Source organism: Leuciscus leuciscus, assembly GCF_965113295.1.
Source record: "Leuciscus leuciscus genome assembly, chromosome: 17".
In the NCBI taxonomy this organism is placed as follows: domain Eukaryota; kingdom Metazoa; phylum Chordata; class Actinopteri; order Cypriniformes; family Leuciscidae; genus Leuciscus; species Leuciscus leuciscus.
The window spans coordinates 19,390,660-19,462,748 of record NC_138741.1 but is presented as its reverse complement, the minus strand read 5'-3'; the positions used below and the strand labels follow the sequence as shown (position 1 = coordinate 19,462,748).

The window sequence follows — 72,089 nt, the reverse complement described above, 5'->3', positions numbered from 1 at the left end:
TCGCCGGTTCGCCCGCTTGCTTCCCCGGCTTCGTCAGCCTCGCTTCCTGACGGATAGCGGCCGCCGTCTGCCGCCGCTTCCGTTGACATCGTGGATGAGGAAGCCCTGCTGGGAGAGGATGATTCCTGCTCTATCCTGGCGTCAGGCAGTGAGGATTGGGCGGGCTCTGAGGACCCCACGCCCCCTGCCCGCACGTCGTCAGGCAAGAGAGCGTCCATCGAGACGGAGCTCATGCGAGTACTCGCACAGGCCGCGGCGAGCCTCGGCCTCAAGTGGTCTTCGCCTGAGCAGCCCGCTCACAACCGGCTGGATGGATTTTTCCTGCCTGGGGAGCGCGCTTCGCCTGCGTCCAGACCGGCGCCTTTTCTTCCTGAGTTACACGAAGAAGTCGCCAAGTCCTAGAACGCCCCCTATTCGGCTAGAGTGCGTCCTGCTGTTTCTTTGGCATTCTCCGCTGTTGACGATGCCAAGAACAAAGGATACCTTTCGCTGCCGCCGGTCGAAGAGGCGATAGCGGCCCACTTATGCCCGCCCTCCGCTGGACGGCGTGCTAAGCCGGCCCTACCCTCTAAAGCTTGCCGCACGACGTCAAGCCTGCTCCGCCGCGCTTTCTCCGCCGCCGGGCAAGCTGCGTCAGCGCTGCACACCATGGCAACGCTTCAGATCTTCCAGGCCGATCTCCTCCGTAAGCTGGATGAGGAAGGACCTGACGCGATCTGCGTGCCGGACTTAAGGAGTGCCACGGACCTCGCTCTCCGTGCTACTAAGTCTGCAGCGCAAGCCATTGGACGGAATATGGCCTCTCTCACCGTGACTGAGAGACATCTTTGGCTGACGCTCTCGGAAATGGCCGAGTCTGAGCGCACCGCGTTCCTCGACGCCCCGCTTTCCGCCACAGGCCTCTTTGGATCCTCCGTCAAGGATTTCGCGGAGAGATTCGCAGAGGTACAAAAAGCGTCACAGGCTATGAAGCACTTCCTCCCGAAGCGCTCCAGCTCTGCAGCAGGCCGTGCGAAACCGTCTGCTCAGAGCTCACAGCCACAGCCACCGTCCACTGCCTCCACTTCACAGCGCCGCCAGGCCCGAAGCGCGAGACCGCGCTCCCGCTCATCTGGTCGCCGCCCCGCCGTACGTGGCCCGCGACCTAGGATTACGGTGAAGCCCGAGGCCCCGAAGTCGTCCTAGCACAGCTAGGAAAACGACGGTGTTTAAGTCCCGCTGCGGCCAGACTCACACCAAAGCTATTCGCTCGTCCAGTTCCAGCAAATGTGACTGTTCCAGTGTTTTCTGCAGCCAACAAGTCGGTTCTGTCACCCGCTTGCCTGCACACAAATGCCGTTTTCACGGCTACCCAGATAAATCCCCAAAAGAGTGTATTTTCTGGTGTCCCGTCCACGGCCGATGGTGTTTCATGTGTAGTAAGAATGCCCACTGCCCAGTGCCCATCCCTACACACAAGCACAGCCTGTCACACATGGCTCGCGCACATAAAACCGACTCAGATCGGTTGCGCTTCAAACATGGTGAATGTGCCCACTACCCAGTGCCCACTAACACCGCGTTATGCATGTCTCACGGTTTCTGTAAAAACGAAACCAGCGTGCACTCGCTTCACGCAAGCGAACGATGCTTTCGGTGTGATAAATGTGCCCGCTGTCCCGCGCCCACATCCACACATAGACATGACAGTTCCCACGGGAACCGCCCAGCCCTCCCCCTCGCGGTTGACCACCGCAGAGGAGTCGAGCGCGGGCAATCTGCCCGCTGTTATCAGCGCGCCCCATGCCTCAAATGTCACGAGCGCGATGCTTGTGTTGCAGCACGCCGAAGCTTCTCCATCGCTGAGCGAGCGGAGCGCGCTTCGTATTCAACCCCTAGCTATCCATGCAGACGCATGGGCAAAGCTGCCCGGGGTTTCGAAGTGGGTGCTGAACATTATAAAAAGAGGCTATTCGCTGCAGTTTCGCCGACGCCCTCGCCGCTATGTGGCGCGCGTCGAGACCACGGTAAAAACAGAAGTAGCACATTTACTTCGAGCCGAAGTGGCGAAACTATTGAGCAAAGGGGCCATAGAGCCTCTCTCTCAAGTTCAGAGCGAAGGAGGGCTATACAGCAGATACTTCCTGGTACCGAAAAAAGACGGGGGTCTCAGACCCATACTAGATCTAAGGCAACTGAACAAGGTGCTTGTGAAGCGACAGTTCAGGATGCTCACGACCAGACAAATCCTTGTGCAGATTCGCCAAGGAGATTGGTTTGTGTCAATAGATCTGAAAGACACGTATTTTCAAATACAGATAGCGTCACGTCACAGGCGATATTTGAGATTCGCCTTCGAGGGCCAGGCATATCAGTACACAGTCCTGCCGTTCGGTTTGTCCCTGGCACCCCGTACATTTACGAAGTGCATGGATGCGGCGCTCGCACCCCTCAGAATGAGAGGCATGCGAGTGCTGAACTATTTGGACGATTGGCTGATTCTAGCGCAATCTCGCGCAGTGCTCATAGAACACATGACCATTTTACTCGATCACCTCGAGGATTTGGGTCTCAGTGTCAATTGGGCGAAGAGCTCTCTGTCACCCAGTCAGAAGATATCTTTCCTGGGCACAGAATTGGACTCGCTGTCCATGATAGCGCGACTATCACCACAGCGCGCGGTAGACATTCAACGCACAGCGAACTCGTTTCGCTGCGGCGCGTCTGTCCCGCTCAAGAAATTTCAGAAGATGCTAGGCCTCATGGCCTCAGCATCGTCAGTGCTCCAGCTGGGCCTGCTCCGCATGCGCCCGCTGCAGTTTTGGCTGAAAGCGCGAGTCCCACGCAGAGCGTGGGCATCCGGTTCGCTTCGCCTCAGGGTCAATCAGAAGTGCGTCACAGCTCTGAAACCTTGGAGAGCGAACGACTGGTACCAATCAGGTGTAAGCCTGGGGACTTCCTCGAGGGTGAAAGTGGTGTCCACGGACGCGTCCACCTCGGGATGGGGAGCGCTGCTCGAGGGCAGACCGTTCTTCGGCCAGTGGTCGGAACGGGAGAAGCTCCTGCACATAAACTGCCTCGAAATGCTGTAAGTAGACAACGCGCTGACGCGTTTTTGTCCCCAAATAAAAGGACGCCACGTCTTGGTCCGTTCGGACAACATGTCTGTGGTGTCCTACATAAATCGCCAGGGCGGCTTTAGGTCCAAGAACCTGTACAGGCTGGCAGAACGCCTCCTGGTATGGGCTCAGTGCAACCTGCGCTCGCTCAGAGCAGCGCACGTGCCAGGGCTCCTGAATATAGGACCGGACAGACTGTCCAGGAACAATGTTCCGGCAGGCGAGTGGTCTCTACACCCACAGACAGTCCAACTGCTGTGGAAGAAATTCGGCAGAGCGGAAGTAGACCTGTTTGCGCCTCAAGAAAACGCTCACTGTCAGGAATTTTTCTCCAAGAGCAGGAGCGCGCTGGCCCATGTGTGGCCCCACCGCCCGCTCTATGCTTTTCCCCCCGTCTCTCTCCTGCCTCAGGTGATAGAACGGATCAGGGAAGAAGGATGCTCAGTACTGCTGGTGGCACCGTTCTGGAAAAACCAACCTTGGTTCCCAGTCGTGATGCAGTTAGCAAGTACTGCCCCGTGGCCAGTACCAGTGAGGAGAGACCTCCTCTCACAGGCCCACGGTTCGATCTGGCATCCTCACCCGGAACTATGGTCCCTTCATGTCTGGGCCATCAACGGGTACATGTTGGACTCCCTAAAGGAGTATTAAACACGATCACGCAGGCTAGAGCTCCGTCTACGAGACGACTCTATTCCTCGAAATGGTCAGTGTTTTCGGGCTGGTGCACAGCCCGTGGTGTGTCACCCACAGACTGTGGTGTGACGGAGGTGCTTTCCTTCCTACAAGAGCTGTTGGATGAGGGCAGGGCCCCCTCCACGCTCAAAGTTTATGTGGCGGCTATAGCAGCGTTCTCAGAAACAACGCTTGGTCAGTCAATAGGAAGGAACGATTTAGTCATCCGCTTCCTTAGAGGGGCTAAGAGACTGAATCCTCCCAGACCTCCCTCAGTCCCCGTATGGGACCTTTCTACGGTTCTGGAAGCCATGAAAGGTGCGCCATTTGAGCCTTTACAGTCAATCGATTTGAAACACCTGTCTTTCAAGACAGTGTTTTTGCTGGCTCTCGCTTCAGTGAAGCGCATAGGGGATCTACACGCGCTCTCTGTGAGCGCGGCGTGCATGGAGTTTGGGCCTAATGACTCAAAAGTTATACTCAAACCTAAGCACGGTTATGTTCCAAAATCCCTCAACACACCGTTTAGGGCGCAGGTTATCTCCATGTCAGCCCTACCGGTCCCTGATGAGGAAAGAGACGCGAGCCTCCTTTGCCCAGTCAGGGCATTACGAGCTTATGTGTCTCGCTCGTCTGGTTTCAGACAGACGGAGCAGCTCTTTGTTTCGTTTAGCGGACGTTCTAAGGGACTAGCCGCGTCGAAACAGAGCCTATCCAGATGGATAGTTGATGCTATAGCGCTGGCATACGCCTCCAAGGGCATGCAGTGCCCGTTGGGTGTCAGAGCGCACTCCACGAGAGGCATGGCCTCTTCGTGGGCCTGGTCAAGTGGGATTGCCTTGCAAGATATTTGTATGGCGGCAGGCTGGGCCTCCCCGTCTACATTTATAAGGTTTTATAACCTAGAGGTTCCCGCCCTGCAGGCCAGGCTGCTGTCGGTCTAAGTTTACCAGTATTATCTGACCTGATGCGATCAGCTCAGAATGCTGCGTCTACTGAGCACAGCTCAATGTTCGACAGTAAAAAGTAACAGCACGAGATGTGCCTGGGCAAACTGTGTAAGACCCACAGTCCCCCATCAGTTCAGGCCGCACCCCGCCCTGTCTGTATGATGAAATTCGCGTCTCAGCGACGCTGCCATATGTGGAAGAGTGCGGCTTCGCCCCTCCCTCTTCCCGGACTCCCTGTGAGTTCCCTGAGTGATTGTGCACTATATGTACCCCGGGCTTTCGCCTTTGGGTCTTTGGTGTCAGATCTCAGCATGCACGGCGTTTTGCATTGGGTCCCCTAGCGTAAGATATCTTACGCAGTACGAGAGACCTCTCGTAAGAGAACGTACTCGGTTACTAACGTAACCTCGGTTCTCTCTAGAAGAGGGAACGAGTACTGCGTATCTTGCTGTGCATGCACACGCTCTGGTTGCTTCGATGATGAAAAACCAGATAATAGCTGCCTGCGAGCAGTATTTATAGGCCTAGACCACGCCCATTTCGGCGGGACGTGACGCAGCGGGCGTGAAGTGCCCTGATTGGGTCTGGCGTCACGCCAGGCCTCGCTCGATAGGCTGCTGCAGTTGCCGCAGAGCAGCCAATAGGCGCGCGAGCTGCCTCGCCTATGTCTGCATGCTGCCGCAACGCGTTTTGCATTATTACAAAATTAAGGATAATTTTTGGCTTCAATATCTAGAGAACCGAGGTTACGTTAGTAACCGAGTACGATTTAACTCTTTTCGATTTACATGTACCTGAAATATTTTTGAATAAATCAGTAACTAATCAAATCGTGAGATGTATATCAGTACTCAGCCCTATAGTTTGATAGAATCAATCAAAATCATCACACAAACGGATTCTTACTCAACTTAAATTATTAGCTGGTTCACATCTTCTTGCAGGTGTGTTGATCATCTCGTTAGCATCATGGACATCCCATCTTCAGGATGACTTTGCGAGCCATTGCAATGGTGTTTGGATGAACACTGAAACGTCTTGTCATTTCTTTTTATATTGCCTGTCCAGTGATTTTTAAATAAAGTGTTTTGTTTAAAGCTGCAGTCAGCTGCAGCTGCAGTTATTATCAACTTTACGTGGGTTGTGCCTTGGCACGGCACAGCGCGGATGAATCCAATGTTTTGAGGAGAATGTGCGGCTGTGAGTCACCACGCCGGTGTACATACTGTCATTCGGAATCACAGATCCTACTTTTTGGAAGTATGACCAACATAAGAATTTTCATGTCATCAAAATGTCATCTGAAGAAGTAACATCCACTTTTGTTCTGACCAACTAAGGGAAAAAAAGCATTTCAGTAAATCGCGCTGATTAAATATAACGGTTGCTCATATCACATCAAACCGTGCAAATTATAGGCTACTTTGTTCTCAAATTGTTCATTTTAACAACATCAGCATTGCGTGACTACATTTAATGCCCTTCCGATATTTATCCTTGTTTTCGCATGGGCCCGGTTGCAGTCTCTTTTTTTCTGTAGCCACTCCGAACGAAGTCTTTTGCATTTTACAACGGGTGAATCTCCAGTTGTCACTGGTGATTGTCTTGAACCTTTCTGGATCCGCCATCAAATTGATAAGTTTAATTATATCAAGTGCTGTGAGAAAAGGCTATAAATCTTCACCTCTAACATCCTCACACGCAATATAGCCTACTTGCCAGGACACCTTATTTGTGTACATATGACATGTGATGTAATGACACAAAGACATGCTCGAATTTCCCATGGAAATCCACCAGTAGCCTACCCTGAAAATCCAGAGTTCTCACGAGAGCACAAGTTGAATTTGCTCAGCGAGTTACTCTGGTGTTGAGTAATGATGCTCATTAAATATGCCCCCCGATCTGAGCTGCACCAATCACATCAGGTTATCTGATATAGGAGGGCCAGAGGCGAGCAGCGCTGTGACATCGAAGTCATTAGTAAACATTGCAAGATGGCTATGGATGAATACCAGTTGTCTGAAATGGCTTTGGCCACTACAATGAACAGAAGACGCCGCTCGAATCGTTCCTTTGCAAGAAGGACGTTTTTGCTGTTTTGCCAACCGGATACGGTAAGAGTATAATCGGTAAAATACGGTAAAAAGTATAATGTTGTGATTGGTCGTAGTGTTATCCGTTTGCGTGCAGTGAGATTTTCAAATGCACGCTTGGTGCCGCCCCTAGAGCTGGGCGATTTTCATTAGTCAACGCCAGACCATTAATCTTTTAGATTTAGGTCTGGATTTCCAGGCTACCAGTAGCCTACCTCTGGAATTAAAAACATTATTACAAGCTTACCGTTTTGAATTGAGCTAAGGCAAGCAGGTAGTTTTGAACACTGGCTGGTTATGTGTTACAAACACATAACCAGCCACATACCACATAACCGTGTAACAAACACAGTGAGTAATGTCTTGTCCTGTTATTATCATGCGTCGTGTCTGAATGCGTTGTTGTTTTTGGAGCTCTATCGATTTGATTTATAATTCTTGATTTTTCTCTCTGCCTCGCTGCCTGCTGTGAGTGTGCTTGCTTCGGTGCTGTAAGCTCCGTCTTAGCCTCGTATTTCCTTGTTTTGAACCATCATTTACTACAATTTCTAGTTGTTTATTTTACTACTAAATACAGCTTACCCAACCCTGACATCGCTCGCTTCCGTTACTACTAGCACAACACGCTAGTAATTCGCTAGCCTGTTAACACGCCACCCGTGCGCTCAGCTATTTTTATTTATCTATTTTCTCTCGCGCCTTTGAGTTCATAAAAGCTCAGGTGAGTAAGAAACACTCAACAACGGTGAGTAATGTCTTGTCCTGTTATTATCATGCGTTGCGTCTGAATGCGTTGTTGTTTTTGGAGCTCTATCGATTTGATTTATAATTCTTGATTTTTCTCTTTAAACTCGCTTACAACGAAGATTTTCTACTTTTCCTCACTGAGAAGCACTACTGCTCAAACCTCATTGTTACAACGCGGACTGTTGAGCAGACGCGTCTCAAGCCTATTAGTGATCCAACGCTGCATACTCTTAAAGGTTACGTCCGTGGATCACGGCTGAACGCGTCTTCTCCACACTCACTTATAAACAAACATTTTTTTTTTTTTTTGCCTATCGTGCGTCTACTCTACACCCCTACCACTAAAAAAAAAACTAAAAAACCTCATAGTTACAACGCGGACTGTTGAGCAGACGCGTCTCACGCCTATTAGTGATCCAACGCTGCATACTCTTAAAGGTTACGTCCGTGGATCACGGCTGAACGCGTCTTCTCCACACTCACTTACAAACAAACAAACTTATAATATAAATTAGTATTAATATTGATAGCATCACTGGTAGCTTCGTTGCTAACTCACTGTCCATCTGTTAAAATGGCGAATATATCAGATGTAAGTAGTCTACCGTTTGGTGCAGGTGAGGACACATTTGAGCTGCACGCACTGCAGTCTGAGCTGGAAGCTGTTGAGAAACAGATCCACAACCTTTTATTGAGACAGGCCGAGCTGAGAGACCGGTGTTTGGCTCTTGAAACATCACGTGCCGATGCACACAAATCAGTGTTTAACGTTACTAACCCGCTGACTCCGACCGCGTCTACTCCGTGCGTTCCTCAGCATCGGTCGCAATCAGCCATGGTCTCGTTCACTCCGGCTCCAACACGCCACCACGAAGCCTGGGTGGTTCCACAGCGGAAGACGCGAGTCAGGTTTAGACCAAGACTTTCTCCGACCCTCCCGGTTTTCGAGTTATCCACACAAAACCGCTTCTCCCCTCTACGCGAAACAGAACACGGTGCTGTGATCATCGGCGATTCCATCGTTCGGCACGTACACGCTACGTTAGGTAAAAGTAAGGTGCAAAGTCACTGCTTTCCTGGTGCTCGTGTTTCTGAAATCGCTGCTCGCGTTCCCGAGATCCTGAACGGTGACGAGCGCGTCGGAACTGTGGTCCTGCACGCGGGAGTGAACGACATCAGGCTGCGCCAGACGGAGATTCTGAAGAAAGACTTCAGGAATCTATTCGATACGGTACGCAGCACATCGCCTGAAACAACGATCATTGTGTCAGGACCGCTTCCCACGTACCGACTAGGGCATGAAAAGTTCAGCAGATTATTTGCGCTAAATGAATGGTTAATGTCATGGTGCAATGAGCAGAAACTGCTCTTTGTAAATAATTGGAATCTGTTTTGGGAGCGTCCTAGGCTTTTCCGTGCTGATGGCTTACACCCAAGCAGATTCGGAGCGGCTCTTCTGTCAGATAACATCTCCAAAATGTTAAATACCCTTTGACTAGTAACCAAAAGTCCAAATCATAGTCTCTGCTGCACCAATTCAACTGATATAAATACTAGTGTAGAACATTGCATAGAAACCGTGTCTATTCCTCGTTTAGTGAGATCAAATAATAAATCTAATGCAGGATCTAGGAAAAATCTAATTGTTATTAAAACAGAAAATGTTGCTATTAGTAAACAAAAACTATTTCTAAAGCTAGGTCTTCTAAACATTAGATCACTCACACCTAAGGCAGTTATTGTAAATGAAATAGTCACAGATAATAGCTTCGATGTACTTTGCCTTACTGAAACCTGGCTTAAACCAAATGATTATTTGGGTATTAATGAGTCTACTCCTCCTGGATACTGTTATAAGCATGAGCCCCGTCTGATTGGTCGTGGCGGAGGTGTTGCAACCATCTAAAGAGATATTCTCAATGTTACTCAGAAAACGGGTTATAAGTTTATTTCATTTGAAGTACTTGTATGTTACGCTCTTAGATGTTAGAAAAACATCCCTATTATCTCTAGCCTTGGCTACCGTATATAGACCGCCAGGGCCTTACGCTGATTTCCTAAAAGAGTTTGCAGATTTTCTCTCAGACCTATTAGTCAATGTCGATAAAGCATTAATTGTTGGAGATTTTAACATACACATAGATAATCCAAATGATGCGTTAGGAGCTGCGTTAACAGATTTATTAAATTCATTTGGGGTCAAGCAAAACGTCACCGGACCAACACATCGTCTTAATCATACACTCGATTTAATTATATCACATGGAACCGATCCAACCGATATAGATATCATTCCACAAAGTGATGAAGTCACTGATCACTACATGGTAACTTGCATATTACGTACTGCTGTAATATGTCATGCAGCGCCGTGTTATCGACCAGGCAGAACAATCCTTCCATCCATCATAGATAATTTCTCAAATTGCTTATCTAATCTGTCTCAGCTGCTGCCTGAACCCAAACAAACAGATGAACTAGAAGAACTAACTAGCACTATGAGCACCATTCTCTCTAGAACATTGGATGTGGTTGCACCTATTAAATTAAAAAAGGTCAGAGAGAAAAATAAAGCACCATGGTATAACAATACTACGCATGTTTTAAAGAGAGAAACCCGTATTTTAGAGCGTAAATGGAAACAAACTAATTTAGAGGTCTTTAGAATCGCGTGGAAAGACAGTATGTCACGTTATAAAAAGGCCCTAAAAGCGGCCAGGGCTGAGCACCTCCGCAAACTAATAGAAAACAACCAAAATAATCCAAGGTTTTTATTTAACACCGTGGCTAAACTAACAAATAAACAGACGTCACCCGAACAAAATATCCCGTTACAGTTCAGTAGTAATGATTTCATGAACTTCTTCACTGAGAAAATAGAAAGCATCAGAACCACAATTGTAAACGTTCAATCTTCAATCGCGCCTTATAATTCAGCTTCAATTATCACCCCGCAAGAACAATTACAGTGCTTTACAACTATAGAACAAAAAGAGTTAAATAAACTTATCACTTCATCTAAAACAACAACATGTTTATTAGATCCTATACCAACTAAACTACTGAAAGAAGTGTTACCTGTAGTGGAAGAGCCTCTCCTCAATATTATTAACTCGTCTTTATCTCTAGGTCATGTTCCAAGAACATTTAAACTGGCAGTTATAAAACCTCTCATTAAGAAACCACAATTAGATCATAATAATCTAGCAAATTATAGACCCATTTCAAATCTTCCATTTATGTCTAAAATATTAGAAAAAGTGGTGTCCGCTCAACTGGGCTCTTTCTTGCAACAAAATGATATCTATGAAAAGTTTCAGTCTGGATTCAGACCGCATCATAGCACTGAAACTGCGCTCGTTAAAATCACAAATGATTTACTTTTAGCTTCTGACCAAGGCTGTATCTCAATACTAGTTTTACTTGATCTTAGTGCTGCGTTCGATACTATAGATCACACAATACTCTTAGATCGACTACAAAATTATACTGGTGTTCAAGGACAAGCACTAAGCTGGTTCAAATCATACCTATCTGACCGCTACCATTTTGTCTATTTAAATGGAGAAAAATCGATCATAACTCCAGTAAACTATGGAGTGCCGCAGGGATCTGTGTTAGGCCCTCTGTTATTCTCAATATATATGATGCCACTTGGAAATATTATAAGGAAACATGGAATTAGTTTCCATTGTTATGCTGATGACACTCAAATATATATTTCATCAAGGCCGGATGAAAACGCTAAATTTTCCAAATTGACAGAGTGTGTTAAAGATATAAAAGATTGGATGACGCGTAATTTTCTTTTATTAAATCCAGACAAGACAGAGGTCTTTAAGATCACTAAATTCAAGGCTTTTGGTCATACCTAGGATATTCAGAACCACCAAAGGAGGGAGAGCATTTTCACATTTGGCTCCAAAACTCTGGAATAGTCTTCCTGATACTGTTCGTTGCTCAGACTCGCTCTCCCAGTTTAAAACTAGATTAAAGTCGCATCTCTTCAGCCAGGCATTCATATAATCCCACAGTTCAAACTACAATCCGGCCTCTAGCTCATAAATGCCAGAGGAGAACTGGCCCCCAACTGAGCCTGGGTTCTCCCAAGGTTTTTTTTTTTTCTCCATTAGGTCACCTGATGGAGTTTTAGGACACCATTAGGTCACTTGATGGAGTTTTTCGGTTCCTTGCCACTGTTGCCTTTGGCTTGCTCAGTTGGGGATATTTTGGGGATATTTAATTAAATTTTATCAATCAATAAATTCCTCTTGAAACAAACTTTGTTGTATTATTTAAATGTAATACTGTGAAGCTGCTTTGATACAATCTGTATTGTGAAAAGCGCTATACAAATAAACTTGACTTGACTTGACTTATGTTCTTGCTTAAAAATTTATTTTGGATAATTTTTAACCCAAAAAAGTTACCAAATGCATTTTTAAACACTTTACAACCTGGATGTTTTAGAAAATCACGAATCTACAGTCAAAAGATGTAGCTATATTGTAAGGGCATCAATAATCGTGTTCCACCCAGTAGGCTAAGGCCTACTGATTAATGTTGGACCTCACCCTATTTTTATACATGTTTATTTAAAGTTATGATGCCAACATAGTTGAAAACTATATGGCCTTGAAGAAAGGACACTCCTTGTCCTTATCGGTCTTTACAACTGTTTTATACAGCAATAATTTTGCCACATTGTTAACTGATTTTGACTGTTTTTAACTTTAGTCACTAAGTAAACATTTTCCCTTCCACAGTCGAGTGTGTCTGTGTATTTGCGAACACCTGAGCTGATTGACCTGAGTTCAGTATTACTCAACCCGTTGCCAAACTGCACCCACATACACGAAACCCGCGTTCCTCAACATCACAGCCCGCTCAGTGAAAGTGGAGAGGTACGCTGCTCTCCTCGCGTAGGGTGTGTTCACACAGAGCAGGTTTTTCAGGTCTCCAGTGGACATTGAAAAGACGCGCCCGTGGCTCCGTTACTCCATTCATTCCTCTTGAGGATAGCGGGAGCGCGACGATGGCAGCGGTCACGCAGCAGATGTCGAGCCTGCCCAGCGGACTCCGGATCTGCACCACCGCACCGGACATCCTCTACCTGCCCGAACTGGTGCGTGAACGGAACATTTAATGATTTTTATTTTATTTTATTTTTTTAATCCAGTTATTGTAAGATAGCATATCAGATGAATATGGGTAAATATTAAAATAATCTTTAAGAATATTTCTGTAATTTTGTTAGCTATTTATTTTTATATTTATTATTAATGAAGCATTTTTTTTCTTTCTATTTTAACATTTGAAGGTAATGGTAATGGAAATGGAAAAAGAGCGAAACGTAAATATTTAGACTAGAGCCTATAGTTCAAGGTCAAATTTGATTGATATATATATATATATATATATATATATATATATGTATTAATTCTATATTAAATAGAAGAATGGAACGGTAGGAGAAGGGAAGTTCAAATACAAATTATTTTACGATTATTACATTTTAATTATTAGAATTTTATTCTATTCTATTTCTCTAATTCTTTTATTTTTATATATTTTACTACAAACTGTAATTGACTGCGGGTTTCTGGTGACATGAGGTCTCAGCCCAGCACCTCCACAACAGCAGCATTTGACACCGAGGTTAATGAGGGACACAAAATACACTTACAGAACCCATACTCCTGAATTAACATGTAACGATGGATGAAAGAATGGTGTTTAAAAAAGAGGAGTTTGTTTTGTGGTTGTGGTTCTTGTCTGAGCTCAGTAGAAGCTATGAAGGGCATGAATGTGAGTTTAGGTCATGTATCAGATTCAGTAGCTCAAATGAAAGGCGATATGAGTCTGTCTGTTTGGAGGATATGTGCAAGAGACACAGAGAAAACAGACTGTGAGTTTGCTTGCTTGTTCATCTTTTGTTCTTTGTTTTGATTCTCTGTTACACTTGGCCATTTGGATAATTTCACATATGGTAAACATAAATACGTGGACCAATGATGCATAGTTAGCCTGTCACTGTCAGACAACATAATGTAAGCTAGCCTGTTTATTTTTTTATTTAGAGATAAAAAAAATACCAAATAGCCTACATACATTTTTTTTTTTTAAAGCGTGGACATGAAATACTGATTTGAGCACAGGGCAATAAATGAGAATAAATTTAAGATCAGCTGTCTATAGGCTTTATGCCAAGCACGTGAACAAACAGGAAAACAGGCTGAGGTGGACAGTAACAAAGTACATTTTCTTTAGTAAGCCTACTTTACTTAAGTAGCCTACACTTTTTGAGTATCTGTACTTTACTTGAATTCGTATTATTTTTTCTGGAAACTTTTTACTTTAACTTCACTACATTTGAAAGACAAATATTGTAGGCTACTTTTTACTCCACTACATTTCTGTCAAGGTCCTTGAGTATAAAGTAGTAACCTCAGTCAGGGGATGATTTTGGTTGCAGGGGTTGCATTTTGGTTGGAAATCTGATGTTGGTTTCCGAGGTCAACATGATTTTCATTTTCAACCACAATACAACATCTGTCCAACGTTGGAGATTAACGTCAATCTGACGGTGGATTCTGACATCAACCTGATTTTCATTTTCAACGTTGGGTTTGGTCTTATAAATGCGAATTTTGTCATTGTTTTGGGGGCACACTAGCTTATAGATAAAAAACCATTGTGGACGTTACTGAGTGCACTTATGCAATCTCACATTACATACAACAATGTAACAATAATAAAACAATGCATTGACATTTACTTTTTACCTTTGATACTTAAGTAGCCTACTTTTAAAAACGAGTAGGCTACTTACTGTACTTTTACTTAAGTAAAAATCGGTCTCTACAACTTTTACTTGTTACGGAGTAATATTTGACCAGTAGTATCTGTACTTTCACTCAAGTAAGGAAATTGTATACTTTGTCTCTGAAAACGGGTCTCAACATCTCATTGCATCAGATTGAATGTCTGAGAAAATGTTAATAGCAATACGAACAGACGGTGATATGGACTTTAATAGTAGGCTAGCTAATCAGTGCCTAAAAATGCTGTATTCTGCTGCTAGGCCATTAGATGGCGGACTGAACGGGTAATATGCATGTGCATGACGTCATCGTTTTCACAGATTCAAGTTTTTGTTGTTTATACAGAGACCATTTTCTCCGTTTGGATTTTGATGGTGTCGTCTGTACATGGAAAACTCAAAGGAAAAACTTATTTCGTTGTCATGTAAACGTACCCTCAAACATAATGTCAGTTCATAATTGCCAGTAGTGATGTACAGTGAGGACGTAATGAGTCATCAGTTTCCCAATGTGTAGTGAGCCAGCATCCTTACTGACATTACCAGTGCCTGAATTTGTGTACACAATATACCTATTCACGACCTAGGAAGCTATAGGGAGTTGATGGAGACATACCCTCTGCCTCACCTCCACTGACTATGGCTGCGTCCGAAAATTGGTAAATGCTGCCTTCAGAGGACGCATACCAAGGTCGTGAGGTATCAAGGCACGTCCGAATGCAATGTTAGTTTCCCTTCCTGTCTCCTGAGATACCTTCATTTTGATCGATTTTTAAGGCAGCATAGATCTATCCTTCACTGCCTTTGATATCCCACAATCCTGTGCTTTCCATTCTGTGACAGTTGAGCTACAAAAATAAAGATGGCTTCTGAATGTTGCTTCTGAATGTTGCAGCTGGTCATCATTTTGTGTGTAAATGTACATTTTTGATAAACGTTTTCCACTTATGATGTCATTTCTAGCGAGAAATTACTATTGTTACCATTAACGTGTGTTAATAAGAATAAGTGTGTTAACCGGCTAATTATCTAAATCAAAAGGTCTAGTCTGGCTGGTTGCACTATGGGTATGCGCAAATTATTATACTGAATTTGCACGTGTTTGTCCTACAGGTGTTTGGAGGGTTAGTATGGATCCTGGTGGCGTCGACATATGTGACTCCTAATAACCCTCAGGGATGGGTGATGTTTGTATCAGTCTTCTGCTTTGTGATGACCTTCCTCTGGCTCATCATCTTCGCATGTGGAGGGCACAAAAACAGCAGCGCCTGGGCGACAGCGGTGAGCAGAGAGCAGATTATATTGCAAGTTTGTGGGTGTGTGTCATTTGGGCCTCTAGGACATTTTTAATGTGGTGTCTAGAGGGGGGCCTTAAAAATATACACATACAGCGGGGGAAATAAGTATTGAACACGTCATAATTTTTCTCAGTAAATATATTTCCAAAGTTGCTATTGACATGACATTTTCACCAGATGTTGGTAACAACCCAAGTAAGCCATACATACAAAGAAACAAACAAAAATAAGTTCAGAAATTAAGTTATGTGTAATAATGTGAAATGACACAGGGAAAAAGTATTGAACACATGAAGAAAGGGAGGCGCAAAAAGGCTTGGAAAGCCAAGACAACTGCTGAAAACTTACAGTAATTAAAAAGCAATCCAGCCCCCTGTCAGTGGAAATTAATAACAGCTGGTTCAGTCCCAAATCATTGCCAACGTGTCACACAAGACACATCTCATGATGGGTAAAAGCAAAGAGCTGTCTCAAGACCTTCGCAACCTAATTGTTGCAAAACATAATGATGGCATTGGTTATAGGCGCCATTCTAAGCTTCTGAATGGTCCAGTGAGCACTTGTGGGGCCATAATACGGAAGTGGAAAGACAATAATTTCACCATAAATTTGCCTCGACCAGTGCTCCTCGCAAGATTTCTGATAGAGGAGTGAAAAGAATAATCAGAAGAGTTGTCCAAGAGCCAAGGATCACTTGTGGAGAGCTTCAAAAAGACCTGCAGATAGCAGGTACTGTTGTCTCAAAGAAAACAGTAAGTAATGCACTCCACCGCCATGGCCTGTATGCACGCTCACCACGCAAGACTCCATTACTGAAAAAAAAAGCATGTTGAAGCTCATTTAAAGTTTTCTGCACAACATTTGGAAAAGCCAGTGAAGAATATAGTGTGGTCACATGAGAGCAAAATTGAACTGTTTGGATGCCATAATACACACCATATTTAGAGGAGAAATGGCAGTGCACATTACCCTAAAAACACCATACAACTTGGTGTTGGCTCTTGGACAACTCTTCTGATTATTCTTTTCACTCCTCTATCAGAAATCTTGCGAGGAGCACTGGTCGAGGCAAATTTATGGTGAAATTATTGTCTTTCCACTTCCGTATTATGGCCCCAAAAGTGCTCACTGGATCATTTCACATTATTACACATAACTTAATTTCTGAACTTATTTTTGTTTGTTTCTTTGTATGTATGGCTTACTTGGGTTGTTACCAACATCTGATGAAAATTTCACGTCAATAGCACCTTTGGAAATATATTTACTGAGAAAAATGATGACGTGTTCAGTACTTATTTCCCCCGCTGTACATACACAGTTACACACTAAAACATACACTGGAAAATCTGGAATAATTTCAAGGATCTATTTCTACTTTATCTAACCCACAAAAATGACTTGCGTTAATGTAATTTGTCAGGTTGATATTCAGATTAACTGACATTTTTCACTTTAGAAGTTGTCACATTAATTTGGCACGAACTGTAAAAATTCAATAAATAAATAATCAGTTTCCTGCCCTTGTAATTCATGATGTCTTCTGTGTGCAGGACTTTATTTATCACTTTATTGCTGTTATGTTCTATCTGAGCGCCTCAGTGATCCTGGCTTATGCGACCATCAACATGAAATTGTTCACTGCAGCACAAGTCTATCCCTTTAAGTACTATCAAATCGACATTGCAGCTGTGGTAAGCACAAAATACACACACTTTGTTGTTATATGTTGACGTTGAATAGTTTAGTTTTTTCATGCTCATTTCCCCCATTTTTATATTTAGATTAACGTAATCTAATGCTCACGTAAAGTTCATCTTCATCCTCTCCTCGGGTCATCTTGACCAAAAACGAATTTTCTTTTAATTTTAAAAAATTGAGTGTTTACTTACCTTAGGACTCTTGAACTTGGAATACACACAATTTTTGCCTGAATTTGAGGAGTTTATGTGGTTTTAATAAAAATAGTAACAAATCCTTCATTCGTGGGTCAATACACACACACACACCTAGGGAATTTCCATTAAAAATAATTTGGGCGTGGGGGGTCATATAGTGGGGGCAATGTTGTTATTGTTGTTTAAAAAAATAAAATAAAACAAATCAATCAGTCATAAAGCAGACTGCACACAGATATGAAGTGGTTATAAGGCCATCTAGTGGCAAGAGTCATGACATAATATATATATTTTCAGTGGAGACACCCAGTGTGAGACTTTGAGTTGTTATAACATAGTAAATACTGCAAATAATTGCATTTTGTATTTAAGTTGTAATAATGTGAAGAATGTGCTTAAATTTATACCTGTAATTTAGAGTTAAATAATCTCCCAAAAATTGCATTAAAAAATAGAACAGATATCCAAATGAAGTGATATAAGCTTTCTGGACAAACATTTTGGGCTTCGGGTCATTTTGACCCACGAGGGAAGGTTACAGGTAAGGGAGGAGAGGATAAGGGAACACTAATCATTTATAAACGCTGTTATAGGTGATCTTTAGCAAATCCAAAAATGAATGTCAATTTTTCATTTTTAAAATGATTTTTAAAGCGGTTTAAAGTTCAAATGTTTGATTGAATTTTTGCCCTCTCTCTCCTTCAGGTGTTCTCTTATATTGCCACATTGCTTTACTTCATCCACTGCATCCTTTCTGCTATGCGGTGGAAATCCTTCTAATCAAAGAATCTGATCAAAAGGAAATCATTTTGACATAAATTGAAAAACATTGTAAAACTACTGGGGGCTGAGAGAGATGAATCTCAGGGGTCAGTCCTGAGCGCCCTCTACTCAAAAACCACAGCAATCATGATGGAATAATCCCATTTACACTTTTCATAGATTATTCTGACCTTATTGCTTCTGTAATGATGATGCTTTCTTATATTTGGGAGAAGGGAAACTTTTAAAAATGGTATCTGTACTAGTATGTTGACTCCCTTTGTAGATGCAGATGAAGAAACAACATGAGGGTTTTTTGTATACTTGTGTCTTTGTAACAGATAAATCAATTTTTGTATATTTAGCTACTACACACATTATGAACAACATAATATTTTAATAAAAGAATATGAATTAGACATAATTCCCTGTGTAATTAATTCCTGAGTCTGATAATATTTGGCATGACTATATAAATTATGCATTTTTATACAGGCAAATTATGTCAGTCACATGGTCTCAATATTTTCTGATGTTGAATGCATTTTGTAAAGTGTAATTTATTCAGTTTTTTTAAAAAGCTTGCATGATGTGAGACCAGCTTTTGAGAGTAGCATTCAAGTGTCTCAACTTGCTTTTTCGCACACAAATAATGCAGTTGTTCTCACAAGTTCAAGTAAGGCAAGTCCTAATAATTCATATTCTGTGTATGAATAAAATAAAAGCAAGCAAATGAAATGGATTCCAAAAAATAGACAAATACACTCATTTAAAATGAGTGAAGATGAAGCACATCCTCTGAAAATCACAGAAAATATGAATTTTAACTTCAAATACACTCAAGCACTCGCATTTAAACCCAGCTTTCAAAATAATACTAACAAAACTAACTTTATTAAAGCTATGAGTATGAGATGATATAGAAACCGAGCTGTTATTACCTGCACACCAATGAAGATCACCAATGTCGAAATACAATATAATGTCCTCTCAACATTTTTGCATTTGATTATTATTGTGTCAGCTAACTCAATTATAAAGCTGAGTGCAAATCTTTACATATACAGTAAAACAGTGATGTACTATGTAAGGGACCATTAACAGAGAATGCAATTTTGCATTCCACAGTTCTGCTTATCAATAATTGTCTATGTTAATGTGTGCTTAATGGACACGTTCGATCATTGTGATTGTTGTGCAGAATCTCACATTTTTTTATGCAAAAACGCATTCTGTGCAAAAGCTTTATATATATATATATATATATATATATATATATAAATAATATATTATATATAATTATTATAAATATAAAAAATCTGACATGTAAAGGGGTTTTAATGTAGATTTATTGGTGCATTTACAGTCTTAGGTAAGTGAGTACAAAGTCTGCATTCACTTCCACGCTCCTCGTTCATGTTATGGACACATCAACACATTTCTGGGGCTACTTCTGAACTTTAACTGTTTGGTGAAATGGTAGTTTAGCAGCATGGTTCCAATCCAAGCACATGCCCCAAACACTCTTCCCAGCAAATGGTTGTCAGTTCGGTACTAGAGAGTCGGCCTGCAGTGCGTTTTAGCTGGACATCCCCGTTCAGATCACCAGATGGTCCTTTTAACCCCTGCCCACACTGATCTCTTAACGCCCTGTGCGGCCTTCACATCAGCCCAGTGCAGACGTGGGTTGGGCACATCGTCCTCCGCTTCAGGTTCCTTACGGGCGCCGAGCTCCGGCCGCGCCACCACGATGGGCAGAGGGCCCTGTTCGTCCCTGAACTCCACCACATTCAGCTGCTTTTTATCAGATAGATTCTGATGAGTCTCCTGTAGAGGGACATGGGAGAGGAAGTCAGTTCCAAGCCAGTTTAGAGTGTCCTTAGTTTCCTGTGATCATGCATACTTAAGGTCCTAGTGAACAATGGATTAGTCTATACTAGTGATCACTCTCTCTCTGCACAATTCCCACTTCTTCTGGGATCCAATGAGAGAGGACTCGGGATAGCAGTGAAGACTGGAATTACATGGATTTAGCCTGAACTCTTTCCGTTACTTTAAAAAAGGGTTATCAAACGCAGCACAAATGCTGCAGGTGAACATCATTTGAGTAAAAAAAAACAACAACAACAACAACATCATCTGCCCCACTGGAGAGAAGTATACTATCACTTTTATGCTTTGATTGCACTTTTGAGTAGCATTGAAATAATTCACCTTCTATTAGTTTATTTTAAGGTAAATTACTTTGATAAGACTCCACAATAAAAAACTTCTTGAAAAACTTCTTTCGGGTGACGAGGTTTCGCCGGTCACGCTTTTTTGACGACGAGAATTCCTTCTCCTGTGGCTCAGCATAAGTATGATCCTGCATTATGAAGTACCGTGCAGTGTAGCCTTTCAAATTTGCCAGGGCAGTGACAAGCGCCTCTCACTGATCTCCTTATCCGCTTCAGCTGGTTTCAGTCACGTGATGCTGGCTCTGAACGAAAACGCGGTGTGGAAACGCGTTGAGGTAGGCTAATGCTTTTTGTCCCTCTCTGCTATTATAGTTTTTCAAAATGGTGGAACGACATTGGACGGGTAAGTCCTAGGAGGCTTCAGTGTAAATAAAGATGAGAAATTCTTTGCTTACAAGGATAAGTCAGATCATTGGCAGAGGTCATTTTACACCAATGCGGACATATTTATGAATATTGATTTTAGCTAATAAAATACTTTTTAAAAAACTACACAGTGTACCTTTAATAATACTACAGCTACTTATTTAAACCAGTTAAGTTTTATCATCAAAATTACAACAATGGCAAGTATTTTTCAACAAGTAAACATTGCTATATTTTAAGCAAATAGTCAGTAAATAGGCTACCAAAGATGTTGATGCAGGGACACACCATACTTGGCTAAATCACAGTCACTATTTCAAACAAGCCACTGAGACGTGTACAGAGACTGATCTTATAGGTTATGGTACTGTTATTATCTCTCACCTGATTGGCCAGGCCATGGAAGAGAGCCCTGGTGATGTTGAGGAGGTTGACCGAACCGTCTACTTTTGCGTACATATCCTCTATCCCAATCAGTTTACAGAGAGTGATCACTGCCCGATGACAATGCAGACCATAACCTGATAGAGAGAAAACAATAAAGGGAGAAGGTAAAGATCTTTTTAAAGATCTAAGTTATTATTTATTTCGTTTTTTACTTTTGAAAACAAAATTTAGTCAAGACTTTGTCAATACTGTCATGTTCATTAATATCAGGTAATTTTATTGAGACTTATATGGCACAATTTAATCAACAAAAATAACATCTAAAGATAGAGTCCACCCAAAATGAACATTCTGTCATCATTTACTCATCCTCATGTCGCTCTATGTCTTTCGTTGTTCTGTGAAGCATAATAGAAGATCTTTTTAATAATGTGGGTAACAAAACAGTTTCAGGTCCTATTGACTCTCATTTTTTTTTTCGTTCATACAGTGGAAGTCAACAGTAACCGAAACTTTTTGATTACCAACATTCTTCAAAATATATTCCAAAGGAAAAAAGTTTTCAAACAGGTTTGGAATGACATGATGGAAGAATACAATTGTTTGGGTGTACTATCCCTTTAACTAAGACCATTATACTGTATGTGGTTAGGTAGTACATTACAGACCATGTGCATTATTAATACCTTGCTATTTTTTATCTTGACATTTTCATTAATGGTACATTTTTATTAAAATTGTTTATCATCACATTGCATATCTAGTTTCATCTTGAATCAAAAAAACCTTAGTCAATTGACATTTTCATGAGTGAGATTAACACTGGAGGAGAGAAAGTAAAAGAACAGACATCCAGAGTAAGTGTGATCCCACGGCTGTGTTCAAGAACAATATTAAACACATTACAAGACAGAGTCTACAGATGGGAAAGGTGGCAGATCAGGTTCTCTGCGAGTTTCAGGTCCAATCATAACAGTTACCACCAGGTTTCATTACTTAAGTGTCAGAGGTAAGACATGGACTCTGAGGATATGAGTTACATCAGAGCTGAACTCAGAACTCCATCTCAAATACGAACATCATAATTTCAGCTCTGATGTCTGAAATCATTAGATCCATTGTGGCTCAGACTAGACGTGAAGGGAAATCTGATACATGTGCTTGACAGTTTGAAATTACAACGTTTTTTATAACTGCCATTTTTGCACTATTAACATGCAGTACTGACTGACGTCACAAGTGATGCACACAGTCATAAAATCAGAGATCATACCTCTCAAAATCTGATCCACAGTGGGCACAGTAGCATGCTACTAGGTTTTGGATTTGAAAATGTGATGGATGTATGTGGAAACAGATTCTCTTATATGAAAAGAATCATACTGCAAAACATACAGGATAAGCTCTAACATACTGAGCACACAGCTCTGTTATTACGCAAACTGTGATTGATTGTGTGCGAGTTACCTTTGTTCTGTTTCTTCATTCTGAGTGTGGTCCTTTTAAACTTAGACTCCATGTCATGATATACTGCACATGAGGATGAAAAGATAGACATTGACAACACATAGAAAGAGAAGTCTGCAAACTCAGAGTCATATGACACTTTCTCTCTCGAGTATAAACCTCTGTTGAAAAGTTTAGTTTACGTTTTTGAAAATGTCTTTTGCTCACCAAATTTGATTAAAAAAAATACAATAAAAACAGTAACATTGTGAAATATTATTACAACTTAAAATAACTTTTCTATTTCAGTAAATAAAAAAAAGGTAATTTATTCCTGTGATGACAAAGTTGAATTGTAGCCTCATTACTCCTGTCTTCAGTGTCACATGATCCTTCAGAAATCATTCTAATATGCTGATTTGGTGCTCAAGAAACATTTCTTATTATTAATGCTGAAAAAAAGTTGTTGCTTAATATTTTTGTGATAAATAAAATTTCAGGATCTCAAAAAAAAAAACATTTATTTGAAATATAAATCTTTTAGTGTATAAAAAATGCATTGTAATTTTAGTAAATTACATAGAAAATAGGACTATTTAGAAAATAGTTTTCTTTTTTTAAACGAGGTAACCATTTTTTTGCAGTACTGTACAATTGATAATTTTTTTTTAAAGGGGTGGTATAATGCCCTTTTCACAAGATGTAAAATAAGTCTTTGATGTCCCCAGACTGTGTATGTAAAGTTTAAGCTCAAAATGCTCCACAGATATTTTTATATAGCATGTTAAATGTGTCACTTTTTGAGGGTGAGCAAAAACGCACTGTTTTTGTGTCTGTCCCTTTAAAAGCTGCACCTCCCGGCACAGGGGGCGGAGCTTCAAGAGCTGGTGTTCTTTTACCTCACACAGAAATGCACTGAAAATGTCAATGTTTATGTTCAAACGGAAGTCAGACAATAATGGAGAGACTCAAGAAGAAGTGACAACATGTAGAATGCAACAGGACGTTTCTGAATGGTGAGTTGATGAATTTATGTAGTTTATGTGTTGTATCTTCTATTAGCATATTCTGTCATGATAATCTATAAATCGTGTTCCCGGGGGTTTTAGGGTTAGTGATGTCACTAACCCGGGAGGAATGTCGTGTAGTTCCCACCTGCCGTTTGTTGTAGTCCTTAAAAAACGATTTCTTTAAAAGCAAATATCTTCCTCTGCTTTGAACTTTGAGCGTTGTAACTTTGCAGATGTTGTTTATGCTCAAAAAGCAACATTACACACTAACTAAAGTTAGAAAAGTGAAATCATAAACCACCCCTTTAAAATAAAAAACAGTAAAAAGTGAATATTAATATATTAATGACGTTGCTTCATTTCATATTGCCAGCAAAATCAATGTGAAAGTGTTATGAATTCAATATACATCACCCACCCCTCCAAAAAAGGCTCTCAAAATACAAACATTAAAACATGGAAACTAAATATGTAAATGATTAATGCTGCGACACAGTAGAATCCTTACTAGAATCGTCTTTAACTGCACAAGGGCACATATACAGGAGTGATTTACAATGTCTGTTTGTTATATGATAGACAGTGACGCACGTGTGTAACACTTGCACACAGAGTAGAATGTGACTCACTGGTATGGTTGTTGTATCTCTCAATGTAGTAGAGATAATGCATGGCTCGGTTCTTTGCCTGTAAAACAAAGCAGCGTATTTAATGTCAAGATGATTTCACTGTAACCTAATTTGGTAGCTCTAACACTGAAATGCTGAAGGTTCAGAGTGTACCATGGGAACGGAGGAGTTCTTGAGCTCACAGCCCAGTTCTGTCATTATTGTGCCCTTGAGAAAGTCATTTAACCTCAGGTTGTTTGAGAGGAGAATTGTGCCTGCAATGAGTGTCCGTTATGTGACTTTGGGTGGGCGTGAAATAATGTATGCATGTGACTTGTGGCTTACTTTTCTAAGTGCGGTGTTCTTGTCTGCTGCTTTCCCCAGTGCAAACCCTGCAGGGAAGCAGAGAACAAAACAGCTCATCGACACTGATTATGGCCATTGTATTTTCCCCAGCCTCATATTAAACTACTGCATTATTCCATATACTCCAGACTTAAGAAGTGCACAAGTGCATATTTTCAAAACCGACTAGTCAGTGAGTTATCTGAACAACTAGTTGAGGCTAATTTAATAAACACACAAGGCTTTCTAACTTTATGAAGGACAGGAATTGCATTAATCTTATGTTTTGTTTATAAATAATAATCATAATTTTTAAGATTGCTGTGTTATTTTCATATGAGTGAATTTATTGCTAAAATTGAGGTCAAAAAATGAGAAAAAAAAATGTATACAGGATCTGAATCTAGATTAAGAAATTCAGGTTAGAGAATCATCAAAGGTGCACGTGTCCGGATTTACCTGCGACTCCATTTCCATTGCCCACAGCGACCAGAGCACTGATGGATCTCTTCCTGCTCTCTTTGGCTGTGACGTTAAACACACTCTTGACCTGTCAATCAAATGGCAAACATCACACATGATTGCCAATAGCTGCAGGGGGTCGATTTCTTTTAAGTGTACTTCCTTAAAGCAACCAGCAGGAGGCAGTATAAACCATTAGAAAAGGCTAATATGCTCCATTGAAACGCATCTGAAATTCTGCAAGTCAAGGCACCTTCATTTATATAGCACTTTTAACAATATGGACTGTTTTAAAGCAGCTTTACAGTGATAATAGGAAATTAAAGTAACAGAGATTGTTTTGACTTTACAGCAGCTCTAGAATAAAGTTATTGTCCAGCTAAAGTCAGTTTTGATTGATTCACTTCCGTTGCAAAGGGGCCGCTAACACGATACCGTCCTAACAGAAAACCCTTAACGCGCTCCGGCCCGCTCATTTGCACAGCAACAGTGCCTGGTGGCTCAGGATTTTGCAGTCATTCTCTCTCTCTCTCTCTCTCTCTCTCTCTCTCTCTCTAATTGTATAGTATAAAGTAATACAGAATAAAAGCATACCTGCTCCCGCTCCTTACTGAAATCTGTTATGTAAGGTTTGCTGTAGGAGTATTATTGATATGATGAGATCTTTGTGCTGAAAGAAAAAGCCACCCACTGGCAAGAACTAAACATGTTCAGATGAAGTTACAGGGTGGATTTAAGACTGTTCAAAGAGCTCAAGCACAAAAGTTATATAGCTGATTATGTTCTAAACCAGCAGTCGGCAACCCTTTGAAGTGCCATATCTTGTTTCATTATTATATTCGTATCGATACATACTCTTCATATTCTGCAAGAAAGCCTTGCTTTAAACCCTTGGTTGCAGTAGAGTCTCCTCTTTTTTATAATAAAGTAGTATTCTGACAGCAAAATAACTACATCACTCAAAGTGCCCCTGTGCAACCCACTAGGCCAGTTTACATGGTTTATCCACACTGCATGGTTCATTTGGATTATTTGGCTTTCATACAGTTCATAATTAAATAGACAAGGTTGTGTGAGGATAAGGATTACCACAAGAGGTAGTTCTGCATGCAAACACAAGGGAGATTAACATCTCTATAGTAAACAGCTAAATAAAAAAATGGTGATGGTGGCACACATGCATAAGATTGCCAAGGGTGGCCCTAAATCTTCAGTATCAATTAATTTCCCATGTTCAGCTGTTTTTCTGTTTATCAGTGATTCTTCTCTACCCTTTTGGTCACTTTTTGAAATTCAACTTCATACAATTAAACTCTACACTTTGGGATCTCATTACAAGTGCATAACTGAAAAAATACAACACTGTTCAAAAGCTTTAGGGTCAATAAGATCATACTGACCCCAAATGATTCATTTACACTGTTAAGATTAACTAATTTTACTACCAAGTCATTCTTTTTTACCTCAATACAAGCCAGTAAAAGGTCTATCGATAAATGGGTTATTTCTAGAATCCAAGTATGTAAACAATCACCCAACAACCCAATCTGCATCTCTAGTGCACCCAGGTTGAGAACCACTGTGCATCCAATGAAATACATGTGACTACTTCATTATCTCACACTAACTTAAATCGCTAGATATTATAATTGTTGACACTCTCTCTAAGATCCACTGTAGTCATTTGCTCGGTTTCTAGATCACTGAGGTGTCAGTAATAGCACACTGTGCTATTCAAATGGAAGCACTAAACAAAAACGATGACAGGGGACAAAAAGAACAACAATGTTTTCTTAAAAAGAGAGGAAGAGTTGGGTGGGGGAGACTCCCACCTGCATTTGGTCAGTGCGATGCTGAAACACATGCCATCTGTTCAGACTGCTTAGACAAACACATACACACCACCTTCGGTAAAAGCAAAACATTTGTTCATCTGAAGGAAAACCGAACACAAAGGTCTGTATCGACACATAACTGTACACATCTTCTCATTAGCTGTACTTGGTCTAGGTCATGTCATTATGTAATCACGGCAACCGTTGTCCTAACCCGCAATTATCATTTTAATGAAATGCAACAACTCCACCTCTGTATGCACATGAGTGTGTTTATCTTTGCTAATCAGCCATTATAAATTACATGCACTACATCCTCATAATAAAGATATGTCAGACATATTAGCGAACCAAGATTATATAATATAGCTCTTCTCAAATCCCATTTGTAATTAGAAATAATTTCCAATTGTTTACTATACTGTTGCAAATTTGGGTGTCACAGTGCTCATTTTGTATCTTTTAATACATGCTAAAGAGAGCATAGCACAATGTAAACCGCTTTGGTGAGAAATTGTTTGTATGTGTAATGAAATGATGCATGTATGGGACTGAGCATAGAGTGTAAAGTATGTCTAGAAAGTAATCTGGACTACAGTGTAAAATATGTAGACAATGCAAGCTTGGCTACAGCATAAAGAAGTGTTTCTCAACCGGTGGGACAACCCCAAAGTGGGTCGTGAGACTGTTTTGAGTGGGTCATGGAGTGTAGTCAAAGAAACAACAAGAAAACTCCTTTCATAAAAAAAACAAAAAACATTTAGAATAAAGTGCATGAGAATGAAAGCTGTTGCCTCTTCTGAAAAGACTTTGCTCTTCTGTCAGACAGAACACACTTTTCCATTCCACTGCGCTACTTTTACAGTGTACTTTTCAATGTAAACCCGCTAGAAGGATGTTTTTGTTTTAGAGTCTTTTGCAAAGCCTTTTGCATGACACGGCATTCTAAAAAGGCGACAGGTTATTATGGACAGTGTCATTATTCTAACAATATTTTCTTAACTTGTTGGGCCAGTTCACAATGAATGCTTTTTTTGCGGTTAAATTACAAGAATGCAACATCATAGTTACTTTGTCCATTAGTGAGTCATGAAATGATCAAAAAGTACCAATAAACTAGGATTTGAACGCAGGTATGATGTTCATTCTATTCATCAGGATCAGCGTCCATATGTTTTATTAACAGTTCTCGTTAGTATTGTGTATTTACAATGACAACTGTTCCGTAACCTTCCCTCATGTTGTTCCAAACCTGTATGAATTTCTTTTTTCTGCTGAACACAAAAGAAGATATTTTGAAAAATGTCAGTAACCAAACAGTTGATGGACCCCATTGACTTCCATAGTAGGAAAAAAAAATACTATGGAAGTCAATGGGGTCCATCAACTGTTTGGTTACAGACATTTTTCTAAATATCTTCTTTTGTGTTCAGCAGAAAAAAGAAATTCATACAGGTTTGAAACAACTTGAGGGTGAGTAAATGATGACAGAATTTTCATTTTTGGGTGAACTATCCCTTTAATGAATTATAATAATTGTAACGAAAGTTAAAACGCATTGCATTATTTGCAGGCCTTGCTACATCTAAAATTGGTTGTTTGTTAGGTTTTTTAATGCATTAGACTTAGTCAATTTTAAGGTGTAAAATGTAGTATATAAGAGTAGTATGACAATAACAATGTAATTAACTTGACAATGTTAAGTGTGACTGTGAAATGGTGTGTAAGATGCGGCAAAGGGAAATGAGATCATTTAACTATTACAAGACATGATGAACTGCATATGGGAGCCTAAAACTGTAAAATTCTTCCTCTTGCTTTAATTTATCTTCATAACCATTCTATCTTTTTATCACTTTCCTTTAACTATCAGCCATTTCTCTTGCCCTGCTCTGTCTGTCTCGCTCTCTCAGTCTTGCTCATGTATCATCCGCTCTAGAGCACTATGGCTCTCTTCCCTCTCTCTTGGCAGACATCGTGTGTCCTTGGGAGAGGTTCTTGGGTTTACAGGAAATATTTGGCTTAATTAATGTGGCTTTATAAGTACTAGGGCCCTTTCAGACTTTACTTGTGCCTTGTCTAGGACACCCAGGAGACTGCGAGATGGAGGAAAGGAAAAGCGCAGCACTTTAAATGCATGTCTGATAAATGTCACGAAGCTTTTCAAAACCACTTCAAATTAATCTGCATCCAGAAACGGAGGTCCTGGAGAACAGCAAAAACTCTTCATTTCTGTGCAAGCCCGCTTGTGTGTGCACTGGGTTCTCTCATAAGCTCTGGGGGTAATGTGAGGACAACACGCCACCATGTGCCCGGTCACATGCGATATGTTGTTCTCCAGACTCAGAGCTAATGTGCTGGACACTGCAAAAGACTGAGGGGGTCTGACTCACAGTATGTGGTGGTTCATTCTAGTCACTTTTGCCAGCGGCCCTAAAACGTCAATCAAAATGACAGAACGAGAGAGATGGGAAAAGACAGAGCAACAGAATAGTTCTGTTCTAAACCCCAGAGAGCTGCCTTTGTAGGCAGTATTTTAAGGCATCACTGTTCCTGACGTGAATTCGGTTTCAAAAAGTAGGTAACTTAATTACGCAACCTCATAAAACACATCCTTTTGGCAGCATAGCAAACAACCTTTATAGAGTAAGCAATCCTATAATGCACGGTGACAAGCTCAGTGGAAAAAATAAATCCAAGGTGGATTTGATTCAGTAATTATTGAATTAATTAAACATCATGGAAGTACGTTTCCACCTTGCACAAAAAATAAAAAAGTGGGGTTAGATTTTCTTTTTTGAAAGAAATTAATACTTTCATTTAGCAAGCATTAAATGCATTAAATTGATCAAAAAAGACAGTAAAGACACTTATAAATAGATTTATATTTTAAATAAATGCTGTTCTTTTGAACTTTCTATTCATCAAAGAATTCTGAAAAAAATGCATCATATTTCCCACAAAAATATTAATCAGCACAATTGTTTTCAATGTAGATAAAAATAAGAAATGTTTCTTGAAGGCCAAATCAGCATATTAGAATGATTTTTGAAGGATCATGAGACACTGAAGACTGGAGTAAGGAAGCTTAAAATTCAGCTCTGCCAAAACAGGAATAAATTACATTTTAAAATAAAAAAATAAATTTAAAAAAAGTATTTTAAATTGTAATAATATTTCACAATATTACAGTTTTTACTGTATTATGGATCAAATAAATACAGCCTTGGTAAGCAGAAGAGACTTCTTTTAAAAACAAAAAAAATCATACTGAAATATTAAACTTCGTGACCCTAGCAACAAGCTGAAATATCAAGGAATCCAAATTTGCTTTTACCTAGTAACAAAGAATTATAAATAAGAAGAACCAGTCATATAAGATCAAATAATGTAATGAATCATGTCACCTTTGCCATACACTTCTATAAAAACTGTTGTACTCTCTTGATCTAAGGGATTCTCTGTGATTGATATGAGATCCACCCGGCTGTGATTGAAGCATATTCAAAGGCATTGTTCGGAGTTTGTTTGATTACTGCTGCGCGGCCGACTAGACTCTATAGATCTTACTTCCATTCCCAAGTGACAGTGTTTCCTGGAGCACTAAAGATCTTATTTCCATTCCGAAGTGATGGTGCTTAAGTGGAACACTAGAGACCTTACTCCCAAGTGTTCAAAGGGGGCAAGGCGTTTTCCGACTTGAAGCAGGTATTGAAGAGGAGACGCCCAGTAGAGTATATCAAGTTGTAAGTATCGATTAAGAGACGCCCTCAGGTTAACTTAGGGCAGGTGCATAACCTAGGGAAATCAGATCCCTAGGTTTTGAAACACAGCTAATGAGAGAAAGAGAAAAAAAGAGGACAATTCCCCTAAATCATCAGCCTTCATTTTGATTCCTTGCAGTGTTCAGATAGGGAAGAAAAAGCTTTGGCTGTAAAGCTGTCCACTTCTTTGCCAACAAAGCTTTATGTAAATGAAAGAATCAGAGGACAAAAGAAAGACAGAGAATGCAGAAGAGCAAAAAGACAGTGAAAGAGAGATGAGGACCCGAGGTGAATTGTTGTTCTGATTTCCTTTCTAAACTCAGCAACATTTCTCTGCCAAATGAGTCTTGTGGTGCCAGCCAGGGGCTCTACACAGAGATTTGTTTATCAAACGTTCATTGTTGTGTATAATTAGATAATTCTCCTGATACTACACACTACATGATAATTTTGTGCAGAGCAGATTTTGTGCCCCGACTGCCTCCCATTTAGGAGTTCAAGAGACTGGTTCAGAAGCTCTGAAATACACACATGCATTCACATACACAAGGGAGATACACACACCAAACAATAAACACTTTCTCTTGGATTCAAAAAAAGATGAAATGTTGCAAATATCTCCAAAGAACATCTCTTTGACATCATCACTAACACACTAGCTCTGTTCCAAACCTATTTACCTCCTTTCCTAAGCAGCATTTTAAGGCCTTTTCTCGACATAAAGGCTGTTTCCAAATAGTAGGCAAAATGATGCTGCCTCTTGAAGCATTTTACTTCATTTTGGCAATTCTAAGGCAACACAGTGTGTATCCTTTGTGGATTAAGCAATCCAAAAATGCACTGTGACGACCTCAGTGAAAAGAAGCCAAGGGAAAATGTAAGTGTTAAATTTGTTTTAAAATGTAATTTATTCCTCTGATGGCAAAGCTGTATTTTCAGCATCATTACTCCAGTCTTCAGTGTCACATAATCCTTCAGAAAATATTCTAATATGCTGATTTTGTGCTTAAGAAACATTTCTTACTTTTATCAAGTAATTGTGCTGCTTAATTATAAACAGATTTGTGGAAACTGTGACTATATTTCTTCAGGATTCTTTGATGAATAAAAAGTTTAAAAGAACAATTTATTTGACAAATCTTTTGCAACATTAGAAATGTCTTTAAAGTCACTTTTGATCAATTTAACCATTTTTGTTAAATAAAAGTATTGATTTCTAAAAATAAAATAAAAAACAAGCTGCTATTGTGTAGATAAATCAACCAGAAAGGCCAAACCAGCACAAAAACTCAATCTCTTGTCGTTGGTAGGGGGAAATAATATTAACTTATAATAATTCACAATCCAATCAAATCCTGATGAAGTATTTTCCCTTTCACTCACGAATTTATTTATGGTTTATTTGAACAGGGACAGATTCAATACACATAGAAACAACTGGAAAATTGCCATTGCCATTCAATGCAAGTATCATAGTGCTTGTACAAAAGCTAATTTGCAACATTCATCTGTAGAACGGCCTTTATAAACTACAAAAATTTAAAACAGATTAAAGGGGGGCGGGGGGATAAACAAGTACATTTTAATGCAGTTTCATGTTTACAAAATACATGGTTCAGTTCGTACTCACCTCTATGACGCGCGAGTCAAAATCTTCGTAAGTTTCTAAAAGAAAAAGAAAAGGACAAAGCACAATCACACCTTTTTATAATAGACAATAAACACCAAAAGTCATTAGCACAGGTTGAGATTGTGAAAAGGGCTCACACAGCCTATATGTTTTTGATCAGGGACAGCAAACGTGTTAAATGAGATTAGGTGAGTGTTCTGTTATGACCTCTAACCCCAGGGCTCTTCGGTTGCTGCAGTAACTCATTACAGGTGTTTCATTTTGCCTCTGAGACAAGCATATTTCCTCGATTTAAAGGAGGGGGTGTTGCTGTTGTGACTCAGGGGTGAGAAGTTGTTGAAACAGATCTAGACATGATTTAGACTCCAGGCCTCACCGTCGCTGGGCAATCCATCACCACGACTACTAGAGATTGCACCTACATCCCATCGGCCAAACAGACGGCAGGAAATACATTTGCACGGCAAGATGGTGAGCGGCAGAACAGAGATGAACAGCTGTGTAAATTACAAGGAGATTGCACTTTCTGCATCTCGTTTCGCCGTGTCTGAGTGTTAAAGCAACCGAAGCGTGTAGATGCAGGTGTTGCGCCATTCATCTTACTATATGGTCAGAGATTGTGTACACACCCTTTTTAATAAAAGCGTTTGCCCATTTCAGATACATTCATTATAACTCAAGTATACAGCTATACATCTCCTTGACCAAGAATTTTCAGTAGAATGGGACAAATCAAAAAGGTACACACACCTCCGTTGGGCCCCGGATCCAGCGGGCCAAGGCTTATCCCACCCCAGGAGTAGCCGGTCCAGCCTCTCTCTTTCTTTATCTTGGTCTTCCTGCGTTTTTCCCATTCATCCCTCTGGCGTTGTAGGGCTGCTGCCACCTCCTTCTGCTCTGCCTCTCCCCGCTGCGAGGGTTTCTGGACGGACCCATCCTTATACACCGGAGTATTCAGACCGGGCCACAGGTAGCCAGCACGACCTGGAGAGGACACAAGAAACCATTTAAGTGCATGCACTTAATGTTACTATAGGTTTCTACCTTCTTTCAAGAAAAGCCTCCATGAGAGAGTGTGAGAGAGGGAGAAAAATAAATCGATAGATTCCCCCGAGGTCTTTTTAAGTGAAAGTAAATAATGGCACTCGATAACTGTGGCACTCAGTGAGTGATGTCAGCTTAGAAGATGGTTAGATTCCAACAGGAGATATAAACCTCTAAACTTGAAGCCGTGATTGATATTCATTAACTGGAATGGTGGGCGCAAACACCTCAAGAAATGGACAGCTAATGGTTATTGCTGTTTATAGCCATTTTAATCTAGTGTTGGCCTTAAATCTGTCCAGAGAAAACCAAATCTGGTGTGGGTAATAAAAGTACTTCTTTTTTTAGAGTTTATTATTAAACAGCATTTTCCTTCATGTTTGATGTACTATGCAGACCAGAGATGCAAGATTAATCGTTAAAAGATCACAATCTTGATTCAAACACCCACATGCTGTTATTCCTAAATGACGATGATTCGGCTATGTCTTTTAAACTTGACAAGTATGATCGCAGCGAACTTCGAAATTTGAATTGGTGCTGTGCTGCCACTGAGAGAACAGTTGTCATGTATAGGTATGAAACGTCTTCACAAACAGTCTTTTAAAAAACGCAATATCATTATGTGTTAAAAACATTCAAATGATCAAGAACTTGGATAAAAGTTTATAGTCCTGACATAAACACTGATGTCTACGATAGCGATAGAGTAAATCACCTTTTGAAAGTAACTTGACACTTCAAATAAATATCATATCAATTACACTGTTACACCAGTAGGTAGCAACAAGTGACTGTTCCAAAATGCTTAATTATCCGGAAGAAACAAGTAAAGAAATGAAACAAGTAAAGTCTTTATGAGCGAATCATTGAATCATTCATTAAAACTGCTTTTTTTAATGAATTCAAATTACTTAAATATTTTTTTAAAAGACAGCAGCAATTAACATTATGTCAGAACCTCTAGTAAATTTGTTCAGTTGTCTATTCAGAATAATGATCTCTATTTTAAACAAAAACATTGTGATTCTCAATTTATCCAAAATAGCACAGCTCTAATGCAGACATACATTGCCTTAAAAGTTCACTACACAAGCTCACTCAGTTCACTCAGATCATTTGTATGCTGCAAAAACAGATCGTAAAATGGTATATCACCATTTACTTGTCCACACTTATATATCAATGCATGCTTATACAGTGTTTCTGATGAACGGTAGTGTGAACTACAATGGTGAGGATTAAACAATCATAACAGAGATAATTTAGAAGTCTAAAAGTAGCAAACAGTAGCAAAAACAGCCTGTTTCGAGTGGCAAAATGGCCATGTACACTACTGTTTAAACTGGCTAAGGGTCAGTAAGATTTTAAAATGTTTATTTAGTAAGGAAGTAGTAAATTGATCAAAAGTGGGATGTACCTTCTCCAAGGTTCTGGCCTCTGTTGAGATCTTTCTTCATTTTACGTTTGGTTCTCTTTCCTCTTCCCTTTCTGGCACCAGCACCGGACTCGGCTAGGACACCCCGCCAAAGCTCATCCGCTGTCACTAAGGGAATAAATGGATGTGAATAAAAATCACACACACCTACAGCAACACATCACTAACAGTCTATTAGCACTCGAACAAGCTCAAATAAGGTGAAGAATAAATAATAAACCCTTGGTATCATTTTAACCAGTGTATTTAACAACTGCACACTAAAATGTAAATTTCAGCTGTTGGTTTTACCATGCAAGTATGAACTTTTATCCATATTATGTGTGTGTGTGTGTGTGTGTGTGTGTGTGGAGAGGGGTTGGTAATCTGGGACATTGGGAGTTGTTTGATGTTGTTTTGATTTAATTAGGACTTAATTAGATGAGACCGAGAGGCCTGCCAGGCCTAATGAAGCATCCGATTCCAACAAAAGCAGTTCAAGAAATTTCATAATTCTATCTGACAACCAAACATCCCCAATACACACTGACGCACATAAAACCGAAGCATTCAAAAACGCACTTATGCTGGTAGACTCAACCACACCATCTGCAAGAGAGATGCTGAAGGCACATCCCTATGCAGTTCTAAAAGTTTAAAACAAAACTAAAAGTTTTTGGATGCACAGATTTTTCTTTATAATTGTATAATTTTCTTAAGCTTGCACTATTTTAATGAAAAACTGTTCATGTCTCAAGGAGCAGGTCCTTATGAAAGCAGACAAGCAAAAGAGATGCGAGAACAAACGATGTTGCATATATTAGAATAAAGGGGCTGTTAAGCAGATGTTTTTTTTTTTTTTTTTTTTTTTTACTCAAATTATCATAGTCATATTTATATTCAGATTTCATGGTCCAGCAAAGATGGTTTGTTTACTTGCAAAAGACTGTCTGTGCATCACTTCTACAATATTCTCCATACTAGCAAGATTCATGTAGAAGCAAGCCGTGCCCCATTACCTATAAGTAATTTTGCTACCATCGGAAAAATACATTTAAAATATAATAAAAAAATTCATGGTCCATAAATGAATTGCTGTGGACTGCAGATTAGAGGTCTTCTAGAGTCCTAAAATCTGTAGCCGACCCGAATCACTTCTTACCCGAACCCGACATGCATAAATACTTTTTTTTTAAAGAAAAACCCAGCCGACCCAATGGCATTTATTTTCGGATACAAGTATTCCATGTAATACAAATTTATTACATGGATACAAGTCATTTCTGAGTTCTGCTTTCAATTGTGACCAGTAGATTGAAAAAAAAAAACATGATGGCTCGATAAAAATTAAATGAATAATTTATTTTCATTTAATTTAAATAGAGGCCCTTCATTTCATGCAATTAAACAACATATGATGTAATTAATTCCATTAAAAATGTATGATTTTATAGACCATTTCAAAATATCTAGGGGACATTATTTATAAAGCTGTGCTGAGATGTTTTGCGCTATGCGGATTGGAAACTTGTCATTTAGCAGACACTTAAAGCAACTTATGGTACAGTACATGCAGGGATCGTCTAAAATCATCTAAACAAAGCATATAATAGCATGCTTACATTTGTTGAAGAAGCTTGAATGTCTGTTCTGCTGCAGGGCGGCAGTGACTGGAGCATACTGGGTGGGACTGCGTCTGGCCAAGTGGGAGAGGTGAGCAGCGTCCCCTAGAGCTCTCAGTGCTCCGACACCTGGTGACAAGAGAGACAGAGGACACAACATTTCTTAAAGTCGGCGTAAAACGGAAGTTGCAATAGTCTTTTCTCCCCTATTGTGACGTATATCAGAGTGAAGCAGCTTCTTAAACAAGAGAAAATGTAGGGCAGGAGTCTTGATATAGTCCTTTGGGAAACGACTGTGGTTTGCTATTGTGACATGTGAATGACAGGTTGCCCCGCCGTTGCAGCGGTAACACATCAATAGAGAAGAGATGTCTCTGCAAGAGGGAAGTTATTTTGATTAAAAATGACAAAGGCACATCATGACTTAAAAAAATTATAATAATGTGCATTGTGCACAGAATCGCCAATTTTGATTTCACTGTGGTGACATTTAAAAAAATAAAATAAAATAGTTCACTATCTACTCCAAACACTTAAATTGTAAACCATAACTGCATCAGATCACCTAAGACACAAATAAATTACTGAGTTCCAAAGACAATAAAAACCAGTGGTGTAAAGTATATAAGTAAATGTAATTAGTTACTATACTCTATATATATTTATAACTATTTTGTAGTTTGATTGAGTATCAAAGATATTAGCATTTTTTAATAAGTACTCTTTGCTCCAGTACATTTGTGATGTACAATAAAAAAAAATAAAAAAACATTTTCTTAGACATTTTTTAGGCCATTTTTATTCCTATTTATTTGTTTCCTGTTTGTACAGCACTTTGAATTACTTCTGTGTATGAAATGTGCTATATAAATAAACTTGCCTTGCTGAGTAAAGCAGGGTTCACACACTGTACAATTTTAATTTTAATGATTTGGCAGTCTGAGACAAATTATGAGAATCCTAAAAGATTCTTTTGATCCTAGGCTAAAATATGTAGTCTTTGATCACTAGTTTGATGTTTTCGCAGACAGCCAATTAATGACCATTGCGATAAAATTTTATCTCCATTAAAATTCTGGCAGTGTCAGAAGATTTGACACACAGTGCTGCAGTGACTTCGACAACAACCGTCAAATCAAAACACCAATAGGACTGCCAAACCTGATGACTCAATTAGTGAGACAACAGCAAACAACCACTTATTTTTCAGTTTTATTTTTTAAGAAAAGCCATGATCAAAATTAATGCGACAGATTTTTTTTTGTTGCTAGCCACCATTTCTATTCCTGTGTCCGTTTTTAACATATCTTGACTGACATTAATGACATAAATGAGATGCATGGAGATGTACATGGCTGCAGCCGGTGATGAGGCCGAAACCAGCATGTCAAGTGCAAGTAGGCTTTGACTACTTAAAGGTGCACTGTGTAATATTTAGGAGGATCTGTTGACAGAAATGCAATATCATATACATAACTATGTTTTCAGTGGTGTATAAAGACCTTACATAATGAACCGTTATGTTTTTATTACCTTAGAATGAGCCATTTCTATCTACATACACCGCCGACATGTTTCTACAGTAGCCCTAAATGGACAAACGCGTTTCGTCACTATGTTGTTTTTCGTGCAAAGAAGCTAGCTAAAGTCAGCGAATAAAACACTGACACAATGATGAACAAGCAACAATAATATGAGCAATAACATATCGTTTTACTGAATAATTAAGTAAACATAATGTCTTAATTTATCTTTGTAAAGAAACCTCATTGCTTAACTGGTCTCAGACGACATCTTTTCATGTTGGCCACTGTATCTTTTGTTTGTTGCAATTCGCAACCTTACCACTAGATGCCGCTAAAAATCACACACTGCACCTTTAATTTTGACTATTTAATTTTACTTAAAAACATTTAAAACATTTTTTTAATACGTTATATTGAAGCAACCTTTTTGAAGAATATTGGTTTGCTTGTTCCCTTTTTGAGCACTTGAGCTTAAAGGTGCAGTATGTAATATTAAGTTGAAATATTAGGGATGAGAGCAAGTGACAATGTAGGGCGACTAACCTTACTAAGTTGATGAGTTGATTTATCTGCGTTTTAACATGGCTCTGGACAAAGTTTTTTTTGCTTTCTTGTTTTTAACAGGCATGTCTCTTAGGTGTTGAGTAGTGCATCTTTGAGCCTATATTCAGTACAAGTCAAATATTTAAGTACTGTTAAAGGAGAACTCCGGTGAATTTTTAAGTTAATCTTGATCGTTTTACCTTTGTGAGTACTGTCTATAGAAAAAAAAACGAACCGGATCGGTGCTTGCAACGCGGAGCTGTTACAGTTAATGCCCAGAGCTCCCATTCAGCTAAAACGGCAGTTATGGGGGCATTAACCTAAATAGTGTCTTTGTGCCTCTTAACAGACAAAAAATGCAATTAAAATGTGTGTCCAACATGAACAGGGCCCTTACATGACAACAAGATGCGTTTAGCAACTTAGCCATTGTTTAAACTCACCTAAATAGTGTTTTAGACGGCTAGCTGTAGTCTCGCGCTGAAGTCCCGTGGGAACTCAGTAGTAGCCGGAAAACGACGCTCCTCCCACCTGCACTATGTGCGCGATTTTTTCCCCCAAACCACTTCAGCGGAAATCCCGCCCTGCAGCTGATTTAATTGGTTTAGGTTACAGTGACGATTGACATGACCAATGAAAACCTTAGAATCAGCTGCAGGGCGGGATTTCCGCTGAAGTGGTTTGGGGGGAAAAAAATCACGCGCACTTTTTCCGGCTACAACTGAGTTCCCACGGGACTTCAGCGCGAGACTACAGCTAGCCGTCTAAAACACTATTTAGGTGAGTTTAAACAATGGCTAAGTTGCTAAACACATCTTGTTGTCATGTAAGGGCCCTGTTCATGTTGGACAGACATTTGAATTGCATTTTGTGTCTGTTAAGAGGCACAAAGACACTATTTAGGTTAATGCCCCCATAATTGCCGTTTTAGCTGAATGGGAGCTCTGGGCATTAACTGTAACAGCTCCGCGTTGCAAGCACCGATCCGGTTCGGTTTTTTTTTCTATAGACAGTACTCACAAAGGTAAAACGATCAAGATTAACTTAAAAATTCACCGGAGTTCTCCTTTAATATCAGATACTCTAAGGCCCGGTTTCACAGAAAGGGCTTAGATTAAAGGCACACTATGTAATTTTTCGCCACTAGAGGTCGTTTATTCAAAACAAAGGCGTAGCTTGATTTTGCTGAATCATGGTTGTCTTGTTGTTGTCTTCACCTCTACAGACATTGGAAAATACGACGGGCATCAGGCAGAAATCATATTCATGGATGACTGGTAATGTATTAAAGATGTATTAACGTTACAAAAGCAGTTGGAGCGGAACGATGCCGCTGGAGCAACTGCTAATGAGAGAAAAGCACGACACACAGCTCAGAGCAATGGAGCTTTTATTACACCGCAGACGACCGCTTCCGCTTCTTCTTGCCATGCGTATGTGAGGTAATGCAGCGCTGTTTTATCATATTAGATACATTTGAGTGTGATAAAAGTTGTTATAATGCTACTCTGTGCGTTCGCTCGGCGGCTACTATATAAAACACTTGTTGCAGTGAGCTAGATCGATATTAGGCATGGTAAATATGGTACTCGCAGTAAATCAAGAAAACGAGATTTAAACAAAAAGACTAACTGTGTTGAGCTGTATAACAATGATTCGCTTTCTGTTGATGAATGTATCCAAACAGTTGCTCACCTGTCTAATAAAACACATAATATATTAAAGCGCCTTTGGTGTTTCCATGGTTTCTACAAAATAAAATCGGAAATCGAGTGTAACGCGGGTATGATGTCATTGATAGGCGACACACGGACACGGGCCGTGTTCTGTTTAAAACTGATTATTTCTCTGGATTCTTAGAAACATTTCGGATAATGCAAGTACACAAATCAACAAAATATATAACATTGTTTTAGTGTTTTTTGGATATTTTGATGCAAATATCTTACATAGTGTGCCTTTAAGTCAGGATTAAGCTTTAGCTAAATTAGGACATTTAAGTAGCTTTTAAAAACATGGCTTAGAAAAAAATACATTACTGATGTGCATATTGAGGAAAAGCTGTAGCACTGACACATTTTAAGATACAGTGCAAGGTTGCTTTCAGTAAAGACAGCTCAAACATGTATTTTAGTCTGGGACTAGGCTTAAGCCTTGTCTGTGAACTTGGGCATAGGACTTACTCGAGTCGTATTATAAATAATGACTTTTAAGTAACTTGTAATGTAGTCATTTTCACTGTAAGGTTAAGGTATCTGTAATTTTACTCGAATTTGCTTTCAGGTACTTTTTACACTTCTGATAAAAACAAAGAAGCCAAAAGATATGATATCAAAGTTTCTGAAACGGCTATATTGAATACACTAGTCATGGTATCACATGAACACTTCCCGTACTAAGCAACTGCTTACATGAAGTTCTCCACATAATGTCATCTCATACTTATTTCAAATAATAACAGACAAGACATAGTGTACACAATATAACAATTGAAGATAACATGACACATAACGTTACTGTAACTAGTAACACATGCTTAAAATATCAGTGGTCAATATGACAACTGACTGACAGCTCTGGCAGGGATGTCTAGGGTGGTATTTATTTAGGGCAGATATTTTGTGCTACCTATATGATGATATGTCATTTTAGAGTTACGTATTTATTTACTACAAGATTTTAATAAGGCAAATCATCCTATTTCTTCTGCTCTTACAAGGACCGCTAGCATGTTCACACTAGTTTTTCTTCAAACCTCTTATAATCTACACACTCTTTACATTATCTCTCACCAAACATAAAGATATACGCTCAATAGAGTTATAAAAAAAAGTTCATTCAACAAGAGATCTAATCAAAACGCACCTTCAAATGACAACCGGAGGACACTGCACAGCCTTGTGACCGCCGCCATGTTCGGATGCTGAGGGGTCCTTAAGCGTAAGCGGGCTGTTCAAACTTGTGCCTGACCAGAATTACAGAAGAGATCGTTGATCTTTGATAAAATTTAAAAAAAAAAATTTGAAAGAGAATGGCAGTTTCAGTTTTTATTGGGAATTTTCAAAGACAATAAGGAATATATCCGAAATATATTATACAATGTATTGTAGCAGTATCTGATTCAAAACATTTCACATTTTTAATAGCTTCATTATTTTCAGAGTAGTTAAATGTACAATCGTGCCTTTATTAACTCTTAGTGAGTATGACAACCACAGTTTAGTAGCCCATAAAACAGATTTTATAGATATTTAAACGTTAGCCTAGATATAGTTTTAGACATGTCGACAATACCCCTATCAGAAAATAAAGTCATATGGTTTTGGAACATGAAAGTGAGTATTTTTGGATAACGTAGCCTAATCCTTTTTTATGGCTATTTTGTCAAGCATATGTTATAAGTAGGCTATGGACCTAATTTTGGATGTTTAAGCCCACGCATGAAATTACCCCATCAAAAGATAAAAATGCAACATTGGCAGTGAAGAGCTGCAGGGCTATGATCTGAAGCTGTGTCTTCTGGGACATTACACCCATCTGCGCTCTGTCTGTGCCACAGCGTTAGAGTGGAGGATTGACACCTGCATGCTCAGAGCCTAGACTCATATCCTCTAATCAGCAGCTCTATTATCAGCTGTTGTCAGACTCTGTCCTGCTCAGGTTGCGTCTGGGGGAACCAGCCGAAGAGAGGTGACTAGGGGATCTGAATCATTGCAAAAGTGCTCATAAACAGGAATGCAGAGAGTGGATATCAAGGGAAATTAAAAGTGTAAGAGGCTGCATCTCATTGCACTTAAATAAACACAAATTTGGGCACTAGCAAGCGGCTTCTTTAAAAAATTGCATGGTACATTGGTGACTTGGTTAAGTGGCATGATTATGAGGTTGCACATTAAAATGAATTCAGACATTACACAAATAAAATAAAGCAAGCCATCAAACAAATAGTATAATATTGCTGAACATTTTTGTGTAGTTTGACTTGAATTTCTAAAATAAATAAAACTAATAAATAAACTAAAACTAATAAATAAAAATGTATGTATAGCCATATTTAAAAAAAAAACTAAAACTTTTATCCAAAATTAAAGTGAAAACAGAAAATATACAAATAATATCAAACTATAACTATTGACAAAACTACTAAAATAACACTGCTAATTATTTTATGCTTTTGCAGGATTGTTTACCTATAATGCACATAAGGAAGGAAATATATATATATAAAATATATATATATTAAAATCTGAAGAAAAAAATACATAGGCTATGTAAAAAAAGAAAAAAAGCCTTTGTCTTCCTTTCCACTTGTGATTGTCCTCTGGCAACTTGAGGGACATTTCAATATTTTTAAACATGATTCTTGGGACAGTCATGCTGGGTCACTCCGTAGGCAGTGCACTACTGACCTATGGAGCTGACTGAGACGTACTCAGAGAGAGAGAAGAGCAAGGGGGCAAGTACAGAGGGTGAAGAACCACTCATTCAATTCAGCAGGAGAGAGGGACGGCACAAGATAACAGCAAGTAGAGGCATGAATGACAGGATTGAGGGGAAGCAGGGGAGAGAACTCATACAGAACATGCAGACTGGCTTCAGTGGAAGTGACAGTGTGAACCAGGCTGTCAGAGAAAGGCAGCTGATGGGAAAAAGCAGTAGAAAGAAAAGGAGAGGACGAGAGTTTGCAGAGCTGTCGGGCTGATAAATGCTGTCTAAAATCTTAGCGTGGTGTTCCTGCATGCATCCAAACACAAGCTTTTCCAATTTCCTGTGTGACAGCCCGAGCTGTCGTCAGTGCGACAGGAAACAGATTAAGGAGCCTCTGGAAGGGCTCTGTCAGCATGCTGTGGATGTTTATTAATCATTATATCTGCAGAAGTGGAATAATCTTGATGGATTATACGGGAGGAAGGAGAGGTGATTGGTTGGGGTGGAGGCGAGTAGCCAGTAATAAACCAACCTGTGGGTTTGATTGCTTTCATCTCTCTGATCCAACAGACTATACAGCCACAAATCAGCACCCAAAAACATTTGTGTTTATATAAGTGTAAAATCCATTCAGAGTTTTGGTGCTATAAAATGCTTCAATGTTATGTCAAATCAGAGCACCGGAATGTCTTATTTATGGCTAATCACACTCTGTATGAGTTTTGGTCCTGGCTTTAAGAAGCTTTAGCACATCTGAGGTTGGAGGTCAGGTTGGAGACAGTCTCTTTCAGGCGTACATAACTTGGTTTCTAAAAGAAAATAAGAAATGTAGAATGAAGAAAAATGAAGTTTATGATGGAAGTCGTTTCAAGTGTAAAGTTTTGTTGAAATACAAATGATGAGATAAATTTGGTAAATACATTTAAATACATTTAAATGTTTTATTTAATGTTTACATATACTTTTTAATGACTTCTCAGAGTCGACTGCATTAACACAGTCCAATATTTGGTCTTATATTACATACTAATAATAATCAAACAAAAAATGTGGTTACATATTTAAAAAAAAAAATTTAACCACAGCAAAACTCATAACGTCATATGAACCACCAGTCACTACACTTATTTGCAGTTGAAGAAAGTAACTTTAAAAGTAAAGCATTACAATATTGTATTACTCCTTACGAAAGTAACAAATTGTGTTACTTAGTTACTTTTTATAGAAAGCAATGTGTTGTTACTTTTGTGTTACTTTTAATCATCTTGGCTGGGCTTGTTTGTTTGTTTGTTTTTTAATAACAAAAAAAAGTTATATTTTTGGCAAATGTAAAGGCCCTTTCACTCCAAAAGTGAAATGAATAAGCTGTGCTGCCATTCTGAATTGCAGCAGTAGGCCTATAGAAGAAAGTTTAATACTCTTACATTTCACTGTTTTTATTACTGAATCTGTTTTATGCAAGTAAGATGAGTAATTAAATGCATGCTAACATTTAGTCTAGAACTTCATTAACAATCATGTTTACACACGTTTATGCCAAATGACCAATTTAAATGTAAAAGTAATGCATTACTTAGTTACTTAAAAGTAATCTAATTACGCGACTCACGATACTTGTAATGCGTTACCACCAACACTGTTTACTTGAGTCTCAAGAGTCATGAGCATTAAATACAAGAAAACACAGTATACATTTTATTCACTAAAAAGATCCAGCAGAGGTAAAAAAAAAAAATGGGACTCGGAATGCAAAGCTCATGCTGTTTTTGATTCCGGTTAAAGACTAATTAGAGTCATTCGCTCGAGACTACACTGTTCATGGGCCCTGTCCCAAATGGCACACTTCATATGCACTTTCTGTCATGTAGACTTACAATGGCTGCCACGTGCGCGTGTCCTTTGAGTCCATGAGACCGTAGGGTGTCCCATTTGTCATATTAGGTTTCAGAAGGGTGCTCGTGAGTGCCCCCTTTGTGGTCAATATGTGCCCTCGATGCGCAGTGCTTCCTGACAGTAAAAGCGACGTCACGTCACTAAAGTGCGGACTTGTAAGAAGACTGCTAGTGCTTAGGGTGCCATTTGGGACAGGGCCATGCTGTATGCATGCTTTTGATTAAAATGAAAGAACCGACTCATAACATTGTTCGGGAACCGGACCAGATGCGTTGTCATTTTTAATTCAATATACAAAAATAACAGATTCATAAGATTCATTTGTTTAGGAATTGGACTACACTTCTTGTGCTTATTAAGTTAATTAAGTAAAAAAAAGTCTCATGAGAGTCAATCGTTTGTGAATCGTGCTACACCTGTTGCACAGAATGTATTTGATTCAATAAAAATAATAATTTCATTCAGGAATCAGACTACAGTGGCTATGCTGTATGTTTTTGATATTTTTTTTTGCAAAGTAAAAATGAAAAAATTAAATTGTGTTCAGTGTTTCATCTGTTATGGTGCTAGAATGCATGTCCAAAGAGAAAGCGAGCATCACTTGTTCTCTATTTTTATTAGTTCCCAACCTTACTAGTGATACAATTGGGATAAAATAATGATAAAAATAATCATAAGAAATAAATACCCTATGCAATTTTTGACTTGTTTTAAAGGTGCAGTATGCTCTCTAACCCAAATTCAAAATATTGGAAAGGGTTGTTTCCCCTGCCCTCTTCCTAAGACTCGATGCTCACGCGGGTTTCCAGATTTAGGACAAGCAATAGGAGTGAGCGCAATTGACAATATGTTCCCGTTCATAGATATTTTTAGATGGATGCCGAGGATTTTTAGGTCGGGTAGAATCTGCGATCTCTGACCTAGTTTGTTCGCTGGCTTCCATGGCTGCAATACGCTGTGTTTTCCGCCAACTTGGCAACCCGGGTGTCGAAATACTATTGGGTAAATTGGCAGCAGGCGAAATCACACAGACCGAAAACAAAAACAGACATTCCGACACGGAACGCACATTTCAAAGTAAATTAACTGGCTGTAGCTTTATGTGAACTTAGCATCCTAAATATGAACACATATTATGGTGTTTTTATGCTTTTGTACAGTCAAAACATTAAGCACCTTTAAGTAACCCTCTTTGTTTTTTGTTGGTATTTTCATTTACATCATAACCCAGTGTGTCTTCAGGCTCTTGTGGTGAAGCTTCTCTGCAGGGACCTGGGTCTGCAATCACATTCTCACCAGCACCTAACGTAATTGGCGGCCTCTTGGCTACATAATCATCTGAGATGGAGGCCAAAAGTGTATTCTCACACCTGTGGGTCCATGCAATCTCTAAAATTATTCTTCACCTGTGAGCAGCAATCAGATTCGGGGAGACAAACTACAGACCACAAATAGAGAGGATCATGTGATTTCTGATTTGATAAATCTAGAGAGATTTAGGCACACGGCAACACATCGTACAAACTCCCAAACATCCATAAATTATCAGTCGGATCTAATCACACTGATGATACACATTACAACATCCTCATTTAGATGGTGGCATTTAATTAAAATTTGTTAACTTAAAAATCAATTGGAAATTACAGGAATGGGTCTTTTACTGCTTAATGCATTTCGCCGTCTGCATTTATGATAATTTGTGGCTTTTTCCTGTCACTTGTAAAAGAAATATACAACCTGTGAATTTCCAGGTTGGCCTTCAGAGGAGAGATATTACTAGGCGAAAGTATCGTGGTGTTTGAGAATGTGTTCTAGTGTGATATTGATGGGCCTTTTGCAGAGCTGCTCTCATCAGCATAAATTCTACAAGGCTGCCATGGAAAAGAACATCCTTGAAAGACCTAGGGCGTCTTGGTGTAAATAAAAACGGACATTTTCATTCTCAGTGAGTTTTTTGCCTTTGGAGCTTTTCAATCTCCTACACACACAAATATAGATGATTGAGTGCGAGTTCGCTCATGTATTTATTTTATATTATTCTGAGTAATACAAATTGGGCTTACCACAAAGTGCATCTCAGACTTGTTTTGAGGATATCAATTTATGGAACAGCTGTAATTGTGTGCATAGAGAAAGGGACAAAGAAGGAGATGTTTGTCCTCTACTTAGTAGATAATAGACTGACTTATATCCAGCTGCAGAGCAAAACAACCATAACAAACTCAATAGCCCATAAATATGCAGAAACAATGTTCAGTTGCTTATAATGGAACAGGGGTATCGTAAAAACAAAGCACAAAACATTTGTTTTCCTCTATAAGTTTCCAAAAATGACTTCATACATTTGTTGTTTTATTAGTTTAATTCTATTAACTGAAACCCTAATAAGTTGGCATTACTTTATTATTTTTTTATTATTTTTGGCATAATTTTTTTTTTAGGTAATAGGTTACTTCAAATTTTTTAAGTTCAAGGATTAAATCAGTAAAACTTAACATTTTTATTTTATACTACACATATTAATTACAATTTAAGTGATATAAATTGACTAAAATAACTCGTACAATTAAATATCATAAAGGTAGGGTAGGCAATGTTTTTCATAAACACTTTTTGTTATACTGGTTGAAACTCACATCCTGATAGCAATCAATAATAGAAGTGGTCTAAATATTGAAAAATGTTGGCCAACATATGTCTTCTGTGGAGGTCTCAGGACCAAAAAATTGCAATAGGTGTGTTTGACTTGAAGCAGCGCTGTGCAGGCCGATTGGTGTATGACATCAAGTCCTGAGAGCGATCCGAAAGCCGATCTGTGTATGACATCAAGTACTGAGAGCGATTCTAAAGCATGCTTAGCCGCCTGCTCTCTAATCGCTCTCACAGTGCATCACCGATCGGTTTGCTTCAACACCGCTTCAAGGCGAACACATCTATTGTAATGTTATGTAAAAAAAAAAGTTACAAAATTTTACGTTTATTGTTATGAAAAATTAATTTTTATATGAAATATATTTTCAAAAACATGATTTACTCTAAAACTGTGAGAAAATCGAAGCCATAAATCTAAACATGTAAAAAATTTGAGCCTGATATCTCAAAAATTTGCTTTCAGTAAGATTTTATTTGGCCGTGCGTAGCAAAAGTTTTCACTAGGTGAAATTCTCCCAATCATTTCCAATGCGGTCATTTTTTACCGCTAGGAGTACAGGTGTGACTATTTTTTAAAGACCATTTAACCTGTTCAAATCATGTCCATGACTTTTTTGTGTTCATACAGCAATTGCCAAAAAAAATAAAAGTTCCCCACTGTCAAAGCGGCGTTACGTCACGAAAATACGGACTCGTAGGAAGACGGCGAGTACTTAGGTTGCCATTTGGGACAGGGCCTGTATTCTCGCTCATAGCTCCTCTGGAAGCTCTACTACTCACTCCTCCTCATTCCTTGCCTCCTCATGGTGCAAATAGAGAATTCAGATGTCCTTCAAGATGGCTAACTTTGATCTGTTTCGAGGACAGAGGTGCGAGGAATCGAGGAAGCATCAATTGAGATACACCCCATGTCGCAGGTTCATTGTACTCTGACATTTTTTGAGATAAAGTATTTAAAGTTCACCCAAAAATTTTAATTAGCCCATGATTTACTCATCCCTGCAAGTCATCAAGTATGTCATCTGGGACAGAGCCTAAAAGAGATTGGTGCAAGGGCCAAAAAGCCAGGGCCAAAAAGGTAGTTGCGGAGCAAGTTATTAAATATTGATAAAAGATTAAGGAAACACCCCCCTTGGAATAACATGCACTGGCAAAATAGTTCCTGGTATGTGTATTATGAAAGTAAATAGTATAATTTTTGACTTCATGATGACTTAAATGCCTCAGTCAAACAAAAGTGAATTTAACAACGCACTAAAATAGTACATAGTTTTGAATAATTAAAAAAGAGTTTGAGAAAATTGCAGAAGGCACATGAATAATAAAAAAGATTCAGTGTCCAATTAAATATTTATGAGGTCAGATGATTTAACTTTAATTGGTGGGAGTTTTAAGTGGAAAGCTTGACCTCCAAAAGAAGTTGGCCGAGAGAATATTGGAAGAAATAAACTTGAACAGGAAGTTTGAGCATAGAATTGATTATCAATGAAAGTGCACTAGATTTTGCATACAGAGCTCTTTCTGTTTCTATTCTTTCAAACCAATTTAAAGTTCTATAGCTATGAATTAGGCCAACTAACAGACAACCTCTATTACAGAGGGAAAGAGAGAGCAAAGGAAAGAGAGAAAAGAGGAGTGAAATGGAAGCAGACGTGCAGTTACAAGGCAGAGAGGTGACCCTTGTAGAGAGCAAATGAGGGAGCAAAGAAAAGAGTGAAGGAAGGCGGACCATTACACTAACAGCAGATTCGAATTGACAGCGAGCAGAGCACAGATAAATGAAACAGGAGAGGAGGTGACCCTGTAGTGTGCGCACATTCATGTGTATGTTATTCTGTCATCGTGGGGACTTTCCATTGACTTATTTTGTTATAAAAAATAAAGGTTCCAAAAGGGGGTTTTCGCAGCGATGCCATAGAATAACCATTTTTGGTTCCCCAAAGAACCTTTCAGTGAACAGTTCTTAAAAGAACCATTTTGCTCAGTGTGAAGAACATTTTAAGAATCTAAAGAACCTTGTTCCGCTATAAAGAACCTGGAATGTTATGTTCCATGGATGTTAAAGGTTCTTCATGGAAGCTATAGATGCCAATAAAGAACCTTTATTTTTAAGAGTATCCTATTGCTATCATATTTTCAGGCCTAACTCTCACAGAAACCATTTAGCATTTTTTATTAAGACTTTTTTTTAAGAAAATGTTTAAATTCGCTTTTTGAGCCTTCCCCCCCATATCATTGTATTGAATGAATAATTTTTTTTCTCTTTTTTTTTTATAATGAATTATTACTACATTTAATTAGCTTGCATTAGCTAACATTCATAGTCGTTCTTGTGTATTATTTTTATTTTTTCTAAACATTTTATACCCTGACCTTTGAAGCTCTTGAGCTGCGTTTGTATGAAAGTTGCTAAGCAAATAAATAATATTAGAAGCCCTTTTTTATATTATCACCACGTACTGTAGGTGATTTAAGGTTTTACCTTCAGACGCTACACTGTGAATTATTCATTTGCATGACAAACATTGTTTTTGCTCCTCCCTGGTTCCTCCTCTAAACATATGGAAAGAGATTACAACATGAGGGAGGAGAGGGGAGGAGAAAACATCAAGATTAAAGGAATGGCAGACAGGATGGAGGTGTGAATGTCAGATAGAGATGGATTTGTAGGATATATCGGCATATAAATCACTGTAATTCAGCATGTGGCATAAAGCCTGGAGCAGATGAGGAGTGTGTCCCTCATTTCTCTCTCTGCACTGCTTATGTCATCCCACTTTCTCCAAGCTTCCATCAACTGCTCCCCCCAAATCTTCAATCCAATCACTCTCTTCCATTGTAAAACATCTCAAATAACAAGTGAATAAACTTAACAGTTAACACCCAAGCAATATCCAGTGTTGACTGATATAATATATTGTGCACCTCTTTCTCTTTCTTTTCCTCTCTCTGTACTTGTCTATTTTAATACTGGGGCCCAGACAAAGTTGTAGCTGGAAAAAATTAGTTTGAAACGATTCCCCTCTCCATTATTCAAGCTTGCATTCAGAGGTTATTACGTTTTATGAATTTTTAATGAACCTTAATAATTTAGCGTCACATAAAAATGGTTCAGCATTAACATTGAGCACACTTAGCTAAACGAGTGCTGCATCAGGCGGAGCAAAGATCCAACAACAACTCCTCTGAGATTACACGTGTGTATGTGCAACGTCACCAGCTGGAGTGCCCTTGAGAGCCACCAGAGGGCACTCCACATCAGATTATTGTCATTCCCTCACAAACTACATTTTCCATAACTCATCATCCATTATCACATTCACCTGTGTCTCATTAGCTGTGTCCCAATGTGAAGACTGCATCCTTCGAAGGCTGCGGACTTCAAACGATGCAGCCTATGCACTGCATGAAAAGTGGGATTTTCGACAGTTACCGGCGCTGTAGATTGTCGTGGAAGTTCAGGTTTACGACTGCAAACGGCAATTTACAGGCAACACTGCAAACTGTCGGAAATTGTCGGAAATTGACGTGGGACTTGCTTGCCCCGTGACCCCCCTCCCTCTAATGCTTTAACATGTAAATGAGACTGCTGTGAGCTTTACAAATGCAAATGAGGGTAGCAGGGGGAGTTTTATCCCAGGTGACTAAAAGGTATTAACTTAATTCTAAAAAAAATACAATACAATACAATATTTATTTATAACGCACAATTAAAAACAGCCAAGGCTGACCAAAGTGCTGTACAGGGCAATAGATAAAATGCAGGGCAGAAACAGGACAAAAAAAAAATACTAAAATAAAAAAAAGGCAATAGTTGTATCATAGTCAAGGGGTATTAAAAGCAAGAGAAAATAAATAAGTTTTCAAGGATGTTTTGAAGATGGAAATTGAGGGAGCTAGTCTGATATAGAGGGGTAGACTGTTCCAAAGTTTTGGGCCTGCAGTCGCAAAAGTGCAGTCGCCTCGTTTTTTAAGTCTGGATCTGGGCACGATAAGAAGACAGTGATCACTGGATCTCAAAGTACGAGATGGAGTGTACGGGCAGAGGAGATTGGTCAGATATTGGGGGGCCGGTTTGTTAAGAGCTTTATACACAAATAGTAACATTTTAAAATCAATCCTGAGTGTGACAGGTAGCCAGTGGAGTTTGAATAGCGCTACCACTTTTGGAGCAATGCACAACATGTTGCAGAAATTTTTACTGCCCTTTTTGTGATAGCAGTATTATTAAACAGACAAAATGGGACAAATTGAATAACCACATTAAAATCCACTTTAAAAGGCTGTTGTTCATAAAGGAACATCTGGACTTACAGTGTACAGTGGCAATATATATTATTTTACATTTATCCATTTGTCAGACGCTTTTATCCAAAGATAGATGGTTTTCTGCATGATTTAGACAAAATATTAAATTATCTTCATTAATGTCTAAAGGTTACACAAACAATCCACACTGAAACTTAAAGCTGCCGTCGGCAACATTTTTTTGATCATATTCAGTGAAATTGACACTATAATCCGACAGAACAACATAAATAAGGTGGTTTTAGAAAAAAACCCGAGCTTCTAACTCCACCTGGAGCGTGTTATTTGTTTTGCAAAAACCCAGCGCTCCCGCTTCATCAGGTCCAATCAGCGCAGGGGGGTGTGAGATCTGACTGTCAATCACAGGTTGTGCACACGCCACAGATCCCCCCTCACTCGCGCACGTTAATATCACATGCACACGCCACGCCTGAAGTTCGCCTGGAGATTGCATGAAGCGTGATGGCGGAGAGAAAATCTACTAACAAGCTTCCAATTCCTCGGTTATTGCTATCTATGGATAGATTAGCCAGGGCAGCCTACCTCCGAGTCCATGGTGTTGATCGATGCTGAAGAGACGGACGCGTTCACAGAAAATCAGGTACACACGCACAGTGACGCACTGACGAGCACGACCTCGATGGGAGGGTGCTCGCTGGTAGTGGGGAGGGGCATGAGAGTTGTAAACATTCAAAATTTTGGCTAATCGACCCAATCTGCCAGACTTGCCGACGGCAGCTTTAAGCTAACAAAACACAAACAATTATATATTCCTGTATTCTCACAGTAAACTGCCATGCAGGCTAGAATTGAGAAACATTATTGGATAAATCTTATAATTTACATTTCTCTGGGCCAATCGGAATCTTAGCACTTTTTCTCTTGGCCAATCAGAATCTTAGCACTTGCGTCATAATCTTGAAGCACACACACAGCGTCAACAACAGCTGAGCTCGCCATTTGCCTGGCTACCGTGCGAGTCTAATGGAAACTTACGCATGAATTTTCCTGCATTGAACTTGTTTTAGCGCCTGCCAAAGTGAATTTTTGTCCCGCCAAAGTCTTATTTGATCGGTGAGTAATGTAGATGAACGGCTGCGTTTGTGACGGGGCGCATGTTTTAACTAAAAGAACGACCAGAGAGAGAGAGAGCCGGTCGCGCGCGCGCACTCTCTGTGTAAACAACTTCTCGTTAGCTTTTGGCGCTTTTTTTTTTTTTTTAAGTTAGCTTGCTGCTCATGGTTCATGTTCAGTGTCCATGTTATTTTAGCTGTACACGAGAGATTATGTCAATTTGTCCTCCGAACGACACACCATGTAGCCTTCGTAGGATTTCCTAATTGTGCAGCCAGGTGTTCCCGATTACCGCTCCAGGCGCCAAGCAACGGTGTGAGAGTATGCTGCCATCCTGACAATTCATTTGATATAATTAAGTAAACAGCTATGGAGCCAGAATTGGCTATTGTCATTTTTATGTTTTATATTTTAGCCTACTGGAGGACCAGGTCATGTAGGCCTACTTTCGGCTTAGCCGAAGATTCAAATTTTGTAGGCTAGTGTATTATTTTTATTATGCACATAAATGGACCATGGTAAATATATTTACACAGGTTTTCAACCCTATTTGAATATAAAACTCAGTTGAATATAAAAAGTCCAGTGCGAATGTTACTCCCACTCGTCATCGGCAGCTGTCAGTCACTGTTGCTAGGCGACAAGAACAATCCTCCGTAGGTTAGACCGGTCCGAGCGCTTCAGATGCGGTCTTTGAAATGGGACGGTGCTGTAGTTAGCAACAATTTGTTAATATTGTGACAATAGGCCTACATTTTGTTAGTTTAATTTTCAAAATAACCAGTGGTGGTATGTAAGAAACTACTTCGTTAATAAGTGATTTTCCCACACAGGACAGCAACACTACAAAATTATTTTACAATATGATGCATTGTTTTACAATAAACTACACAAAAGTATATAGTTTAAATGTATCAACCTTGAAAATATTCAGAAGTAAAATGCAACATATGCAGTAATATAAAAGCAGAACCATCAAAATCCCTGACAAGGTTTTTTTTCCTCCAGAATTCCTTTACTTTTACTCTTGATACCTTAAGTACATTAGAGTATGCAAGATAAGTTTGCTTAACTAAGGTTTGAAATATATGACTAGTAGTTTTTCCCCAAAGCGGTATTAGTGGTTATTTAAAGTACTTCAGTGTAATAAAGTATCTCAATATTTATTCCATGAGTCAGCCCTGCAAACCTGTTGGTAGACGTGGATAGTGTAAATATGCAGTCAAACACTCTGGAGAGCATCCCAGATGATGTCCCACCAGCAGGAGGCCTTACCAGGGTCTCTATGGCGGAGCCCATCCCGGTCCAGCAGCAAACCAGGGTCTCCCACTCAGCTGAATAAAAGTCTACATCATTTTTTCTTATTTTATGTACTGTAAATTTAAATGTTTATGTTGATTTTGATATGTTTAAAATATGTTGTAAATAGTTGGGGGAAAAAAGTTATAGAAGAATTTGTTTCATGTAGAAATTATGACTGTCATTACAAAAATAAACAATGTCCCGAGCAATGAATTCTCTTTTATTTACACATTTAAAGTTGCATAATTTTTTTTTCCTTTTAAAAAATATAAGTGAAAAAAAGTTAAACAAGAATATATATATATATATATTATGACATATATATATATATATATATATATATATATATATATATACATATATATATATATATATATATATACATATTTCTCAATGATTCTTTCAAGAGGAAAAAACAGCCTGTCCATTCTCTCTTGTGCTCTCCTCGCCTCTGCAGTCCCATGTCTTCTCTAATCAAGTCCAAAAACTCGTCTTCTCTGTCTTGCTTTCATCGTGGTGCTGGTGCTGATGCTGCTGGTCCTGGTGCTGATGCTGATGCTGCTGCCTCTGGCTCCTCCTCTTCTTGGTCACACACTGCTGAACTCGGCCCTGGTGTGTCCTCAGGGATTGAGGCAATGAGGGTGCAATGCCTCTGTCCCAACATCTCATCCATGAGGACAAACCAGGGCCAAGTTTCAGCAGTGGGTTTCCCACTCACACCCTCTCCTGTCACAGGACACGTGCAATCCTAAGGCAGAGCAAATTAACCATGGCTTGTTAATAACAACAGCACAATACATTTCAGCAAAGATGTGATCTCAACTTTCTTACTTTGTATTTTTAAAATCATATTCATGAATACTCAAATTTGGTTAAAACCTTTGTAGACATACTGTAGCTTGCATGACAGCACTACAAAAACACATAAAAGTGAAACCCCATTGCCTTATCTACTGCTTTTCTTATTGTTGTGGGCTTTATAGGGTGAGTGATCTTTCTTATTTACACAAGTTAGACAGACTAGTGCATATATTACAATAAAATTTATTTATTTATTTTAATTGCAGTTTAATAAATTGAGCTGTCTGCTCCTTGCTCCCTGAAACAATTATTAAACTAATATTAGCACAAGTTTTGCCTCAGACCACCTGACAAATGAAGCCACGCAATGGTGATGGAGTTAAGATGAAGTTTATAAGAAAGAAAAACTTGTGGCTTTTAACTGTGGTTTCACTAGCTATTTGAGTAAATGAAAACATAATACTTACATTTAAATGTGAATTTGCCGTCCACCAGCTAACTCTCGGCCGTCATTTTTTTTTTAATAAAAATGCTGTCGTCACCGACGCGCGATGACTTATGGGGTAGGATAGTGCGCTAAGTATCCATTTATGTATCCTTCCTTTCACGGGGAAATGAAGGGTGCATTTGGCGTCGCTTTAGCCTTCGTCGCGCCGCGGTGACGCAATCGGCCTTCAAATGCAACCTTCGAAGTGTGCAGCCTTTGAATTGGGACATCCTTCGTCGCTCCGCTGTGACGTTTCGACGCGCCGCTGTGACGCAATCGGCCTTCAAATACGGCCTTCGGAGGATGCAGACTTCACATTGGGACACAGCTATTATCTTGTTTGCTCACCCCATAAGCCTGGTTTTCTCATTCATTATTTGCAAAGTCTTGTTTAGTGTTACACTGCAATTCCAAGCATTTTCCCTGGTTTCATGTCTCTTGGTTTTTGGATATCTTGCCTGTTCCGTGGATTACTCTTTTGCCTGTGTTTCCTGCTTTGTTGTGTTTGTTTGTATGGACTGCCTGCCTGTGTTTGACCCTGCCTGTACTTTGGATTACGTTTTTGGAGTATCCTGTTCAATAAATTCTGCATTTGGATCTCAACCTTCTTGTCTCAGAGCAGTTCGTAACAGTATATGTGCTTATGAGCACCTTTATAAATGAATCTCCAGAGCAATGTGAAAGAAGCCGGTGTGTGCGTGTGAAAATGTGTGTGTCTGTGTGTGAGAGAGAGAGAGAGTACATGAGAGAAATAGCGTGTGCAAATCAGTTTGGATATGCATCTTCATGACTGTAATTGCATTAGGTGGAAAGTAATTTTCTTATTTCTCTTTCCAAATTCTATCGTTTTTCGCATTAATCGCTGTGTGAAATATTTACTTGATTATTCAGCACATATGTCAACCAGCTGAATAAAATTCATGCATTATTCAACACTGTCATTACAGTGAATTTAAATACATTAAGCCAGATTTCCAGACATTATCCTGATGTAAATATCTACGGTACCTGTCAATTCTTCAACTTAATGTACATTTTAATGCATTTTCTCCTCAGTCTTTAATTGTTGATGCACAAACAATGCTAATGAGAGTCCATATGTATAGGGTTATAATTTAATGTGTAGGAGTATGAGCAGATATAAAGAGGAAAATTATTTTACTGTAGGTTAAAGCAAAGGTTATTGCATGGTGACCAGGAATGTCAACCCTATGCATCCTGAAATATGAATTTGTTAGCTCAGTTGACCCATTAGTAGCTATAACTGTCGGTCTAATGTGAAGTCACAATATTATGAACTTTGTCATTTGCATAATATAATACACTTTATGAAACATAATTGCATAATGGACCATTTTTAAAATGTGATACTAATTTGCAAGCATCTTAAATATATTGTTAGGAAGCTAATCAATTAGCTTTTTTACTTAGCCGACCCTCAAAAAAAAATTAGCTTACAATTAAGTAAGTGCAGTATATAAGGAATTTGTCTTGAATTAACTTTTATTTTTCTTACTCTGTTGGCAAATAGTTTTAGTACTATGTTAATCGTAGACCACACTTAATTGTGATACATTTATACTTTAAATAAATACAAATAATTACAATTTGAAAACCAAGATATGGTCTCTGAAAATAAGTTGTAATATGCGATTTTGCTTCACAGGTAAATTCATCTAGAGAAAAACTGTTAATATAAAATATTTTCGAAGTGTACAGTTAGTCTGCCAAGAAACACCTGGTAACTGAAGTAACTACAAAGTGTTGGTAATCTCTATCACTTAGTTACCATGGAAATGAATTAGCAGACAAACATACTCTATTATTTACTACACTCATACACACACTTTTCATTAGCTTTCACCTTTCACCAGACAGAGGGAAGAAGGTACGTTTGTGTGGGAGAGATAAACGGAGATGGAGGGTGTACTGGAAGGAAAAGTGCGAGCAGGGTGATATATTTGTGTATATCTGAGAGAGAGAGATCAGAGAGTGGCGTGATGCTCGTCCTCTAATAGATGTGTGCGTTTGCTCTAGTCTAGTCACTTCCATTTATCAATCAGAGCCACAAACAAGGTGCCAAATTAAAACCAACAGCCATCAAGCATGTCGCCACTGAGACGGACTTCAATCCACATCACTGGATGAGGACCTTCCACACACACACACACACACACACACACACACACACACACACACACACACACACACACACACACACACACACACACACACACACACACACACACACACACACACACACAAACAAACACAAACACAAACACAAACTAGACACTAGATTCAGATTTTACTACCACACAGGAAGTCCCATAAAATGCACAAACACACGAGGAATTAGTTTTTTATTTTATGATCACTGATACTATTATAGCATTATTAATATTTTGAATCAATTTTTTATTTTTCTGTTTTCATTGTAATTTTATATAAAGTTTTTGTAATTTTATAGTGTGTTTTTTTTTTTCATTTTTACAGTAATAGTTGAAAAAAAAATTTAAATCGTTTTTTATTCTTTTTTTTTATTTTAGTTTGAGTTATTTTATTACATCAAGTTAAACTAAAATAATAAATGTTCCCTTGGAATCTAGCAGAAAAAAAAAAGTGAATATACATTCTAATGGCAGGTATTCAGTGGTATTCACCTGGTGTTAAAGGTGCAATATAGAAGATTCTCTACAGAAAGGTTTTTTTGTTATGCTGATTGAAAGTCTCCTCATATCCTGATAGCAATCACTATTAAGCGGTCTAAAAGTAGTTTTATAAATATATATCGTCTGTGGAAGGAGTAGGACCATAAAATGTTCAATAATTTAATTCGATCCTTGGCAGGACGCAGCCTTCCTTTTAAGAAGCACCCAATGAGTGAGTCGTTCAATCATTCACTCAAACGATTCCTTCAAAACACAGACGAAAAACAAAAACAGACTCGTTCAAGGTGTTGCTTTAAAATGCACGACGGTTTCTACCTTCCGAAGCTCTACCTTCGTTTGGGACTATTTTCATTGTTGGTGAAGCAAAACCAGCAAATTACCTGGGATTCTGGGAATGTTGAAAGAAACTCAAAATGAACTTCTGTATAAATATTAAAAGTTGAAAAGCAATAGGACCCCCGCAATCTAAATATTAGAATATCGACAACATGACTCTTGTGTGATGTTTCTTGAATGTTACAAACTTTTTAAGGGTTTTGTTTGCTGGTAAAGACAGTATACATAACTTCACATAGTGAAATAGCATAACAACTGCAGCTATTGTTCTTTTTAACATTTGTAACAGTCTTATCTAGGCCATGTCCACACTGAAAACGCATCTTTTTCTGCGCATCTGGCCTTTCGTCCTCACTGAGACAGTGTTTTTTATTAGCTTTTTGAAAACGCTCTCCAAAGTGGATACCGCATGTTTACCGCTATTGTGCTTGTTATGGGCTATTCACTTTCACACGGTTGCTAAAATATTACTTTGCACTCTCTTAATATCACAGTCCGGCAAAGATGACAGAAAATTCACTCGCATTTGCTGTCCATGTGTCAAAACATGAGAGCAATTGCGTTTTAGACCAAACATATAATGGTGACTGAATGCAACCTGGATGTTTCAGTGAATGGTGAGATATTTTGCTGAATAAAATGATCCTGCCAGAAGAATTGCTTGATAACTTTTTTATGTCTGTTCCGTATCATCTCACTGAGCTTTTGTGAAGGTTTACGCATGCACGATAAGGTGAATTTTGCGTTTTCAGACGTTTCAGTGTGGATGAGAAACTTTTGGAAAATGTTTGAAACGCTATTGTCGACGGAGAGCGCCTTGAAACGAAAAAGCCGTTTTCAAATGTATCTGGAATAATGTAGACGTAGCCCAAGCTGGCAAAGTTTAAAACCCTTGTTTAGGTCCATTGATTATACAACATGTCAGTAAGCGCTATGCTAACAATGTGAAATTTACAGTATAGGCCTACTTTTTGTGTGTATCCTACATTTTATATTTGTATATCTGGTATGTTTTGTAGTTGAAAGCTTTATTACTGTGATTGTTTAATGACAGCAGTGTGAAATGGCAGATTTCTAAGTACAGTAAATGCTGTTGTCAACAGCCGTTGGCTACTCCTCAAATAGCTGCTTTCTCACTGCTTTTATTTCAAATTCTATCCCCTTAAATACATGTACACTATTTCATGGCAGACATGTTGAGATCACATGACCAGCGAAATAGGCTACTGCCTCCATCCAATCAACAACTGATGGATAGAACCAAGTTCCCGCCCTACGTTTGATTATTTTCGATAATCCGTTGCACTCAAATGTACAGTCACAATACGGAAGAAATGATTTGTCGCTACTTCGGTTACAAGGCGTCAAATGCCCTTTCATATAACTTGTCAAATTGCATTGAACTCAAAGAGTGAAGCGTCAAACAGTGTTATCACAAGCCTCAGAAAAGAGAGACGTGTATCTAGTTACATTCAGTTTTATGGCACAAAATCAAAGGCATTAAGAGATTTGTTAAAGCCTTGATGTGGTCATGTGAAAGGTCTTTAATGAATATCAAATGGAGATTGTTGACAAAGGATGTGAAACTGGTCTTCCTTCCTTCCTTATTCCCTTCTTTTTTTTCTTTCCTGTTTTGAAGTTCACTCTAAAGACTCTAGTCTAGGCCATACAGCTCTGAACTGCTCATCTCTGAGATTGAGCTCCGCTTGAGGCAGTAGATTTCTGCTGTGCTGTTTTCCCAGAGATGAAGCTACCAGCTAGAAGCTGTTCAGACCTGGGACCACAACAAAGCAGCAGGGCATTTCAGCTATGTTTTGCACAGCCTATGCTATAAGTTCTTGCTAAAGACTATTACGAAGATTTTGACATATACTGTAGTAGCCCCTGATTATGCAATGTAGCCTATGCATTGTGTGGTTGATATAAAGACAGACAGCAATGAAAGCCACAGGGTAGTTTATGTCACACACTGAAAGCTTCAAACTAAAATTACAGAATGTGAAAAAGCCGAAGAGATGAATTTAAACAGCTTTATGCTACATCACATATATTTGCTTGCAGGACATATTATTGCTTACAGGATAAGTTTAGGGTCATTGAGCGAGTTTTTAAATGAAAAGTCATGGCGAAAATCGATATTTATGCGCTGAGAAACAAAATCAATAGAGTTTAGCTGCAGTTTAACAATGGCACAACATCACTGAACCGAGACAAGGGAGAAAACAAAGATTTTCTGTCAAAAATATATTGTAATCTAGTCATGGAAATAATGTAGCTGAATTCTCTATGGTCCATCGGTCACAGATACATCAATGGCTATATGAATGGCTATTTTAATAACCTTACTGACCAATCCTTCTTTAGCTAATGTTGCCATATTATCAGACAAACTTTTATATATATATATATATATATGGATGATTTTAAATGGCATTTTACTGAAATCTTAAGATAAAAAAAAAGATACATTTTTTTTTTTTGGGTGACAATAGAAAGCGTTTACATTATCATATTGAGTGTGTTGTAGAAACGTTAGGAGCAATTCTGTTCACTTACCAGTGTTATCAGTTGTAATCAATTTCAAATTAGGCCTCTATCTTTTCAGTTAACTGTGATAAGAATTTGCCTCGATTCTTTGCAGTGTTTAATCACATTACTGCGTAATTTAACAAAATGGCAGATAAAAGATGCTTTGTAGTTTCACACTCAATTCCAGTCCACAAAAGAATAATATCAATTCATTTGACAAAAAAAAACATGCACAGAAATCTCTAGTTCTTTTCTGTGGGCCGTTCTGTGAAGATTTCTCTGAACAAGCAACATTAACCAAGAGGGGTGGAGCTCAGCAAATGGACAGTTTGTTTACTGCATGTAGAAATAAACCATCCAATGCTTGGTGACAGTGTGTTTATCTCAGTCGAACCATTTCTGACATCTGTATTCCTCTAAATGTCTCTACCTTTGACAGAAGTTTGTGAGTGTATTGGATTATAACTGAGCATGTATCTCATTGATCCAGCAGCCTCTGCTTGCTATTGAGTCCTGCATTGTTTCTCTTTTAAAGCCTTTTGCGTGTCTGTTTGTGCGCATTTTTTACTTACTACCCAGTAACTTTTGTCTCAAACCACCTCCTAAGGATTTTTATTGGAAGGCTTTTGCACTTCCGTAAATGCAGTGAATAAGTGAATACCCCTATGATAGCTCCCTATAGGCACTAGGTTTTGGAACAGAACAAGGGTTGATCCTATAAACTCCTAAGTGACTGAAGTGTAGCAATGTGGGAGAATAATTCTCCATCATTTTCACTCTCTTCACTTCTCATTTTTCCTGTCCTCCTTGTTGCTGCTGGAAACTTTTGACCGCCCTTCTTATAAGAATAAGTCTTTGTTGAGACATCATGCTGAGAGAAAAGATGAGTGTCTGGAGTGAATGTGCCTGAATGAGAGAGAGAATAGCAAAGACTCAAAGTGTGTGTGTGTGTGTGTGTGTGTGTGTGTGTGTGTGTGTGTGTGTGTGTGTGTGTGTGTGTGTGTGTGTGTGTGTGTGTGTGTGTGTGTGTGTGTGTGTGTGTGTGTGTGTGTGTGTGTGTGTGTGTGTGTGTGTGTGTGTGTGTGTGTGTGTGTGTGTGTGTGTGTGTGTGTGTGTGTGTGTGTGTGTGTGCGTGTTTGTGTGTCCTTTGGTTTAAGAGGAAACACTTAACATTTCTAAATGCCATTTCTTTAAAGCTGTGACTGACAGTTCATCCTTTTAAAATCAAACTCAGTCTGTATTTAGAGCTAACCTTTGCTCCTGTGTGGCAGTTTTTAAGTGTTAGCACCTACTCGTACATTCTGAGGCGCTGATTTGCAGTGCGCTAACCATAAGGGGATTAGACACACTTTAAAGTCATCTCCAGGTGCAAAGAGCTTTGACTCATAAATCTGTACATCATTCAGCTAATGACACACTCACATTTGTACATATAACGTTGAAAGTTTGGGGTTGGGAAGATTTTTCACCAAGGTTGCATAAAAAAAAAAAAAAAAAACAGTAACATTGTGAAATATTATTAACATTTTAAACAAATGTTTTCTATTTGAACATATTTGAATATGTAATGTACTTAGAATAAATAGAATATGCTGATTTGCTGCTCAAGAAAAATGTCTTAAACAGTTGTATTGCTTAATATTTTTGTGGAACCTTGATAAAAAAAAATGTTCAGGAATCTCTGATGAACAGAAATTTCTTTGCCATTTCTTTGGCAAATAAACATCATTTATTTGGAATAGAAATATTTTGTAACATTATAACTGTCTTTACTGTCACTTTTGATCAGTTGAATGCATCCTTGCTGAAGAAAAGAATATTAATTTCTTTAAACTTGTATACAGAATGAAGTGATAATTATTATTTACTCATCATGTAGTGATGTCACATTTTGAAACACTCAGCTGTTCACTGTAGACATGAACAGTTTTATTCACAAAGAGCAAGACTTTTAGTCTTTTGTATTAGCTTGCTATTGTGTCAATGTATTAGCTAAAACTAGGAGGATGTTTATATTTCTCATCTCCATTCTCAGCCCAACCTATTGAAAATAGGGTCAATGCCAATGGCCCATGTGAGATATTATTGCAGCTATTCTGCTCTTTACAGTCTCCCTGCTGTCTGCACTGGTGTTGAGTTTCTTTCATTTTTGTTTTTCTGTTTTACTGCTGTATACTGTTATTTGATGTTGGTTATTGGATTTGGGATTTGGTCTCTGCAAAATACTGAGAGCTTACCAAATACTGAGCATCTTTTAGCATAAACAATCCCTGAAGTGAACCTGTGTAGATGCACCATGGAGATCTCAAATGCAAACAATCAGATTGTGATTTAAAGCTAAAATAATGTAATGCTGTAATTTGTGAAATGAAGTTTAATATAAAAGCACTGTCATTTATTGATAAGGATAGTCATTCATCTGCCATAACTTCAGTGTCTGTGTGAGCGAGTGGAGCGTTCAGAGCATGATTGATGGTTTTGTTTTGTGATAGAGTTCACATATTTGCTAGACAGTCTTTCTTTCTATCTCTCTCTTTCTTGCTCATCCTTGCTCTCCCTCGCTCCACTGTTTACAGCGATTGGTAAACAGACCCATTCATCACTCACACTTTGAAGAGTGAGACTTAGACAGAGTTGTATAGAAACCCACTGAACGGAGACTTCAGCTCGAGTGCTTTCAGTGATAATTTCAGAGCAGTTAGAAACAAATTTGAATAAAGTGCAGAAAGAAGCATAACACAATGCTTCATTTTCTGTTATGAGAAAACATGATTGTAGCAGGTTGATGAAATTATGATTTAATAAGAAAGACGTACAAAGCAAATAGGGAATCACATTGGTTATTTTACTTTTTTTATTTTTTTATGCATGCATCGGTTATTGTGTGTGTATATACAGTATATTGACCAATATTGGATATTGCATGCACATTTCCCCTGTTTTTACATTTAAATTACATTTGCTGTCACCTAATGGCCACAAGTTACTCTATTATTCCTATTATCTTCATTTAATCATTTTTAATTAATTACAATTAAAGCTAAAACATGAAAATAATTATTATATAATTATAGTTTATTTATATATTACTTTGACCCGCCAGTTGACAGCCTTTGATTTAATTCACACAGGACTCAAATGCATGGCTACTGAAGGAAGTGATGCATATTTGATAACTGTCATATTAAAAATGTCATGGTTAAGTAATGATTGGTCTCACACACATTCTCATTTCATAGACGGACAGAAATTAGAGGAATTTTAACTCCTCATTGCCATATTTTCGTGTGTGTGTGTGTGTGTGTGTGTGTGTGTGTGTGTGTGTGTCAGACAGTTTATGAAATCATATTAGATGACAGCACATGCAACAGGACAGACTCACATTGCTCGTCAACCCTAAACAGACACACACACACACACTCTACATTACATGTCCTACGCTTCATTGTCCAGTGTTTTCCACATGAATGCGACTAGTGAGTGTTCTGAAAAGACACACATTTGTAATGCAAAGAGACGAAACCTTGTGTGTCACAGACAGCCATGGGCTGTCAAAATATTTCATTTTGCGAGCTGTCGTGTTTGTGAAAGAAATATCTCAGCAGCAGCTCTTAATCAAGGCCAGATCTGATGTAGCAATGTATTATCAGTGTTTCCTTTGAACTTTAAGGTTAAAAATAGTATAAATTAGGTCAATTACCTTGTTCAATAGTTGGTTAAATTTAGTTGCTAAACTTTGCTTCCACGATTGCTCTCAAATGTTATACCGACATATTTAAACTTGGCACATCATGTTTGGTCACTAGAAATGTGATAACTGATGGCATTTCGTGTCAATAATATTAAACCTGGTGCAGTGCATCTTCAGTCACCAGACTCACCACATTTGAGAGAGATTTATCAGTGAGTAATAATTTAAACATTAATGACTTGAAAATAAGGATGTTATTGATTTATTGTAATTTTTTGTAATGTGAAGATGCAGAACAAGTCTCACGTGTCTCAGTGAATGTAAATGTGACACGGAAAGAGAGAGTGCTTTTAGCCAAGTTAGCATGTCGTGTTGCTCTGTGAAGATTATTTCAAGATGTCTGAAGTCATGTAAATTGAGATTCTGTCTGTTATATGAAGTAAAGTTGTGGTCTTTGTTCCCTTTCTTGCTTGTTTCCATGGTTCCTGATTAGTACACACCTGTTTCTGTCCCAGTTAATTAGTTCCAGTTCATCCCTGTCCTTTCTCACATCAATGTTAAGTTGGTTTTGTTTATCCTATTCTCCTGAGTTTATCCTGTGCTGCTGCGCTCCTCCAGTTCTCATGCATTTGTTATTGTGAAATAAAATGACTGGTGCATTAGATCCTACCTCTGTCTCCTTGCCACAACCAACCATGACACGGTCACATTTACCATTGTTCGCCGAATTTTCATGATCATTTCAGGAATCCGTGCGATCAGGAACTTTGCTTGAATATTTGCCTTCACATCAACATATTGGTCCATCCCTACATAAATTTCAGTCTTTTCCTCACGCAAAGCTCTATGGAATATAGAGCAGTAGACATGTACTTTATATTTTTATGATTCTTTCATGGTGATTTGTTGTCCTTTTCTGAACTTGACAGCCTCTGGTCACTGCTGCTTTCAACTTGAATATTCTTCAAAACATCTTTTGATCCACACACTCCTTACCTGTTCAGTTTTTGTTTTTTCCCAGCTAGTATTCTGAACTCCTTATCTATTTTTTTGTATCATCTGATGGCAGACAGTATATCATGTTTTAATTCTGTCACTGCACTTTTTTTTTTTCTGCATCTCCAGTGATAAAAACTGTATTTGTGTGTATGATCAGTATATTTTCTATTTTCATGGCTATTCCTCAATGCCTCACTGCCTTTAATGAAACTGACCCTCTATGGCTTACAGACACAAACGAACAACAAGCTTCATATCTCAACCGTCACACCCCAAGAGTACTGGCATTCACTCCCTCTCCTTCTCACCCTCCATTTATTTTTCATATGCTCCCTTCATTCCATTACCAACTTTATAGCGTTTTTAACACTCCTCTCACGAATGAGGCAAAGCGAGTTCCTCCCCGTCAGACCTTCATTTACAGAGTCCACGGCACAGCTATTGAAGAAAAATCGCATCCAGACGAGCCATTTTCACACACAACTGCATAACCGTGTGTTACTTTATGGTGATTTTAATGCTTTTGATATAATGATGTGAAAAGTTCAGATGTAAAAATGCATTAAAGGCAGCGCCAGGGCAGATGAAATCAGTGAATCTGTGTGTGTTTTGTGGGTGGATGGAAAGCTCTGCTTCCTCATTTCATCCAATAAAGATTTCAGTTGGTTTGGATTCGGTCTTCTGTCATCATGTGTCCCACAAAAAAAAAAGTGTCCACATGGAGTCACACTTGGTCCACCCTATGAGTGTATTTCACGCTGGGAAAAAATAATTTTTTGTTTTGTCTTGTTTTGTCTTGTTGACCAGAAAAAAAATATTATTTGACTAATGACTGCAATCTGAATTAAGGTATTTTAGCCTTGCTTCTCAACATTATAATAGATTTATGCTTAAAACTCATTTATATGTAAACTACTTTTATTTTTCAAGTACTATCTTGTTTTAAGGATGTTCAGTTTTTTGCATGTTTTTTACTGCAAAACAAGACAAAAAAACCTGATTATTTGAAATTATTTTATATAATATAGGCTACACAAACACACACATGAGATGAGAGATGAGGTCTGTTTGTATGCAGCACACTACCTAGTGCAGTCAGAAATCTATTTCCTGTGGTTCGCTTTTCCAGGGAGGAAATAATGTTAATGGAAGTGCTGACTTGGCTTGCTTCATAGCCGCATGCCTGTTTATTTGTGCAAAAGCTTCTAATCTATATGACCAGGGTAAAGGAACATCTATTCACAATTACACTTCTTTCTTTTACACAAAGTAAAAGAAAACTTTTACACAAAGTGGTGTCTAGGTTATTCAAGGTTCTCTTATGTCTTTTTTTCTCTGCGTATTTTGCTGTTTTTTCTTTAGTACTTTTTGTGTTTTGATTTATTATAGATCTTGCAAGAAACCAGTGCTGTATTTGAATTCCTTTCACTACTTTTTCATCTACAATTCAGCTCAAAAAGCAAACTTAAAGGGGTCATATAATGGTACATGCACTTTTACAAGCTGATTGTACTGAAACGTGTGTTGGCAGTGCCTGTACACAACCATCATAAAATGATAAAAATCCATCCAGTGTTTTTTTTTTAAATCTTCTTATATATTTTCTAGGGCTGGGAATCGATTAAAAAAAATTTACTAATTAATTGCACAATTTCTGTAATTAATTGCAATTAATTGCGCTTCCCCCAAGCTTGTAATCATCAATATTTAAACTTAGAATCACCTAATTAAACAACACAGGAAAAAAAGGGAACAGAAAATAGCCCTATATTAAAATATTAAACATCAATATATTATTCTTTTTCAATAATCAATCAACATAATCAATTTAACAGATTATTATTATTATTTTATTAATTATTAAAACAAAATATAGTCCTACAAAGCTATTATTACCAGAGCATGTGATCAGAGCAGGTCATTTTACCATTGTTGCCCAGCATGGCTATACCAGCTCAGCAAACAGAAGTCAACAGAGAAATTTCACGTTACTTGAGTGGACTTTACTTTTCCAGTGCTTAGTACATGATTGAAGCCTTTGGGCCGTTAACGACAGAGCCGCCGACACACACACACACACACACACACATACACACACACACACACACACACACACACACACACACACACACACACACACGGAACGGAGAGCTCGCCGCTGCTGGGCCATTAACGACAGAGCGAGCCGACACACACACACACACACACAAGCGCGCCGACCGACCGACACACACACTCACGCGCGCGTGCGCGTGGAGCACAGAGCGCGACGCACATACCGAGCGGAAAAGACCCGCTCATGAAAGCTGCCCGAGAATGAAACCTGACCGCCGAACATGGAGGGGCGGGAATCATTAAAACGAGGCAAAAAAAGAAAGTGCTGCGTCAATTGCGTTATTTTTTTTTAACGCGTTAAACATTTCAAATTAATCGCAAAGATTAACGCGTTAATTCCCCCAGCCCTAATATTTTCCCCTGTCTCAAATCAAGCCGTTCGATTTTGTGACGTCACAAAATCGACGCCCCTCCCACGATTGTTGATTGACAGCAGCGTTTCAACACAGACCCGCCCTCGCTCGTGAGCGAGTTTTCAATCATAGTCCACGCGTCATTGTTGATACCTATGGTTGGTACGCTGGAGCACTGTCTATGAGCAGAATGGCGTCTAAGCGATAGTGGTGTTCTGTTCTTGGGTGCAATAAGGAACACAGCAGTCATTTTGATGTTCCTAAATCTGAACCACTGAAGACGCAGTGGCTGAGTTTTGTTTTCGAAGGGAATATTCCCCACGATCAACGTCAATGCTTTCATGTTTGCGCGAATCATTTCACACTGCAGACTGCTTTATAAATGAGGGTCAGTATAAAGCTGGTTTTGCTAAGAAGCTGCTCCTGAAAAAAGGATCGGTACCAACTATTCGTGTTCCTGCTGCACCTCCAGAAGAAGAAGTGAGTGTAACGTTTTATTAACCTTTATATTAATCTTTATATTAATCTTTGCAAATTGCTAGCACGCTTCACGATGAATGCGTCTAAGGTTTACACTCAGGGTACATTACGGCATGTTTTCTATGTACGACGTTCTCAATATAATTCATAATCCCACGTTTATAATGAACAACGCGTTATGGTTATTGTGTTATTGTGTTACCATTCTTTTATACTGAGAGTGTTAACACATGATTGGTTAGAAGTGAGTTAATACATGACGCGCTGATTGAGTCTTCCTGGCAGAACTTAACGCTAAGCTTACATTTTTTAGCAGAAAAATATCTGTTTAATGTCTGGGAAAGTGGGAATGGTGACTGCTTGTGTCTGCAGGAAAAGGAGGTGTCTGAGAGAGGCTGTTATTTTGTGTGTGGGTTTACTTAGCTATACTTTTGGGCACATATTTATCTCCAGAATTTAACAGAATATTCATGAAAAAAAAAATGTGGGAAAAAAATACGACAACAAAATACATCCTAACAGATATACTAAATAGTGTCTTAATAAAGAAATGCAGAACGTTTTCTGTCATGTTTAGAGTTTAAGAATAGAAAATATTAGCTCAAAATTAAAAGAATAGAAGTCAATAGAAAGTCCTCACCATGATCAAAATCAAACATATTTGTGTGGGTGTGTAAATGCATGGTTGCTCTGTTCAAAGTGACTCATACAGTTCTGCTCTCTGGCTTCAGGCCCTGGAAACTGACATAAGATGTCAGTCAAGCAGGAGGGAGAGAGGGAGATCTTAGGACGGAGTGAAAAAGAGATACAGAGAGATGGAGCGAGAGATAGACACTAAGATAGACAGACTCTAATCTCACAGCAGATACTCGACTATCAACTGCTATTTAGAGTTGCACACACATACAGACACACTTATTTGCGTGCAGTGTCGCTAATAAGTGAGTCATTATAGCTGGGAGGACATTATTACAGCAATGTCATTTATCAACAGCTAATGAAGATTCTACACCAGTCGCTGTGAGACTTTGTACATCTGGAATACTGAATCACAGAAAGACATTAATATGAAATACTTGACCAGAAATGGCCCTATGGATAAAATATTGGATCAGAACTGGAATACTGAATGAGACTGTCATTAAAATAGAATACTAGATCAGAAACTTGTATATAAACTTTATATGTAGGTATTACATAAACATTTACAGGTACACAAACATACTTTTTTGTAATGTAAATTTTTCTGGTCCAGAAGCTGGAATTAATCAGCAATTTGAGACCAGAAACTGTCAATTTTAGAAGAAATTTCAATTAAAAGAACAGAAGAGTTATCTAATTCCAGATTCAGTGCAAATGGCTAACAATTTTTTATTATTATTCATAGTTCTGCCCTGTAGAAGACTGCTGTTTCTCTGAATCTTGCATTCTAGAATGTTTTGCACAGCATGCATTCCCCAGTGAGCCTGATGTAAAACATCAGCGGATTTAATACTACAGTCAAATCTATAAAAGACCACCTTTATTTATCCCTATTCATACACTGTCATCTCCACAGAACCACGGCCACACAAACCGGCTGTTAAAATTACTCCTGTGAAGAGGTTCACCCCTTCAGATTGATAGAGATGGTGTGATAGAGTCTAAACGATAGGGTAGGAAGGGTTGAGCAGAAAGGGAGAACACCAGCAGGAGAGGAAATGAAATCAGGGAATCCATATATTGGCTCTGTCTTGTGCGTGTCTGTGATATTCCACCCACTTTGCTCATCTCTCTAGTCTCCTGAAGATGTTATTGCACGTACTGTATTGCTCTCATCCTGCTCAGGAAGAAAAAGAAACCGAAATGGAGAGATTGTGTGTTTGACCTTGACGAAAGGATGTAATTCTCTATAAGGTCCAAAGCAGCATCATTGTGTTATTGTTTGTTTATAGTACAGTGTAAATTCATTTGGACTGTGGATTACAGGTAATTTTGTTGTAAATAATGTTCAGTTTCTTGAACAGAGCAATCATTTTGCTTTAGAAGACCTCAACAGATCTTCAGGAACCACGGGTATTCATTTTGTTTTGCCTGTATATGTTTTTTTGCCTCTCAAAGTGACAGTAGCTATTGACTTGCAATATACGAATCATATAGGTCGGACCACGATTTCAGCTTCAAGTCTTCTTTACTGTTATACTGAAGAAGAAGAAAAGACATCTGCATCTTGAATGGCCTGAGGGTAAGTAAATTAACAGCCAAAGTTTCATTTTTGGGTCCTTTTGGGTTAAACTATCCCTTTAACCATAGTATTATCAATACAACAAATACTATGTTTGTATTTAAAATACCTTTTATGAATTAATTTAAATCTTTGTTTTCATTGCTACTGTTTAGCTATTAATAGTCACTAAGTAATATTTCAGACCATTAGTTAACTAATCCTCAACACACTGCTTTAATGAAGGTCACAGGCCTAGGGGTCCACCTTTCATTGAACTTGATAGAATGTATTTCAGTTTGATTTAGATGTGATATTTTGTAATATTTCAAAATCTTTGTTTTGTTTCAGGACTTTTATCATTATTAATGTTATGTCAATAATTATATATAATATGCACAGACACACAAACGTTGAACAGATCCATTAAGATTTATGGCTCCATGGCCAAGAGTGTGTCTGTTGAGATGTTGTCTTGGGTGTGTTAAGGTGTGTGTGTTCGAAACTAAGTGCAATGATTAAATATTGATTTTTAGGAGCTCTTGACTTTTATGAAATCTCAGGAGTTTTAAAGACTGGGCCTTCTCCGACTAAATCTTTGAGGATTTTATATAATATATAAAATTCTGGTATACTGTATATTCAAAGTGATTTGTCAGCTGTGAAATCATTGAACGTGTATATATATATATATATATATATATATATATATATATATATATATATATATATATATATATATATATATATATATATATATATATTTGTGCCCATACAAACACACATTCATACACTCAAAGACACTCACTGATGTCTTAGGTAAAAATACAAACAATAAAAGGTCTCCCCTGGGTTCATTGCCCTCGTGCTCTGGTGTTCATTCATGTTGGCACTTGGCCACTCTGAAGTCTGGCAGAAAGTGCAGACACCTGCTGTGATTTCACGCCTGAGGTGAGTGAGCACAGGACTGCACCACTGCAGCAGAGCAGCAGAGGGCCACACAGGGGCCACGCATCAATCTGCTGCTCACCTCGACACACTGGCCACCGGAAAGATACAAACACGCTTTGATTATTGACGTTATTGAGGAGCTGTCATGTTAGCCAAATTACAGTTGACACCCAGGGTTACAGTGTCAAAACCTGCTGGTACAGTTTCTAAAATTAAATAAATA

The 72,089-nt window shown here is 38.8% G+C and overlaps 2 protein-coding genes across 2 annotated transcripts; one reads left to right on the top strand and one right to left on the bottom strand.

Moving 5' to 3' along the window:
• Positions 1–12,539: 12,539 nt before the first annotated feature.
• Positions 12,540–18,771, top strand: LOC309478953 (myelin and lymphocyte protein-like). The gene is made up of 4 exons (XM_082142795.1): positions 12,540–12,691; positions 15,503–15,670; positions 17,241–17,381; positions 18,291–18,771. Exons 1-4 carry the CDS (start codon positions 12,602–12,604, stop codon positions 18,363–18,365), a joined length of 474 nt encoding a protein of 157 aa, XP_081998921.1. The 5' UTR covers positions 12,540–12,601; the 3' UTR covers positions 18,366–18,771.
• A 907-nt stretch (positions 18,772–19,678) lies between these two features.
• mrps5 (mitochondrial ribosomal protein S5) lies at positions 19,679–41,534 on the bottom strand. The gene is made up of 11 exons (XM_082142794.1): positions 41,455–41,534; positions 36,521–36,649; positions 34,902–35,027; positions 33,188–33,421; positions 32,438–32,472; positions 25,206–25,296; positions 24,747–24,793; positions 24,423–24,480; positions 22,805–22,867; positions 21,335–21,471; positions 19,679–20,174 (listed from the first exon to the last, which is right to left on the bottom strand). The coding sequence occupies exons 1-11, from the start codon at positions 41,501–41,503 to the stop codon at positions 19,950–19,952; spliced, it is 1,194 nt and encodes a 397-aa protein (XP_081998920.1). The 5' UTR covers positions 41,504–41,534; the 3' UTR covers positions 19,679–19,949.
• Positions 41,535–72,089: the final 30,555 nt, after the last annotated feature.

Bases quoted from the DNA above. Each gene is read 5' to 3' on its own strand.
- mrps5 (XM_082142794.1), bottom strand. From the start codon at position 41,503: ATGGCGGCGGTCACAAGGCTGTGCAGTGTCCTCCGGTTGTCATTTGAA. The intron at 32,473-33,187 runs GTGTGTGTACCT...TTTTTCTTTTAG, and splicing joins GGATCCGGGGCCCAACGGAG to AAACTTACGAAGATTTTGAC. The intron at 20,175-21,334 runs GTGAGAGATAAT...GTCCCTCTACAG, and splicing joins TCCATGGCCTGGCCAATCAG to GAGACTCATCAGAATCTATC.
- LOC309478953 (XM_082142795.1), top strand. From the start codon at position 12,602: ATGGCAGCGGTCACGCAGCAGATGTCGAGCCTGCCCAGCGGACTCCGG. The intron at 15,671-17,240 runs GTGAGCAGAGAG...TTCTGTGTGCAG, and splicing joins GCAGCGCCTGGGCGACAGCG to GACTTTATTTATCACTTTAT. The intron at 17,382-18,290 runs GTAAGCACAAAA...TCTCTCCTTCAG, and splicing joins AAATCGACATTGCAGCTGTG to GTGTTCTCTTATATTGCCAC.